The sequence below is a fragment of the Meles meles genome, unplaced genomic scaffold (assembly GCF_922984935.1).
Source record: "Meles meles unplaced genomic scaffold, mMelMel3.1 paternal haplotype, whole genome shotgun sequence".
NCBI lineage: Eukaryota > Metazoa > Chordata > Mammalia > Carnivora > Mustelidae > Meles > Meles meles.
The window spans coordinates 337,264-409,352 of record NW_025721111.1 but is presented as its reverse complement, the minus strand read 5'-3'; positions in this window follow the sequence as shown (position 1 = coordinate 409,352).

Sequence of the window (72,089 nt, the reverse complement as noted above, 5' to 3'; positions counted from 1 at the left end):
TTCTGATGGATTCCTGTCTCACGTTGAGGTCTTTTATCCATTTCGAGTTTATCTTTGTGTACGGTGTAAGAGAATAGTTGAGTTTCATTCTTCTACCTATAGCTGTCCAGTTTTCCCAGCACCATTTATTAAAGGACTGTCTTTTTTCCACTGTATATTTTCTCCTGTTTTGTCGAAGATTATTTGACCATAGAGTTGAGGGTCCATATCTGGGCTCTCTACTCTGTTACACTGGTCTATGTGTCTGTTTTTATGCCAGTACCACACTGTCTTGGTGATCACAGCTTTGTAGTAAAACTTGAAATCAGGTAACATGATGCCACCAGTTTTGTTTTTGTTTTTCAACATTTCCTTAGCAATTCGGGGTCTCTTCTGATTCCATACAAATTTTAGGATTATTTGCCCCAGCTCTTTGAAAAATACTCGTGGAATTTTGATCAGAATGGCATTAAAAGTATAGATTGCTCTAGGCAGTATAGACATTTTAACAATGTTTATTCTACCGATCCAAGAGCATAGAATGGTCTTCCATCTTTTTGTGTCTTCATTTTCTTTCATGAGTGTTCTTTTTTTTTTTAAAGAGACTTCAGGCCTTACCTATTTTTTAAAGATTTTTTCTATTTTATTTATTTGATGGACAGAGATCACAAGTAGGCAGAGAGGCAGGCAGAGAGAGAGGAAGGGAAGCAGGCTCCCTGCTGAGCAGAGAGCCCAATGCGGGGCTTGATCTAAGGAACCTGGGATCATGACCTGAGCCAAAGGCAGAGGCTTTAAGCCACTGAACCACCCAGGCACCCATCATGAGTGTTCTATAGTTCCTTGAGTACAGATCCTTTACCTCTTTGGTTAGGTTTATTAACAGGTATCTTACGGTTATTGATGCTATAGTAAATGGAATCAATTCTCTAATTTCCCTTTCTGTATTTTCATTGTTAGTGTATAAGAAATCCACTGATTTCTGTACTTTAACTTTGTATCCTGTCTCGTTACTGAATTGCTGTATGAGTTCTAGTGGTTCAGGGGTGGAGTTTTTTGGGTTTTCCGTATAAAGTATCATGTCATCAGTGAAGAGAGTCTTCATTGCCAATGTGGATACCTTTTATTTCTCTTTGTTGTCTGATTGCTATTGCTTGGACTTCTAATACTATGTTGAACAAGAGTGGTGAGAGTTGGCATCCTTGTCGTGTTCCTGATTTCAATGGGAAGGCTGTGAGCTTTTTCCCATTGAGGATGATATTCGCTGTGGGTCTTTCATAGATAGAATTTATGAAGTTCAGGAATGTTTCCCCATCCCTATACTTTGAAGCATTTTAATCAGGAACAGATACTGGATTTTGTCAAATGCTTTTTCTGTATTCATTGAGGGGACCTTGTGGTTCATCTCACTTCTTTTATTGATTTGTTCTATCACATTGATTGATCTGTGAACATTGAACTATTCTTGTAACCCAGGGATGAACCCCACCTGGTCATGGTGGATAATCTTTTTAATGTGCTGTTGCATCCTATTTGCTAGGTTCTTGTTGAGAATCTTAGCATCCATATACATCAATGATATTTGTCTGAAAGTCTCTTTTTTGGTTGTGGTCTTTGCCTGGTTTGGGGATCAGGGTAATGCTGGCTTCATAAAAAGAGTCTGGAAGTTTCCCATCTGTTTCAATTTTTGAAACAACTTCAGGAGAATAGGTGTTATTTCTTCTTTGAATGTTTGGTAGAATTCCCCAGGGAATCCGTCAAGTCCTGGCTCTTGTGTTTTGGGAGGCTTTTGATCACTGTTTTAATATTGTTACTAGACATTTGTCTATTCATGTTGTCAGTTGCTTCCTTGTTCAATTTTGGAAGTTTATAGTTTTCCAAGAATAGACAACCCATGGAATGGGAGAAGATATTTGCAAATGACAATACAGACAAAGGATTGATATCCAGGATCTATAAAGAACTTCTCACACTCAACACACACAAATCAGATAATCATGTCAAAAAAAAATGGACGGAAGACATGAACAGACAGTTCTCCAATGAAGACATACAAATGGCTATCAGACACATGAAAAAAAATGTTCATTATCACTAGCCATCAGAGATATTCAAATTAAAACCACACTGAGATACCAACTTACACCAGTTAGAATGGCCAAAATTAGCAAGACAGGAAACAACATGTGTTGGAGAGGATGTGGAGAAAGGGGAACCCTCTTACACTGTTGGTGGGAATGCAAGTTGGTGCAGCCACTTTAGAGAACAGTGTGGAGATTCCTCAAGAAATTAAAAATAGAGCTTCCCTATGACCCTGCAATTGCACTGCTGGGTATTTACCCCAAAGATACAGATGTAGTGAAAAGAAGGGGCATCTGTACCCCAATGTTTATAGCAGCAATGGCCACGGTCACCAAACTGTGGATAATACCAAGATGCACTTCAACAGACGAATGGATAAGGAAGATATAGTCCATATACACTATGGAGTATTATGCCTCCATCAGAAAGGATGAATTCCCAACCTTTGTAGCAACATGGACGGGACTGGAAGAGATTATGCTGAGTGAAATAAGTCAAGCAGAGAGAGTCATGTATCATATGGTTTCACTTATTTGTGGAGCATAACAAAGAACATGGAGGACATGGGGAGATGGAGAGGAGAAGGGAGTTGTGGGAAATTGGAAGGGGAGATGAACCATGAGAGACTATAGACTCTGAAAAACAATCTGAGGGTTTTGAAAGGGCTGGGGGTGGGAGGTTGGGGGAGCCAGGTGGTGGGTATTATGGCAGCACGTGTAGCATGGAGCACTGGGTGTGGTGAATAAACAATGAATTCGGTTATGCTGAAAAGAAATTAATAAAATAAAATGCAGTGGAAAACAAAACAAAACAAAAACAAAAACAAACAAACAAAAAAAACCCAAAACAACAATAACAACCACAAATCAATGAAACCAGAAGCTGGTTCTTTGAAATGTTAATAAAGTTTATAAATCGCTATCCAGACTTATTAAAAAGAAAAGAGAAAGGCCAAAAATAGATAATGTAACAAGCAAGAGAGGAGATATAGTAAAAAACACCACAGAAATATAATTATAAGATCATTTTATGAAAAATTATATTCCAAGAAAATGGTCCACCTCCAAGAAATGGATAAAGTTCTAGAAACATAAATTATATCAAAACTGTAATAAGAAGAAACAGAAAACTAGAACACACCAATAACCATTGTAATTAATTCAGTAACCAAAAAAGTCCCAGCAACGTCCAGGACCACATGACTTTGCAAGTAAATTGTGCCAAACATTTAAAGAAGAGTTAACATCTCTTCTTCTAAAACTATTCCAAAAAATAGAAAAGGAAGGAAAACTTACAATATAATTTGAGGCTAACATTATTCTTATTGTTTATAACATTATCCTTATTAACAATATCCAGAAAAGGACTACATTAACAAAAAGGAAACTGTAGGCCAATATACCTGGTGAAAATGAATGCAAAAATTTTGAGACGCCTGGGTGGCTCAGTTGGTTTGGCTGCTCCCTTTGGCTCAGGTCATGATCCCAGTGTCCTGGGATCCAGTCCCGCATTGGACTCCTTGCTCAGCGGGGAGCCTGCTCCTCTCTCTGCCTCTGCCTGCCGCTCTGCCTGCTTGTGTTCTCTCTCTCTGACAAATAAATAAATAAAATCTTAAAAAAAAGAAAATGAATGCAAAAAGTTTTAAAAATAAAATGTTATCAAATCAAAGCCAATAGTACATTAAAAGAATCATTCACTGCAATCAAGTGGGAAGTATTCTCTGGATCCTAGGGTGGTTCACACTTGCAAATCAAACAATGTGGCACTTAATATTAATAAAAAGAAATGTTAAGAATAACTCATACCCAAAAACTAAATAATTAAGATAAAATAGGCCGAAGACATGAAAAATATTTTTCCAAAGAAATCATGGAGATCGCCAACAGACACAGGAAAAGATGCTCAACATCAGTCAACATCAGGGAGAAAACAGGTCAAAACTACCATGAGATCTCACCTCATCCCTGTCAGAATGGCTAATATTAACAACACAGGTAACCAATGGGTTTGGCAAGGACGAGGAGTAAGGGGAACATTTTTCTAATGTTGGTGGGAATCCAGACTGATGCAACTACTCTGGACAACAGTATGGAGGTCCCCCAAAACACTAAAATATATTACTGCTCTATGATTCAGCAATTACACTACCAGGTATTTACCCAAAGGATTAAAAAAAATAGTGATTCAAGGGAAACATTCACCCTGATGTTTATAGCAGCATTATCAACAACAGGCAAATTATGGAAAAAAACAAAATGTCCATCAACTGATGAATGAATAAAGAAAAGGTCACACACACACACACACACACACATGCACATACACACACACAATGGACTACTACTCATCCATTAAAAATAATGAAAGTTTGCCACTTACAAGATGTGGATGGAGCTAGAGACAATTATGCTAAGTGAAATAAGTCAGTTGAGGAAAATACAAATATCATTAATTTCATTCATAGGTGGTATTTAAGAAATAAAACAAACAAATATGGGGCGAAGAGAGTAAGCCAAGAAATAACTCTTAACTATAGAGAAAAAACTGATGGTTACTCTAGCAGAGGTGGATGGGATGTGATGGGTTTAATAATTGATGGGTACTAAGGTGGACCTTTATTGTGATGAGCACTAGGAGATATATGTAAGTGATTAATCATTAAATTCTACACCTGGAATTAATATTGCACTGTTGGTTAACTAATTGGAATTTAATTTAATTTAATTTAAATTTTGAGAAATAATAAGGATATGTCACATATACACGGTGAAACATTACTCAGCTCTAAACAAAAACAAACAACAATAACAACAACAAAAACCACAATCTTGTTATTTGTGACAATTTAGATGGACCTACAGGGTATTACCCTAAACCAAACAAAGAAAAATACCATATAATTTTACTTCTTTGTGGAATCTAGAAAACAAAACAAATGAACAAATAAATAAAACAAGCAATAAATAAATAAAATCTTAAAAAAAAGGGGGCGCCTGGGTGGCTCAATAGGTTAAGCCTCTGCCTTCAGCTCAGGTCATGATCTCAGGGTCCTGGCGTCAAGCCCCGCATGGGGCTCTCTGCTCAGTGGGGAGCCCGCTTCCCCTTCTCTCTCTGCCTGCCTCTCTGCCCACTTGTGATCTCTCTCTCTGTCAAATAAATAAATAAAATCTTTAAAAAAATAAAAAAAAATAAAACAAGCAAAATAAACTCATTGATACAGAAAACAAATTGAAGGTTATCAAGTGATGGAGGATGGGGAGATAAGTCAAGTATGTTAATGTGATTCAAAGGCACCCAATTTCAGCTAGGAATTAAATATGTCATAGGAATTAAGAGTCCAGCAACTGGAGTATAGTTAGTAACATTATAATAACTTTGTAAGGTTACAGACTACAGGCACACTTACTGTGTTGAAGATTTTGTAATTTATATAATTGTCAAATTAATATGGTATATCTTCAGCTAAAATAATATTGTATGTCAATTTTATTTCAATTAAAAAAGTAAACAGCATTTAAATACTAAATACAAATAAATAGAATACTAATCTATAAAAAATCATTTAAGTGAGGAAAAAAAAACCAGAATGTCTATTAGCCTTTATTATAATGAACCAGGTCTACATACAATGAACTTCCTTAAGTTTTGTTTTTCTGGGAAAGTCTTTGTCTCTTCCTCACTTCATTTTTTTAAAAAAATATTTATTTATTCAAGATTGAAAGTGAGAGAGAGAGCAGGAGCAAGGGAGAGTGACAGAGGGAAAGGGGGAGGGAGAAGCTCAAGCAGGATTCCTGCTGGATGTGGAGCCTGAGAGAACCCTGAGATCACAACCTGACACAAAATCAAGAGTTGGATACACAATAGACTGAACCACCCACGTGCTCCTCTTCTTCACTTTCCTAAGGATAATTTTGCCAAGCACTATATTCTTGGTTGCTAGGTGTTTGTTTGTTTTTCTTTCTGCAGTGTTTGTTTGTTTTTCTTTCAGCACTTTTAGTAATAGCATCCCTTTCACTTCCAGCCTGAATGATTTTTGATGAGAAACCCACCAATAGTGATATAGAGATTCCCATGTATGTGATAAATTGCTTTCCTAATTCTCCTTTCAAAATTATCTCTATGAATTTTGACAATTTGATTTTGATACATGTTTTAGTGTAGTCCTTTTTGAGTGTATCATATTTGGGATCCTATGGTTTTCATGATTTTGATACATGTTTTAGTGTAGTCCTTTTTGAGTGTATCGTATTTGGGATCCTATGGTTTTCATGAATTTCCTTCCCATATTTTAGACATATGAAATATGTTAAATTATTTATTTTAATTTTTAAAATTATTTTTAAAGATTTTATTTATTCATTTTAGAAATAGAGAGAGAGAGGAAGCACAACCAGGAGGGAGAGACAGAGCGAGAAACAGAATCCCTGCTGAGCCAGTAGCCAGATAAGGGGCTTAATCCCAGAACCTGGTTATCATGACTGAGCCAAAGGCAGACATTTAACCATTGAGCCACCCAGGTTCCCCATCATGTAATTATTTAAGAAAGTTTTGTGTCTCCCTCTTTCTTCTCCTATCTCTTCCTCCTATTCTTCTCCACCTATTCCTCCTCCTATAATGCCTTCTTCACTCTTTTTCATTCTGTTTTTCCTTTTGTACTTCTGACCGGATAATTTCAAATGACCTGTTTTTTTTAGTTCACATACTCGTTCTTCTGTTTTCAAGTGTGCTGTTGAAAGGTTTTTGTTGTTGTTGTTGTTAGTTCTGTTTTGTTTTGTTTCAGCTTTGTTATTTCTGTTTTGTTTGTTGTTTAGCTTCCAAATTTGTTTAGTTATTTTTTACAGTTTCCCTCTCTTTGTTGATTATCCCATTTTGGTCAGGCATTTTTTTCTGATTTGTTTAATTATCTGTATCCTTTATAATTCACTGACGCTTCTTCAAGACAACCATTTTTGAATTTATTACTAAGCATTTTACTGATCTCCCATTCTTTTAGCTTAAATACTGTTTTTTTTTTTAAATTTATTGTCTTGGGTTTTTTTTTCCCTGATTCCTCATGTTTCTTTCAGCATTTGATGCCTATACATTTAAAGAAATAGTTATCTCTTACAGTCTATACTAAGTGATTCTAAATCCAAAAGAACTTCAACAATCAGACTAAGAGATTCTGGCAACCCTTAAACAGAAAACTTCTCTACTTTTCCTTTGTTCTTAGCTGCACCCACAAAATTATGCCTGGTCAAACAGTTATCCTGGTGACATAAGATAAAATCTGGTTTCTTGGGGCACAAAGAGGAAGGATGGGATTTAAGAGGCCCAGATAACTCTTTTTCCTTCATCCCTGGGGATAAGCTTCAGGCTATGTAACTTCTCTGAATCTCAAGGGGCTTTTCTGGGCTGCTTGAATTTTTTTTTTTGGTCCCATCTCCGTTATTCTTTAATATCTTAGTAGTGTAAAATATGCTGACTCATCAGTACTTTATGTGGGATGAAACAGAAAATTCTCCACTATTCAATACATTCAAAATTATAGGGATGCTAGATGGTTGGCCCAGTTTTTCTTCCTTTCTGAAAAGGAGAAATCATGGGCTGATAGTATCATTTTCAGACTTCATCTGTGCTGACTTAAGGATGGGGTTAATGCAGGTAACATAAAATTGCCCTTAGTACCTGGTTCCATGCACTTTTCTCAATTTTGTGCTCATTCGAGGTACTACAATTCCTTAACTGTATCCTGAGCTTTTAATGAAAATAATTTGAACAAAATATTGTTATTGAATTGATGTTTCCTGAGGGAATAGGGTTTCCTAATCATAAATCTTGCTAATGTCACATTTTTTAAAAGATTTTATTAATTTATTTGACAGATAGAGAGATCACAAGTAGGCAGAGAGTCAGGCAGAGAGAGAGAGAGAGATGGGGAAGCAGGCTCCCTGCTAAGCAGAGAGCCAGATGAGGGCCTTGATCCCAGGACCCTGATATCATGACCTGAGCCAAAGGCAGAGGCTTAACCCACTGAGCCACCCAGGTGCCTCCTAATGTCACTCTTTAGGAATATTTCAGGCTACTCAGTGTAGAAAATGTGCATTCCAAATTCCAGACTTTGGTTTGGTATGTCTCCCTCTCTGCTTTTTTCCCATTCAATTTTCCTCCCCTGCCCCCGTAATCCTCCACACTATCCTTTATGTTCCACATATGAATGAAACCATATGATAAATGACTCTCGGCTTGACTCATTTCACTTAGCATAATTCCCTCAATCCCCATCCATGTTGAGTAAAAGTGGAGTATCCATCCTTCATGATGGCTGAGTAATATTCCACTGTGTATATCTTCTTTATCCATTCATCTGTTGGAGGGCATCTCAGCTCCTTCCACTATTTGGCTATTGTGGATATTGCTGCTATGAACATTGGAGTGCATATGGCCCTTCTTTTCACTACATCTGTATCTTTGGAGCAAATACCAAGTAGTGCAATTGCTGAGTTGCAGCTTACCTCTGTTGTTAACATCTTGAGGAACCTCCATACAGTTTTACAGGGTAGTTGTACCAGCTTGCATTCTAACCAATAGTTCAGGAGGGTTCCGCTTTCTCCACATCTTCTCCAACCTTTGTTGTTTCTTGTTAATTATTTTTTTGTTTTTTTTGTTTTGTTTTGTTTTCTTTTCTGAAGCTCGCTCTTTTTATTTGTTTTTCGATACACTTAGGAATTACTTGTGGCAAGCAGTTTGCATGCATTTTTCTTTTTTATTTTAATTTGCTTATTTTCAGCGTAACAGTATTCATTGTTTTTGCACCACACCCAGTGCTCCATGCAATATGTGCCCTATCTATTACCCACCACCCTCTTCCCCAACCTTCCACCCCCCGCCCCTTTAAAGCCCTCAGGTTGTTTTTCAGAGTCCATAGTCTCTCACGGTTCATCTCCCCTTCCAATTTCTCTCAACTCTTTTCTCCTGTCCATCTCCCATGTCCTCCATGTTTTATGTTATGCTCCACAAATAAGTGAACCATATGATACTTGACTCTCTCAGCTTGACATATTTCACTCAGCATAATGTCTTCCAGTCCCGTCCATGTTGCTACAAAAGTTTGGTATTCATCCTTTCTGATAGAGGCATAATACTCCATCGTGCATATATACCACATCTTCCTTATCCATTCGTCCATTGAAGGACATCTTGGTTCTTTCCACGACCTTGACCGTGGTCATGGCTGCAATAAACTTTGGGGTACTGATGGCTCTTCTTTTCACTACACCTGTATCTTTGGAGTAAATACCCAGCAGAGCAATTGCAGGGTCATAGGGACGCTCTATTTGTAATTTCTTGATGAATATCCACACTGTTCTCCAAAGTGGCTGCACAAAATTGCATTCCAACCAACAGTAAAAGAGGGATCCCATTTCTCCACAACCTCTCCAACCCATGTTGTTTCCTGTATTGCTATTTTGGCCATTCTAAGTGGTGTCAGGTGGTATCTCAATGTGGTTTTAATTTGAAACTCCCTGATGGCTAGTGATGATGAACATTTTTTCATGTGTCTGATAGCCATTTGTATGTCTTCATTGGAGAAGTGTCTGTTCATAACTTGTGCCAATTTTTGATATGATTATCTGTTTTGTGTGTGTTGAGTTTGAGGAGTTCTTTATAAAACTTGGATATCAACCTTTTGTCTGTACTCTCATTTGTAAATATCTTAGCCCATTCCATGGGCTGTCTCTTTGTTTTGTTGACTTTTTCCTTTGCTGTGCGAAGCTTTTGATCTTGATGAAGTCCCAAAAGTTCACTTTTGTTTTTGTTTCCTTTGCCTTTGGAGACATATCTTGAAAGAAGTTGCTGTGGCTGATATCAAAGACGTTTCTGCCTATGTTCTCCTCTAGTATTCTGATGGATTCCAGTCTCACATTGAGGTCTCTTATCCATTTTGAGTTAAACATTGTGTACAGTGTAAGAGAATGGTCGAGTTTCATTCTACATATCGCTGTCCAGTTTTCCCAGCACCATTTATTGAAGAGACTGTCTCTTTTACATTATATATTTTTCCCGGTTTTGTCGAAGATTATTTGACCATAGAGTTGAGGGTCCATATCTGGGCTATCCACTCTGTTCCACTGTTCAAAGTGTCTGTTTTTATCCAGTACCATGCTGTCTTGGTCATCACAGCTATGTAGTAAAGCTTGAAATCAGGTAACGTGATGCAACCAGTTTTGTTTTTCTTTTCAACATTTCTTTCGCAATTCGGGGTCTCTTCTGATTCCATACAAATTTTAGGATTATTTGCTCCAGCTCTTTGAAAAATACCGGTGGAATTTTGATCGGAATGGCATTAAAAGTATAGATTGCTCTAGGCAGTATAGACATTTTAACAATGTTTATTCTTCCAATCCAAGAGCATGGAACAGTCTTCCATCTTTTTGTGTCTTCTTCAATTTCTTTCATGAGTGTTCTGTAGTTCCTCGAGTACAGATCCTTTACCTCTTTGGTTAGGTTTATTCCCAGGTTTCTTACGGTTCTTGGTGCTATAGTAAATGGAATCAATTCTCTAATTTCCCTTTCTGTATTTTCGTTGTTAGTGTATAAGAAAGCCACTGATTTCTGTCCATTGACTTTGTATCCTGCCACGTTACTGAATTGCTGTATGAGTTCTAGTAGTTTGGGGGTGGAGTCTTTGGGGTTTTCCATATCAAGAATCATGTCATCTGTGAAGAGAGAGAGTTTGACTTCTTCCTTGCCAATTTGGATACCTTTTATTTCTCTTTGTTGTCTGATTGCCATTGCTAGAACTTCAGATACTATGTTGAACAAGAGTGGTGAGAGTCGGCATCCTTGTCATGTTCCTGATCTCAACGGGAAGGCTGCAAGCTTTTTGCCATAGAGGATGATATTTGCTGTGGGTCTTTCATAGATAGATTATATGAAGTTCAGGAATGTTCCCTCTATCCCTATACTTTGAAGTGTTTTCAATAGGAACGGATGCTGGATTTTGTCAAATGCTTTTTCTGCATCAATTGAGAGGACCATGTGGTTCTTCTCTCTTCTCTTATTGATTTGTTCTATCATTTTTATTGATTTGCGAATGTTGAACCATCCTTGTAACCCTGGGATTAATCCCACCTGGTCATGGTGGATAATCTTTTTAATGTGTTGCTGGATCCTGTTTGCTAGGATCTTGTTGAGAATCTTAGCATCCATATTCATCAGTAATATTGGACTGAAATTCTCCATTATGGTAGGGTCTTTGCCTGGTTTGGGGATCAGGGTAATGCTGGCTTCATAAAAAGAGTCTGGATGTTTTTCTTCTGCTTGAATTATTTGAAACTCCTTAAGGGGAATTGGTGTTATTTCTTCTTTGAAAGTTTGGTAGAATTCCCCAGGGAATCCATCAGGTCCTGGGCTCTTGTTGTTTGGGAGGTTTTTGATCATTGCTTCAATCTCATTACTAGATATTGGTCTATTAAGGTTGTCAATTTCTTCCTGGTTCAATTTTGTGTTTTTAGTTTTCCAGGAATGGATCCATTTCATCTAGGTTGCTTAGCTTATTGGCATATAACTGTTGGTAATAATTTCTGATGATTGTTTCTATTTCCTTGGTGTTGGTTGTGATCTCTCCCTTTTCATTCATAATTTTATTAATTTGGACTTTCTCTCTTTTCTTTTGGATTAGTGTGGCCTATGGTTTATCAATCTTATTGATTCTTTCCAAAAACCAGCTTCTAGTTTCATTGATACATTCTACTGTGTCTCTGGTGTCTACCTCATTGATCTCTGCTCTAATCTTGATCATTTCCCTTCTTGCGTGTGGAGTTGGTTTGATTTGTTGTTGATTCTCCAGTTCTTTAAGGTGTAGAGAGAGCTGGTGTATTCTGGATTTTTCAATTTTTTTGAGGGAGGCTTGGATGGCTATGAATTTCCACCTTAGAACCGCGTTTGCTGTATCTCATAGGTTTTGGACCGAAGTGTCTTCATTCTCGTTAGTTTCCTTGAATTTTTAAGTTCTTCTTTGATCTCCTGGTTGATTCAAGCATTGTTAAGCAAGGTGGTCTTTAGCTTCCAGGTGTTTGAGTTCCTTCTGAACTTTTCCTTGTGATTGAGCTCCAGTTTCAAAGCATTATGATCTGAGAATATGCAGGGAATAATGTCAGTCTTTTGGTATCGGTTGAGTCCTGCTTTGTGACCCAGTATGTGCTCTATTCTGGAGAAGGTTCCATGTGCACTTGAGAAGAATGAGTGTTCTGTTGATTTAGGGTGGAATGTTCTGTATATGTCTATGAGGTCCATCTGGTCCAATGTTTCATTCAATGCTCTTATTTCTTTATTAATTTTCTGCTTCAATGATCTGTCTATTACTGAGAGAGGCATATTAAGATCTCCTACTATAAATATATTCATATCAATGTGACTCTTTATTTTGATTAATAGTTTTCTTATCTAATTTGTTCCTCCCATATTGGTTGCATAGATATTTACAATTGTTAGATCGTCTGGGTGAATAGTCCCTTTAAGAATGATGGAGTGTCCTTCTGTATCTCTGACTACAGTCTTTAGCTTAAAATCTAATTTATCTGATATGAAAATCACTACCCCATCCTTCTTTTGGCCCACTGGCATGAAACTTGCTTCTCTATCCCTTCACTTTCAGTCTGGGTGTATCCTTAGGTTCAAAATGGGTCTCTTGAAGACAGCATATGGATGTGTCCTATCGTTTTATCCAATCTGCAGCCCTGTGTCATTTTATGGGCACATTTAGGCCATTCACTTTGAGAGTGATTATTGATAGATACGTTTTGATTGACATCATGTTACCTTTGAAGTTTTCTTCCGTAGATTGTCTCCATATTTCTGTTCAGTGATATTCTTCAGATTTTTTCTCTTTTATAGAACCCCTCTTAAAATTTCCTGCAGTGTCAGCTTGCTAGTTGCATTGTCTTTTAAGCATTGCCGGTCTTGGAAACTCTTTATCTCTCCATCCATTTTGAATGTCAGTCTTGCTGGATAAAGTATTCTTGGTTGCATTTTCTTCTCATTTCATCCTCTGAAATATTTTGCCAGCCCTTCCTGGCTTGCCAGGTCTCTGTCACAGGTCTGACATTATTCTAATGGGCTTTCCTCTGTATGTAAGGTGCCTCTTTGTCCTAGCTGCTTTTAAGAGGGTCTGTCTAGAAGCATAATTCTTCATTTAACTATTAGGTGTCATGAAGACTTTCGAGAATCTAAAATCTTGGGGGGAAACCGTTCTGCCTCTAGTACATGAATGTTGTTTCCATTCGTGAGATTGGGAGAATTTTCATAGACAACTTGTTCCATTATATCCTCTAGACTTCTTTCTTTTTCCTCCCCTTCAGTGATTCCAATAATTCTGACATTGGAACGTTCCATGGCATCATTTATTTCCCTCATTCTGTGTTCGTGGCTTCTGAGCTGTTTGTTCCAGGCTTCCTCCTGATCCTTTCTCTCTATCTGTTTGTCCTCCAGATCACTAATTCTATCTTCTGCCTCAGTTACCCTTGCTTTTAGAAAATTTAGATTAGATTGGAATTCATTGAGAACATTTTGGACATCATCCCTGGTGGCTTTCAGTTCTGCCCTAACATTGTGAGCATCATCCCTGGTGGCTTTCAGTTCTGCCCTAATCAATTCCATTTGGTCATCCATGGCTTTCTCCAACCTAGCTATTGCCTGGATAATTGTTAGCCTGAATTCCTTTTCCAACATATTGTCTATGTCGATAGCCATTAGCTCTGTTGCAGAAGGTCCATCCTCTGTATTTTTCTTCTGTTGGTCATTCCTCCTCCTACTTATGTTGGTAAGAGATGACTGAACAGATGCAGATGGATGTATTGATTGTGGTGCAGTCAAGGTGCACCCTGGAACGCTTCTGTGCAGTCAGGATTCCCCAACCAAATGAGAGAAATAAAAAAAGGAAAAGAAATAGAAAAGAAGAAAAAAAAAGAAAAGAAAAAAAGAGAGAGAGAGAGAGAGAGAGAGAGAGGGAGAGAGACAGGAAAAAAAGGGAAAATAGAAGAGAAGGCTCAGCCCAAATGGGCCCCAAGGTAAGATTTATGAAGTATACAAATAAAAACAGACAAACAAAAAGACTGATAAAAGTATATGGCAATGAGGAAGAAGCTCATCAGAAAGAACCCCAAGTATAAGTTTTATATCCTATCAGGACAAACACAAATACACAGAAACAGTGGTGGAAGGAAAAGATGGGAGAGTGGTTATAAATTCTCAGTGTGGGCAAGGAAGGTTATTTTGATTCTTCCTGGATGTATCTTGATGTTTTTGTAAAGGGACTCAACTTTCCTAAGATAAAGAGCAATTCAAAATTGGTTTACCTCTTTCTCCAAGAGAAGCCTCAGAATGCTCTGCAGAGCTGCTGGCAGAGTAGGTTCTGAGTCACGGTCCCTGGGGATGCAGAATCTCCTCCTTGTATCCAATACCACGGCAGTGGTGGCTGTCTGGGCATTTCCAGACTGCCAGAGCGGTTCCAAGCAGTGATCGCACACTGAGATTTTCTCGCTGGCCCAGGCTTGGAATGCCTGGTTTTTCAGGATGTCAGAGCTCCTGGCTAGAGGAAAGCAAATTTGCTGCATAATGATCATAGGCCACAGACATCAATAAAAATCCATCTGCATCAGATAAATTAATGAAAAGAAACTCTGAGTTGCACATATGTTTCCAGAGAGATAATCAGAAACCATCTTGGGGACATTCCTGGAGATACAGTTCAGGTCCATGAGGGAGTTGACTAAGTAGAAAATACATGGGTGTGTGGAGGTGGGTGTCCAGGATGATCATGGACAGGTTACCAAACATAGCCATTAGGAAAAGGAGAAAACTGAGAATGAAGAAAAACAGGATAATTCTTCATGGTGAGAATAACCCCAATAAGAATAAATCAGTTGATGTTTGGTTAATATTTTCTGTGTGTCATTAATTTAGTTTCCCCTAAAGGGAGACACATAATAAGTACAGAAAAAACAATCTCTTATTAATTCATTATTTTAGTTCCACTCTGACTTATTCAGGACACATTGCCTCTCTTAAAAAAATTAGCACATATCTTGAAAAAAATCTCCTCATATTTAAAAATCTTGATGTCATACAAATATCAAACTCCAAAATAGTTCATAGAAATGTGTAAATTTGTAAGGATAATATATTTTGGTGACTTTATTAAGATACCCATATTTTATTTTTCTGTATAAGTTTAGTTATTATCAATGGCAGTCTTAGTACTTGTTATATATGCATTGTAAGGCAGTGTAAATGCATAAATTATAGACCCGTACATAAATATATTTTATGACACACAGGCAGTGATTTTTTTCTCTAATTAAGCCCTAAGATTTCTGAAATTATAGTAGTCTATCAGGACACGGTGTAGATATATATCCTTTTGGTTTGTTCATTTGTTTGTTTTGGTGCCAAGACATATTATCTACTTCATTTTCCCCCAGAAGTCTACAATGAAGAGTTGTTGACAACTATACCTTATAAGAAGCCGATTTGGTCCTCCTCACTCTATATTGAAATGCTTTAAAGAAACTCCTTTCCTGACAGTTTTCTCTAAAATTTTATTTTAGCTCCTTGGTTCTGCTTACGCTCTCTGAAAATATCTGTATTATTCTTCTGCTTGTCACAATTATATAACAGTTAGCATTGCTTTATGACACCTCTTCTTATTCTGTTTGACCTTTTGATTTTGTGTATTTAAAACACTTTCAATTTTTTGATAAGTGTGAGTTTAGCTCCTATATGTATCAATCTCTGTCATAGAAATCAACTAACATAATACAGAAGTAAATCTACATGACTTTAAATGAAGTGGGAAACAGAGTAGAGGGTGGAATCAGAGATAGAAAGGTGAAGAACACATTGGGTGAAGACGTTTTAAGGAACAGACACTTAAAAAGAGTAGGAGAAATGGCATTTTGAGAATATTCTAAGTAGGAAGGAGTGGAGAGAATCTTCTCCAGAAGGAATACTATCAGTGAGTAAAGCCCAGCATGCTGTGCCTGCAAAGGATTGTAGTGCTTCACTCTCTCATACTTTTCTAGGATCAAAGCCATCAGAATATTGAGGAATTCTTTGTATGAAAGATAGACACACACCCATATAGTTATACTGAATTAAAAATGACCTACATAAATGCCTGGTTGTGGATATTAAGGAGGTACGTATTGCATGGAGCACTGGGTGTGGTGCATAAACAATGAATCTTGGAACACAGAAAAAATAAAATTAAATTAAAAAAAAGATAAATGCAAGACCCTTTTACAACAAAAATGAGAATTTGTTAAATCCATACTAAAAATGTCATGTGTTATTTAAAATGAAGGGTCAAATAATAACCTTTTTTAAAATAAATGATAATAATTAATGTAATAAATGTAATGAAAGTTTGAAAAGATAAATTGATGAAAATCGACCAGAAAGCACAGTAAAACACAAAATTTGACACTTAGGAGAGAAAATAGAGTGAGAGGAATAATAAAAGATGACCCAACATATACTTATGGGCATTTCTGTAAATGTGTATGACATTCATTTTTTTTGACACAATATTTATTTATTTTTAATTTAATATTACAAAAAGACCTTTTTTCTTTTTTTTGTATCTATGAAAGAATCATGTTTATTTAAAATTAACACAATTTAACAATTGTCAAATGGGAAGAAAGAAATTACAGAAAAAAAAATATAACCATCTATATATGCCTGGTTTGCTTATTTCTTTCAAAGTGAATGGGAGTCTTAAGATTGGGCTAAAGGTCATTTTACATGTTATTTTCTGTATTTTTTGAAGTACACCATCTATAATCTAATCATTTCTGGAAAGTTTTTTTATTTTTCTATAGGTCAAGAAACATTAGAAATATAGTTTCATGAACAATAAAGATATACATCAGGCTCCCTATTCTGTTATTTGGTGTTGTTTTTGTTTTTTGCGTTTTTTTTTATTTTTTCAAATTTTAAAAATTTTTTTCAACATAACAGTATTTATTGTTTTTGCACCACACCCAGTGTTCCATTCAATATGTGCCCTCCCTATTACCCCCACCGGGTTCCCCCAACAACCCAACCCCTACCCCTTCAAAACCCTCAGGTTCTTTTTCAGAGTCCATAGTCTCTCATGGTTCACCTCCCCTTCCAATTTCCCTCAACTTCCTTCTCCTCTCCATCTTCCCATGTCCTTCATGTTTTTTGTTATGCTCCAAAAATAAGTGAAACCATATGATACTTGACTCTCTCTGCTTGATTTATTTCACTCAGCATAATCTCTTCCAGTCCTGTCCATGTTGCTACAAAAGTTGGGTATTCATCCTTTCTGATGGAGGCATAATACTCCATCATGTATATGGACCACATCTTCCTTATCCATTTATCTGTTGAAGGGCATCTTGGTTCTTTCCACAGTTTGACGACCGTGTCATTGCTGCTATAAACATTGGGGTACAGATGGCTCTTCTTTTCACTACATCTGTATAAAAGAACTTTTTTCTAAACCAATATATGATTTACAATATTGAATGATGATATAAAGAACACAGAAAATTAGCATAAATAATCATTAAATGGTATTTTCTTGAAAATACTCAATATTGGGGTGCTTGGGTGGTTCAGTGGATTAAGCCTCAGCCTTCAGCTCAGGTCATGGTCTCAGGGTCCTCGGATGGAGCCCAGCATCAGGCTCCCTGCTTCCTCCTCTCTCTCTGCCTGTCTCTGCCTACTTGTGATCTCTGTCAAATAAATACATAAAAATCTTAAAAAAAAGAAAATACTCAATATTGTCTTGAAAACAATTTCTTGATAATCCTCAAAATGAGGTAGACTGGTATTCTAAATTCACCTTGAGAGAAATTATGATAATATGAGAAGAAATCTATACAGCTATGCATATAAAATAACATCACGTTTCAAATACTGTTATATATTTTATATGTGAACAATAAATTCTAGGAGATGGAATAAAGCTCTAGATGCATATCCTCAAACATAACATGGTATGTAGCCACGTTGACAGAATGGGAAGGGGAGGCAAAAACGATGATGTAGGAATGGGATGACTCATCATTCACAGTGGCCTGAGTTACAAATCATGGCCTGGTATTTTGGATATTTAGACATCAAGTATTAGAGATGAGCATATTGTTTTAAAAACTGAGAAAATATTGGGAAAAATTATAAATGAATTTGAAGTATTTTCCCTGGGTGTCAAGAGGCACAGGTTATGGGATCATAATTTTATCCTGTCGTTTGTTGATGTCATTCCATACATTCTTGGGATAATATGCTAAAGTGATAAAAAAGTTATTTCAGTTAGTAATTTCCACATACTCAAATTATTGCAGATGTTCATTTCCTAAACTACCTTGAAATACCTACATCATGGTTCTGGGTCTATGTGAAGCAACTGATTTTCAGTTATTGGGTGGTCATGGTCAACTTGTAGAGGAAAAACTGGGAGAGCTGGTTGTGTTCATAAGTTAAATAGATATTGCATTTGACACAGAAGCCGCATTAGATATTGAATATCTGTTTATAAAGTCTGATCTGTAGAATTATATTTTTATATTAAAATACTTAGATTATTTCCCCATTACTTTAATTTTACTCAACGATGTAAAGAAAACCATTCTCTTTACTTTGCAAAAGATTTGCACCTGCTTCAATCTTTTAAACTTCACTAGAACTTTTGGGTCTAGCATCGGCATTACTGACAATAGACAGTGGAGAAAAAGGGAAAGAGATGGTTTCTTAATGCGTTGGAGAACTAAGGCTTGAACCTGAAGAAGGTTCATACATGGCAGAGAAAATAGGACTATACGCTTCCATTGACCGTGTCAAGATTGGTGCCAGGAGTTAATTTTATTTAATCCTGACCAAAGTCTCTCGGGGTTGAGACTACATCAATATGAATGCAGATAGTTGCTGTTGATAAATCAAGTTTCAGAGATTTAAAGGGAATTCTTTGGATTTCTTGTATTAACATAGGTGGTACATAGATGCAGATATTTATATGTGAAATTTCTATTTAAAAAGAATACTATCATAACACTAAATATTTTAGACAACAATTAGGAAATAACAAATGGTTATTTTTAACTACTCAGTACTAAATAGAAATTAAAAGAAAATTTAAAAGCTATTAATTAAAAATGCACTATTGATGAAACAGCATGAAGAATACATACACGTTATATAAGCCTAAGTAGCTTGGTTTAGTGCTTCTATATTGTCATTTCAAGAAATTTCTTGTTTCCTCTCATTTTCAGTCTGAATCATATTTTCTCTTGTTCTTGGCAACCATAAAACTTTAATCAACAGTGTAGAAAATACACACATCACTTCCAGATCCTCTCAGTGAACTCTGACCCATGTCCTGCTCCCATACCAAAGTTGCCCTAGGTGGTTTGGCTTACAAAGATCAACCTTCTCTTTATTACCTCCTCTGTAAATTGCTTTGTAAATGAATATATTCAGTTTATTCCTCCATCATAATGAGAAAGTTCCTCTAAATAATGGTATTTATAAATAATTTGCATATTACCATAGTAATTCTTAGTTAAAGAATATTTAATAAGCATTATCTATATTACATATGTTATTTTCCTTGTTTTCCATGTTTGTATTCAATCGCAAATAAAATTTGAAAAACCTCTCACTTTATTGATGCACATATTTACAGAATAAAGCGATTTTTCAAATATAAGGTCATCATGATAAAGATTAAATGTGGATTCCAGGTGATGAGACGTAATTTAGTTAAAACTGTATAGTGATCCAGTGTCAGATCTGGAAATGTGTCCTCTAGATACCAGACAATGAGGAATTTTCTTCTGAAGCAGACAAATCTCAAAGAAGGATCATTGGGATCACTAAATAAGTCTGGTAGCAATCATTTTTGTCAATTATTGCATAGTTGGAAAAAGAATGTGCATTTAACAAAGAAATTTCTAGTTTTTGCCCAAAATGTTTTAAGAATTCTCAGACTAATCTTTTATAATCATCTGAATGTAAAAAAAAAAAATCGCCAGCAGTTTTCGTATAAATTTGGATTGCTTCTTCTCATTTCAAGAACCCTGTCATACTTTTATGTGAACTTTACCAAATTAAGGTTCTTTATGGACCTATAGGGGAAGAGTTCTCTAAAAGACCCATCAGATATTTTTCCCCAGGACTTCCTTAAAAGTACTGGCTGCATGAAGTCCACCTTGGTTCTTTGGAAAATGTGTTCATACTTGTATCTGTATGTCCATAGATAATTATTTTGCATTGCTATTAGTTATCCAGATTTTACAGTATCGTGAAATGACTTTCCTAGAATGAATCAGATTACTGAGAGGAGAATCCACTGGAATCTAGCCCAGCACAGGTCCCTACAGTATCTCTGCAATTTCATATATGGACTTTTTCATGCCTTCTAATATTTTCACAACAGTTTCTATTAAAATGGACAAACAGTACAGAGTTCAAAATGCTTTAGTGACTTAGGAATTAATGTGCTTCTTAAATATTTAAGTAATGTGTATTTTCATTTGTTTAGATAGATATAGAGCTTGTAATCTTAAGAATTTTATTGTACACAGAGATCTAATATGCACAGTATTTGTATGTGCATACATCTGTGTGCTTCTATATATACCTTCATGAAATATCACAATAGCAAATCAGCACTGAAAAATAGGTAGGTAGGTAGACAGATGTATGGAGTTATATCTGATTCACCAGAATATACTTTGACTTTGGATTCAGATCGAAAAGAAGTTTATTTTGCTTTATTGCAAAACAAGCTGCAGATTTTTGGAGCCAATGCTAAATCTAATGCTAGCTGTCACTTACTAGAAATGTAAACACGGATTAGTGAATCCAACTCTCTGACCTTTACCTCATAAGTATAGCAGATCAAAATCATGAGATATGATCTCACACTTCCTAGAATGCCTGTAATTAATAATTGAAAAAATAATGAGTTTTGGAGAGAATGTGGCGAAAACACAACACTTGAGCACTATTGATTGGACTATATATTACTACAGCCTTTATGGAAATTGGTATAGAAGTTCTTCAAAAAGTTAAAAGTAAAACTCCCATAGTCCCACCTCTGGCTATATACCCAAAGGAAGTAAAATGATATGAAATCAAATTTGAAGCTATACTTTATTCTTGTAATCATTATTGCGGTGTGACTCATAATGGATAAAATATGGAAATTAATTTTACATGTTCATTGACAAATAAATGGAAAAATGAAAGAAGAGCAACATTTATGAACCTGGAGGACATTAAAAGGAGTGAAATAAGCCAAACACAGAAAGACAGACACTTACAATAATTACAATTGTATATGAAATCTAGTAGTCCATCTTTAAAAGTAAAGAGTAGAATGGCCATTGTCAGTGACTGAAGGCAGGGAGAAATGGGAAGATGTGGGTGAAATGCTAAGTTTCCAGTGTACATGTTGAATAAGTTCTATTTAGAGAAATGTATGTGTACTTAACAAAATTGTATATTGGAAATTTTCTGTTACTATATCTCACCAGTTGGTAGTATTCATACACACACACACACACACACACACACACACGCTAAGTGAATTGGTGGATATGTGCTTTGTAGTGATTATTGGAAAGTGTAAGTATCTTAAATAAAGCTGTGCACCATATGTATGTGTGTGTATATATATATATATATATATGTCAATTATTCCTAAACAAATCTGAAGAAAAAAAAAACAAAAAAAATGACAAGACTGAATTATATAATTTATACTGGATATGTCAAATCTGAGTGGCATGAGTGACCCATGCACACTAATGGTGACCTTTTTTACTATCTTCACTATTGCCACTAAAATCAACATAGTTACCATCATACATGTTTATCCATACACATACCATCTTTGGATTTCTCAGGGACATTGTTCCCAAAAAGTTTCAAAACACTCATTGATTTTCACAAAGCATCCTACTTTGCTATCACAGATGTAACTATTCCTCCACTGGAGACTTAGTGATAGGCAAATAAATTTTTATTTTATGTTTTTATTATTACTTATTTTTAAGTTAACTTTAAAAAAAGATTGTATTTATTTATTTGACAGAAAGCACAGGCAAAGGGAGCAGGAGAGGGATAAGCAGGCACCCCTCCAACCAGGGAGCCAGATGCAGGGCTCACTATCAGGGGCCTGGGATCATGAGCAGAGCCTAAGGCAGAAGTTTAACTCCCTTAGCCACCCAGGCGCCCCAAAGACAATTTTTTTAATACCATAGTTAAATACAGAAAGCAGTAAAATTTGTGTTAAGGGGATAGGAGAAGAATAAATGAAACAAGATGGGATTGGGAGGGAGACAAACCATAAATGACTCTTAATCTCACAAAACAAACTGGGGGTTGCTGGGGGGAGGTGGGATTCGGAGAGGGGGAGCGGGCTATGGACATTGGGGAGGGGAGGTGAACCATAAGAGACTATGGACTCTGAAAAACAACCTGAGGGTTTTCAAGGGTCAGGGGTGGGAGGTTGGGGCAACCTGAGGGTTTTGAAGGGTCAGGGGTGGGAGGTTGGGGGAACAGGTGTTGGGTAATGGGGAGGGCACGTTTTGCATGGAGCACTGGGTGTTGTGCAAAAAGAATGAATACTGTTACGCTGAAAAAATAAATAAAATGGAAAAAAAATCAAAAAAAAAAAAATAATCTTATCCCTTTGGGCCCACCCATTTCCTTCATATATGGGCCTGCACATAGAAAAAGTTTACATTTTTGAATAAAGATGCAAAGTATGTAAAAAACTTTAAACTGATGCAAACAAAAACAAAAACAGAGGAGAACCAAGGCAGAGGAAGGTGTTTAAACTTTCCTTGACTTGTTGGAATGGTGGTAACAGAGAGCTTTATGAGGGAATCTGTAGGGAAGGAGGGCAAACAAATTCTCCACTTAATAAAAAGTAAAAAAACAAACCAAAACAAACCAAACCAAAAAAAGCTTTAAAATCGATCCCTGGTTGTAGACAAGTTCTCCAAAACCAGTAGCTGGCACCCCTGCAACAAACAAAGAGGGAAAAAGTTCCTGGATTATCTCAACACTCAGGTCCTTTCCTCTGCTGACGGTACTGGGGGGTTTCTGGACTGTACTCCGTTGGGTCGCCAGTGCAGTGGCTGGGCAGGCTGACCAAGCTGACCAGTCTGCTCCCTTCCTGATGTTGGGCTCCAGTGGGTTGCCCCAGCTGCCCCCTCCTACCCCGCTGCCCCCTCCCGCCTGGCCTGCCACCTGCTTCACCCAGAGGCCAGCCCCACTCTGTGGCAGTTGAAGCTGTGCCCCTGCCCCTGGAGGCCTGGTCCATCTGGCCTTCAGTGGAGGGTCTCCTGGCCCCCGAGGCCTCTCCCGCTCTCCCGTGGACTCGCTGCTCTTCCTGAAGGAGAAGCCCCTCCACCAGAAAGACTTCTGAAAGGAAAAGTGCTTCTTATTTCTGGGGGTCTCTCGCTGCTGGGTTAGTGCAGGGCTGGTCCCTGGCCTTTGGGGGAGACATCCAGCAGGGGACCAAGGCGGCCTCCCTGTCAGAGGGTGCAGCCTAGCCCGTCTTGGCGGCCTCCCCCCTCCCAGGGCGCCTCTTTCTTGGCGAGGTAGCCTGACTTCAGGGGTAACCATGGAAGCTCTTCCTTCTGGGCCATGGGTGGGACCCCGCCCCCCGCCCCGCCCTGCTCCCAGCAGCCATGGGCTCCTCCAGGTCTGGGCTCCAGCACTGCCCTTGGCCTGCAGCTCATCCTTTGGAGCCTGGCTAGGCCGGGAGTGGGAGAGGTGGCGCCTTTACCTGCGGGTGATGGGACTGGTGGGGAAATGGAAGGGGTGCATGACAGCGCCAGGAATAATGGGACACTGGAAATAACAGGGGGAGGCTTAGTGGTTTTTTGTTGTTGTTGTTGTTGTTTTGTTTTGTTTTTGTTTTTGTTTTTTTAATAAACATTCTTAGGATGTATTTTGTGAGGCAGATTTACAACACTACAGTCTTGATTAAGAAGGAAAGGGGAAAAAAACACACAGAAAAAACCAATACCCACATTTTCTAAAAGATCATAGTCTTAGGAGTTAATTTAAACCACAGGAACTTTTCACTTATCTCATCTTAGCTGTACCAGTCATTGATAATATGCCTGTTTCAAATTCAATTATTTTACTAAAAATACCTTGGTTTGGACAAATTCTCACATTTGCAGGTCCATTACCATTCATACATGTGCTGTGTATTTTGTCAGAGAATTATAATTATTTAGTGACCGTATTTACGTGAATATAGTATTCAGTGTAGACCTTAGTTTAATTTACCATAAATAGAGAAAAGAAGTGCATTGATGATTGTAGATGTCAGCCATTGATTAAAATATCAATTCCACTATATTTACTACCATTTTACAGTAGAATACAAGGTACAACAACAATTCTTTCAAGAATTCTATAATGGTATGTCTAAGGCTTAAAGAGAGCTTCATTTTTTTTAAACACACAAGTATGTCAAAATTTATTTACTTTTTAACATTTAATTATATATCTATATGAAAATATGAAATATATAAAATCTGTAAAATATGGATATTTTAATAGACTTTAGCAAAATAAGATTTTCCTTTGAATGGCCATTGTTAATTAAAGATTTTTTTTTATTTATTTGAAAGACAGAGATCACAAGTAGGCAGAGAGGCAGGCAGAGAGAGTGAGAGGGAAGCAGGTTCCTTGCTGAGCAGAGAGCCCGATGCGGGACTCGATCCCAGGACCCTGAGATCATGACCCGAGCCGAAGGCAGCGGCTTAAACCACTGAGCCACCCAGGCGCCCCGGCCATTGTTAATTAAATGTTTAAATCTATCCATTGTTGGGGTCCCTGGGTGGCTCAGTGGGTTAGGCCTCTGCCTTCAGCTTGGGTCATAATCTCAGGGTCCTGAGATAGAGCCCTGAATTGGGCTCTCTGCTCAGCGGAGAGCCTGCTTCTCCCTCTCTCTATGCCTGTCTCTCTGCCTATTTGTGATCTCTCTCTGTCAAATAAAAAAAATCTTTAAAAAATCTATCAATTGTTAATTCTAATATTTTATTAAATAGTTTCTTTATTAATTCTAATCAAAATTATCTTAAGCATTTAAATGATAAGTAACAATAAAAATATGCATAAGACATGTACCCTTTGTTATCATGCATAGTTACAAACGTACTGGTTTCTCAAGCTGATATCGGTCCTCCCATCATCCTATCAATGAAGTCATTTTTCTGAATAGACTATTTTTCAAACCACTGTGTATACTTTGCTCTCATCCCTGCTCTTGCCATTTTAGATAACTCCATAAAGACTCATGATCTGGGGACATCTTTGGAGAATAAGGAGAATACTTGATGTTTTATGAGTGTATTCACTCAAAAACTCACTCAGTGTGAGAAGTGAATACAATTCTCATGTCTCATTTACTGAGATATGAGTAACATTAAAATAGCAATTGCTCATCATATCTCTAGGACAAAATTTAGAAACAAGTTCTGATAATTTGTGTAGCTGTTTTAATAGTTGAGTTCAAGTTTATTCAGTGGGTAAACAAATATATTTATTCAGATTTTGAATATTATATCTCTCATGTATAACTTCTTTCTTTATTTTGGCTATTAATTCCTTATTGAATATATCATTTGCAAAAATCTTCTCCCAATCAGAAGTTATGTTGATTGTTCCCTTGGCTGTGCAGAAGCTATTTATCTTGAGAAACAGCAGTTCATTTTTCTTTTGATTCCCTTGCCTTTAGAGACCTGTGTTGCAGGAAGTTACTGTGGCTGAGGTTGAAGAGGTTGCTGCCTGGGGTTCTCCTCTAGGATTCTGAAGGATTCCTCTCTCCCACTTGGGTATTTCATCCATTTTGGATTTTTTGTTACATGTGGTATAAGAGAATGGGCCAGTGTTGTCCTTCTGCATGTGACTGTCCAATTTTCCCAGCATCATTTATCAAAGACATTGCCTTTTTTCCCATTGGATATTCTTCCCTGTTTTATTAAAGATCAGTTGGCCTTAGAGTCAAGGGGTTTTTTTCTGGGCTCTCTGTTCTATTCCATTGAGTGATACGTCTGTTTTTGTGTCACTACCATGCTGTCTCGATGATCACAGCTTTGTAAACTTGCTTGCAAACAGAAATTGTGATGCCCCAAGCTTTGGTATTCTTTTTCAACAATCCCCAGGCAATTAGGGGTTTTTCTGGCTACATGCAAATTTTAGGATTGCTTGTTTTAGCTCTGGGAAGAATATCAAGGTTATTTTGATAGGGATTGCATTGAATGTGTAGATTGATCTGGGCAGCTTAGATGTTTTCACAATGTTTTTCTTCCAATATATGAGCATAGAGGTTTTTCCATCTCTTTGTGTCTTCCTCAGTTTCCTTCATAAGTCTTCTGTAGTTTCTATGGTACAGATCCTTGACCTCTTAGATTAGGCTTATTCATAGGTATCTTATGGTTTTGAATGCTATAGTAAATGGAATTGAAACCTTACTCTTTCTCCATTCGGATGGTTAGTATATAGAAAAGCAACTGATTTCTGGGCATTCGTTTTGAGTCCTTCATGTTGCTGAATTGCTGCTACAGTTCAAGTAATTAAGGGGTGGAGTCTTTTGGGATTTTCTCATAAAGTATATTGTCATATGCAAAGAGAGAGTTTGACTTCTTTGCCAGTTTGAATCCATTATCTTTTTGTTGTACAAATGCTGAGGTTAGGACTTCTAATGCTCTGTTGAACAAACGTGGTGAGAATGGGAATCCCTGTCATGTTCCTGACCCAAAGGGAAAAGCTCTCAGATTTTTCCCATTGAGAATGACATTTGCTGTGGGTTGTTCAGAGATGGCTTTGATGAAACATGTGCCTTCTAACCCTATATTTTGAGGAGTTTTCATCTGGAAAGGATGTTGTATTTTGCCAAATGATTTTTCTGCATCAGTTGAGAGGATGATATGGTTCTTGTCATTCTTTTGTTAATATGATCTATCACATCGATGCACTTGTCTATGTTGAACCTTCCTTGCATCTCAGGAATTGATCTCCCTTCATCATGAATAGCTCTTTTAACATTCCATGGGATCTTATTGGCTAGTATCTTGCTGAGTATTTTGGCATTCCTGTTCATCAAGGTTATTGGTCTGTAATTCTCCTTTCCAGTAGGGTGTCTGTTTTTTGGATCAAGCTAATGGTCGCCTCATAAAATGAGTTTGGACATTATCCATCCAATTCTTTTTCTTTCTTTCTTTTGAAACAGCTTCAGTAGAAGAGGTATGATTTATTCTTTCAATGTTTGGTAGAATCCCCCTGGGAAGCTATCTCGCCCTGGAATCTAGTTTTGTTGTTGTTGTTGTTGTTTTGAGCTTTGTGATACCTGCTTCAATTTTTGGGCTGGTTTTGGGTCTGCTCAGATTATCTATTTTTTCCTGTTTTGGACTTGGTAGATTACAAGTTTCCATGAATGCATCTATTTCTTCCAAATGGCCTAACTCATTGCTGTATAGTTGCTGATAATATGTTCTAAGAATTCCCTGTTTTTTTTTTTTACATTGGTCATGATCTCTCCCTTTTATTATTACTATGAAACAAACATAATGCCTGTTATTTTCTACACTTATATTTAAGCCGTGATGGATGAGTTGAGAGTAGGATTTGCTCTATTGCCACGTGGTCTGAGTTACCCACAACTGTGACCTTCATGTGGTCTAATGGTCAATGTCTTCATTAATATCCAGGTAAGTGTTTTAATTAACGGTGCCTCTAAGTGACACATTTAGCTTTGCATTGGTTGAGACTTTCAGCCTCACCATGACTTTCAGTATAAATACAGCTCAAATATTAACTTTTCCTCTTGAAGGACAGTTTACTTGTTTTCCTTTAAAACATGGTTTCCAGGTGATAATATCAGTCAGGGGTGTCACTGAGAAAGCCAACAATAACTGGTCAGCTGACCTGTCTGGTGATTGGTCACCAGAATGAGGCTAATCTGAGAAATCCCTGATGATTGGCCAGGGCATAGTGATTACTTTGCATGGTGGTGACATCACAGGAAGAAGGCATTGTGATGTCCTGGGGCAGTTATAGAAGCTTGGCAACAGCACAGGCTGCAGTGTGGAGAGAGATGGCAGTTCAGTCACTGCTCTTCCTGCTCTTCCTTGACTTCTCTGTCCTGTTCCCTGCCCCTGCCCATAGCAAGCCCCTGCTCATTCCTCCTGTCCTGGGCCTCTCTCCAATACTCTACACACCACCTTCATATCAGCACCTATGTCTGTGCCCCTCTGTGGACCTGAGGCCTCAAATCTGTGCATTGCGATTTCTAGACACGTTTAACTTGGCATTGGTTGAGTTATAAATCATGGCATGGTAATTAGGATTTAGGAATCAAGATGAGAGATGAGTGTATTATTTTAAAAAACTGAGGAAGGAGGGCCCTGGGTGGCTCAGTGGGTTAAAGCCTCTGCCTTTGGCTCAGGTCATGATCTCAGGGTCCTGGGTTGGAGCCCTGCATCAGGTTCTCTGCTCAGCAGGGGGCCTGCTTCCTCCTCCTCTCTCTGCCTGCCTCTCTGCGTACTTGTGATCTCTGTCTGTCAAATAAATCAAATCTTTTAAAAAAATGAAGCACTGGTAAAAATTGTAAATGGGTTTGAAGTATCTGCCTCTGGTGTCAAGAGGCATAGGTTGTGGGACCATCAATTTATCCTATGGTCTGTTGATGCAGTGTCCATGCATTCTTGGAATAATATAGTAAAGTCATAAAAAAGTTATTTCACTTAGTAATTTACATGTACTCAAATTATTGCAGATGTGCATCTCCTAATCTACTTTGAAATACCTACATCAGGGTTCTGGGTCTATGTGAAGCAGTTGATTTTCAATTATTGGGTGGTCACTGTCAACTCGCAGAGGAAAAACTGGGAAAGCTGGTTGTGTTTATAGTTAAAGAGCTACTGCACCTGACACGGAAGCCACTTTAGATATTGAATATCTGGTTCCAAACTCTAATATTAAGAATTATATTTTCATGTAAAATAATTAGATTATTTCTCCCTTATTTTAATTTTACCCAATGGCATTATGGAAGCCAGTCTATTCACTTTGTAAAAGATTTGCACCTGCTTCAATCATTTAAACTGCACTCAAACTTTTGGGTCTGGCATCAACATTACTGTCAATAGGGAGTGGAGTAAAAGGGAGAGAGATGGTTTCTTAGTCAGTTGGAGAACGAAGGGTTGAATCTGAAGAAGGTCCATACATGGCAGAGAGGATAGGACTATACACTTCTATTGACCATCTCCCCAGGGTGGAACCTACCATATGTGAGACTGACGCCAGGAATTTATTTTATTTATTCCTGACCAAAGTCTCCTGAGGTTGAGACTACCATCAATATGAATACAGAGAGTTGCTGATGATAAATCAAGTTTCAGAAATTTAAGGGAATTCATTGGATTTCCTGTCTTAACACAGATAGTAAATAGATTCAGGTATTTATATTTTTAATTTGTATTTTAAAAGAATCCTATCATAGCACTAAATATTTTAGGCAACAATTATGAAATAAAATTGGTCATTTTTAACGCTCAAAACTAAATAGAAATTAAAAGAAAAGTATTAAACCTATTATTAAAAATGTACCAGAGATGAAACAGAGTCAAGAATTTATACAAGTTATCTATGCCTCAATAAATTGCTTTGTTTCTTCTATATTGTCATTTCAAGATATTTCTTGTTTCCTATCTATTTCAGTCTTAATCTTATTTTCTCTTGTTCCCTGCAATAATACAGCTTTGATCAATAGTGTAGAGAATACACACATCACTTCCAGATCCTCTCAATGAACTCTGATTCATGTCCTGACCCAATACCAAAGTTGCTCTACATGGTTTTGCTTACAAAATCAACATCCTCTTTATTTTCTCCCCTATAAGTTGCTTTGTAAATGTATATATTCAGTTTATTCCTACTTCATAATGAGAAAAGTCCTCAATATAATGTAAGTTATACTTAATTTGCATATTACCATTTTGAATTTAGCTTAATATAATTTAATAAGCATTATCAATATTACAGATATTCTTTTTCCTAGGCTTCCAATGTTCTTATTCAATTACAAATAAGACTTGGAAAACCTCTCACCTTATTGATTCACATATTTACAGAATAAAGTGATTTTTCAAATATAGGATCATTATCATAAAGATTAAATGTGGATCCCATGTGATGAGAAGTAATTTAGTTAAAACTATATATGATCCATTGGCAAATCTAGAAATATGTTCTCCAGATACCAGACAATGTAGAATTTTCTTCAGAAGCAAACGAATCTCAAAAAAAGATCATTCAGATCACTAAATAAGTCTAGTCACAATCCATTTTGTCTGATTATTGCATAGTTGCAACCAGAATGTGCCTTTAACAAAGAAATTTCTACCATTTTCCCTAAAATTTTATAAGAAATCTCAGACTAAACTTTAATAAGCATCTGAATGCAAAAAAAAAAAATCACCAATTTTCATATAAATTTGTTTTTTTTTCTTCTCTTTTCAAGAACTCTGTCATACTTTTGTGTGAATTTTATCAAAATAAACTTCTTTACCCACCTATGGGGGAAGAGATCTCTAAAAGACCTAGCAGACCTTTTTCCACAGGACTACCATGAACCTACTGGCTGCACAAAGCATACCTCAGTTCTTTGAAAAATTTGTTCATACTTGTAGCTGCATGCCCATAGATAATAATGATTTTGCATTGCTATCCATTATCTAGATTTTAACATATTATGAAATGACTTCCCTAGAATGTATCAGGTTGCCAAGAGGACAATCCTCTGGCGTCCAGCCAAGCACATTTCCCTACAGTATCTCTGCAATGAGTCATACATGAAATACATGAAATTTTTCATTTTTCTAATGTTTCCACAACAGTTTCTGTTAAAGAAGACAACTTATTTATGAAGCAGAACAAATAACATGGAGGACATGGGGAGATGGAGAGGAGAAGGGAGTTGAGGGAAATTGGAAGGAGAGATGAACCATGAGAGACTATGGACTCTGAAAAACAACCTGAGGGTTTTGAAGGGGCGGTTGGTGGGAGGTTGGGGAACCAGATGTTTGGTAATAGGAAGGGCATGTCTTGCATGGAGCACTGGGTTTGGTGCAAAAGCAATGAACTGTTACACTGAAAAGAAATTTTAAAAAGTGAAAAAAAAAAAAAAAAGACAAACAGCACAGAGTTCAGAAAGCTTTCATGACTTAGGGATTAAGACTCATTTAAAATAGTTAACCAATGTGTATTTTTTATTTGTTTAGATGGTTATAAAGCTTTTGATCCTAAGGATTTCATTGTATACAGAGATCTAAAATGTATAGTATTCGTATGTGCCTATATCTGTGTGTTTCTGTATATATATCGTCATGAAATATCACATCAGAGAATCAGTACTGATAAATAGGTAAGTAGGTAGAGAGATACATGGAGAGATATCTGATTTATCAGTATATACTTTGTCTTTAGATTCAGACTGAAGAGAAGTTTATTTTTGCTTTTTTGTAAAACATGCTGCAGATTTTTGGAGCCAATTTTAGATCTAATGCTAGCTGTCACTTACTAGAAATGTAAACATGGATTAGTGAATCCAACTCTTTGAGCCTTTAACTCATCAGGAGAGCAGATCAGAATCATGAGATATGATCTCACACTTCTTGGAATGATTATTATCAATAATTGAACAAAATGATGTCTGTTGGAGTGGATGCGGATAAAAAACAACACTTGAGCACTATTGATGGGAATATAAATTAGTACAGCCATTATGGAAAATAGTATAGAAGTTTTTCAAACAGTTGAAAGTAAAACTATCTTAAGTTCCAACAATCCCACTTCTGGATATCTATGCAAAGGAAATAAAATGATATGAAATCAAATTTGAAGCTATACTTTACTCATGTAATCATTATTGCAGTGTGACTCACAATAGCTAAAATGTGGAAATTAATTTGACATATTCATTGACAAATGAATGGAAAAATGAAATAAAAGTATCATGGATGAACCAGGAGGACATTGAGAGAAGTGAAATAAGCCAGACATAGAAAGACAAACACTTTATAATTACAATTGTAAATGAAATCTAAAAGTCAATCTTTAGAAGAGTAGAATGGCAATTGTCAGTGACTAAAGGCAGGGAAAATTGGGAAGATGTGGGTCAAATGCTAAGTTTCCAGTATACATGTTGAATAAGTTATATTTACAGCAATTTATATATAGTTAACAACACGGTATATTGGAAATTTCCTGTTACTGGAGATCTCCCCAGTTGGTAGTATTCTTACACACACACACGCACACACACACACACACACACACCACATACACAAGCTAAGTGAATTGGTGGATATGCACTTTGTAGTTATTAGGAAGCGTAATACTTAAATGAAACTGTGTCCCTTAGATATATTTAATTTTTGTCAATTATACCTAAATAAATTAGAAGAAAAAGCAAAAAAAAAATGACAAGACTAAATGGGATAGTTTATACTGGATGTGTCAAATCTGAGTGGCATGAGTGACCCATGCACAGTAGCTGTGATATTTTTTTACCATCTTCACCATTGCCACTAAAATCAGCAGAGTAACCATCATACATTTTTTATCCATACACATGTCACCCTTGCATTTCTCAGGGACTTTGTTCCCGAAAAGTTTCAGTACACTCATTGGTTTGAATAAAGTATCCAACTTTGCTCTATTACTATTACTGTCACTATTACTGCACTGGAAAATTAGTGACAGGCAAAGAAAATTATATTTCATTTTCTTATTTTTACTTATTTTTTTAAATTAACTTAAAAAAATTGTCTTTGTGTCACAGAAAGCACAAGCAAAGGGAGAAGGAGAGGGGTAAGCAGGCACCGCACCAACCAGGAAGCCAGATGCAGGGCTCACTATCAGGACCCTGGGATCATGAGCTGAGCCTAAGGCAGAAGTTTAACCAACTTAGCCACCCAGGGCCCCAAGGACATTTTTTTTTAATATTCTAGCTAAGTACAGAAAGTAGTACAACTAGGTAAATTTTCTGTTAAGAAATCATCCTATCACTTTGGGCACACCAATCTCCTTCATATATAGGCACGCCCATAGATTGACAAAGTTTATATTTTAGAACAAAGATGCAAAGTATGCAAAAAATTAATAATGATTCAAAATTTAAAAACAAAAGAGAATCACGGCAGAGGAAGGTGTTTATGATCTGCTGGACCTGTTGGAATGGGGTAACAGTGGGATTTAGGATGGGATCTGGGGGGAAGGAGGGGGAACCAAATTTGTCGATTAAAAAAGAAAAAAGAAAAAAAAAGGACATCCTTGAAATCAACCCCTGATTGTAGACAAGTTCTCCAAAACCGGTATCTGGCACCCCTGCAACAAACTTGAGACAAGTTCTTGGATTATCTCAACAATTGGGCCCTTTTCCTTGCTGCATCCACCAGGGGGCTTCTGGACTGCACTTGGCTGGGCCTCCTGTGTGGGGTCTGTGCAGGCTGACCAGGATTACCTGACTCTCCCCGCCTTTTGGGGCTGGGCCTCCTGTGGGTCGCCCCCACAGCCCCTCTTTCTGCACAGCCCACTCCATGCCCAGCACCAATGCCAGCTCCCCCAGGCCAGGCCCATCTCTGAATCAGATGGAGCAGCGCCTCTGGAAGTCAGGTCCACACCGCGGCCTCCCCGACCTGCTGCCACCTGCTCCCAGAGGCAGTGCCCATCTCTGTGGAGGCTGGAGCGGTGCCCCTGGAGGTCCTCAGAGGTTCTGGCCTCGCCAGTGGCTCCCCCCCCACACCACCCCGCTTTCCCGCGGTCTTCCTGCTCTGCCTGAAGGAGAAGCTGCTCCCCTAGAAAGACTTCTGGAAGGAAAAACACTCCTTCCAATTTCTTGGGGTCTTACTGCTGGGTGAGCCCTGTCCATTCCACAGCCTTCTGGGGAGACTTCGAGGAGGCGGCTCAGATGGCCTCCCCATCAGCGGCACAGCCTATCCTGTCTTGCTGGCCTCACCCTAGGGCATCACAATGCCTTCTTGTGATGTCACCACCATGCTCTGGTGAATCACCCAGGCACTCACAAATTGCTCTCATTCAGGTGGCCAGTCACCAGGTAGCTCAGCTGGCCAATGACCAAGGGCTTTTTCAGTGACCCTTCTGACATCATCGAATGGAAAACAGGTTAACTTTCTTCAGGATGAAAAATTCATCTTTGGGATGTATTTATAGTGAAGTTCATGGTGAGGCCGAAAGACTCAACCAGTATAAAGCAAAATGTGTCACTCAGCGTCACCATTCCCTGAAATGCTATCACCAGTATTTATGAAGACATGGACCATTAAACCCCATGAACTGTCACACTTCATGGGTAAGTTCATAATATGATGCTACTTTCCACTCCTCCATTAAAGCTTAAATATAAATGTAGAAAATGATAGCTATTATGTTTGCTATGTCTTCCCAAAATAAACTTAAACCAAGAAAGGATGATGCTGTGTCCCAAGTCATTACCTTCTGCCAAAACAATATTTAGCTCTCATAGATGGGGGAGAACAAAATCCAGCCTGTCAGCAGGTTCACTGTCTTCATGTCTAGCTTCCAACACAAAGCAGTGGGAGGAGGACTTAAGTTTGTCTCCTCCCTCAAATACAAGTCAATATTTATCAGGTCATTCAGAACACACAACAAATGAATCAGAGATCTGAGAAAAAAAATGCTGCAGGTCTATAAGTAGAAAAGGGCCCACCATTCGGAAGGGAGGTGGTGTTCAGATTTGAATCTGGTGTTATATAGCTTAGGGGTGGGAACCTGCCTGGGGAAGCTACCACAAAGTCTTCTTAGCAGCAGATCAGAAAATGGTAACATTTAGAAGTCTGCTACTGTGGGGGTGTCCCTGGCTTAAAAATGCTCAGGTAGGGAAGCCAGGTGGAATCCTTGTCAATCCTGAGTGGCAAGATTGGTCTCAGGATCCCTGGGGTGACATGAAAATGGGTGGTGCTGAGTATGGCAGAGTTCTCAGACTTCAGAAAGTTAAAAACAAACAAACAAAAACAAAACAGCAAAACAAACATACAAACAAAAAACAAACAAACAAAAAAACCCCTATCTTTCCACCGAACTTTAGGAGCAGGAAACCTGCCTGAGAAGAGAGTGTCTAGATGCCAGTTTTCTGCTCTGTGTTGACATAAACTGCTTGCTACTGCATGGTTGTAGGATTGTTTTCCAGGGATAGGGAGGCAAAAGGCAGAAGCACAGGAGATCTGCTATGAGAGGAACCACACATTTCCATGAACATTTGGAGATCGGTGGTGAGAGTGGACAAACCTGGCATGTTCCCGAACGTAGGGGAAAATCAGTCTTTCTCTGTTGAGGATTATATCTATTGTGGGTCTTTCCTATATGGTCTTTATGATGTTGAGTTATATTCCCTCTCTTTCTACGTGGTAGCGAGTTTTTTCAAAGAAGAAGCAGTATTTTGTGAAATGCTTTTTCTGCATCTATGGAAAATGTCATATGGTTCTTGCATTTGTTTTTTATTTTATTTTTTGTCCATTTTTTAATGTGGTCTATCCCATTGATTGACTTGCTGAGGTTGAGTCACTTTTCAGTGCAGGAATAAATCCCTCATGGTCATATTGAATAATCCTTTAAATGTACCATTGGATCCTGTTGGCTAGTATCTTGGTGAGACTATATGCATCCTTGTTCATCAGGGATACTGGTCTGTAATTGTTTTCAGGGGGCATTCTTCTGTGATTTTGGCCTCAAGGCAATGCTGGTCTCATAGATGGAGTTTGCTGTTTTTTTTTTTTTTCTATTTTTTTATACTTTCAGAAATATGGGCATTAATTCTTATTTTATTACTTGGCAGAATTCCCCTGGGAAGCCATTTGTCTCTGGATACTTTTTGGGAAATTTTTGGTAATTCAGTTTTTTTCCCCTTTTTGCTGGTTTTGGGTCTGTTTAGGTTTTCTGTTTCTTCCTCATTGAATTTTGGTAGATTATGTTTCAAGGACTGTATCCATTTATTTCAGCTTGCCCATCTTTTGGCATGTATTCGCTCATAATATTTCCATATGATTGTTTGCATTTCTTGGGTTTTGCTGTGTTTTCTCCTCTCTCATTTATGCTTTTATTTATATGGGTCCTTTCTCTTATTTTTGGTAAACCTGATTAGAGGTTTAGCAATCTTATTAATTCTTTCAAAGAACCAGTTCCTAGTCACATTTCTCTGTTCTTTTATTTAATTTCTGTTTCTTTGCTTTCTGCTCTAATCTTTTTTTTAGGTTTTATTTATTTATTTGACAGAGATCACATGTAGGCAGAGAGGCAGGCAGAGAGAGAGGAAGGAAAGCAGACTCCCTGCTGAGCAGAGAGCCCGATGTAGGACTCAGTACCAGGACCCTGGGATCATGACCTGAGCTGAAGGCAGAGGCTTTAATCCACTGAGCCATCCAGGTGCCCCTTTGCTCTAATCTTTATTATTTCTTATCTCCCACTGGATTTATGGTTTATGTCCTTTTTATCTCCAGTATGTTTACGTATAAGATTAGGTTGTGCATTTGATACTTTTCTTCTCTCTTGGTGGGGGGGGGGGGGCTTGTATTGCTATATACTTACCTCTTAGAACTGCCATTGCTGCTTCCCAGTGGTTCACAACTGTCGTATATTCAGTTTCGTTTGCTTCCATGAATTTTTAAAGTTCTTCTTTAATTTTCTGGTTGACCTATTCATTCTGAAATAGGATTCCTTTTAACCTCCATGCATTTGTGCTCCTATGTTTTCATATGTTAGATTTCAAGTTTCATAGCATTGTGGTCTGAAAATATGTATGGCATGATCTCAATCTTTTTTAAAAAGTTGAGGTCTGGAGAGTCAAGATGGCAGAGAAGTAGCAGCCTGAGACTACATCAGGTAGCAGGAGATCAGCTCGATAGCTTATCTCAACATTGCAAACACCTACAAATCCAACGGGAGAGCAAAGAGAAGAAGAACAGCAACTCTAGAAAGAGAACATCAACCACTTTCTGAAAGAACCTGTTTTTATCGCCTTTCTCCCCCCCACAATTAGGGGTCTCTTCAGATTTGGTAACAGCGCATTTTTCTGGAGTCTTTGCCACCCTTTTAGTAGTTTATTTGCTCCTTCATATCCTCTTATCTGGACAAAATGACAAGGCAGAAAAAATCACCACAATCAAAAGAACAAGAGACAGTACCGAAGGCTAGGGACCTAATTAACACAGACATTGGTAATATGTCAGATCAAGAGTTCAGAATGACGATTCTGAATATTCTAGCCGGGCTCGAAAAAGGCATGGAAGATATTAGAGAAACCCACTCTGGAGATATTAAAGCCCTTTCTGGAGAAATTAAAGAACTAAAATCTAACCAAGTTGAAATCAAAAAAGCTATTAATGAGGTGCAATCAAAAATGGAGGCTCTCACTGCTAGGATCAATGAGGCAGAAGAAAGAATTAGTGATATAGAAGACCAAATGACAGAGAATAAGGAAGCCGAGCAAAAGAGGGACAAACAGCTACTGGACCATGAGGGGAGAATTCGAGAGATAAGTGACACCATAAGACAAAACCACATTAGAATAATTGGGATTCCAGAAGAAGAAGAAACAGAGGGGAGCAGAAGGTCTATTGGAGAGAATTATTGGAGAGAATTTCCCTAATATGGCAAAGGGAACAAGCATCAAAATCCAGGAGATGCAGAGAACCCCCCTCAAAGTCAACAAGAATAGGTCCACACCCCATCACCTAATAGTAAAATTTACAAGTCTTAGCGACAAAGAGAAAATCCTGAAAGCAGCCTGAGAAAAGGAGGCTGTAACATACAATGGTAAAAATATTAGATTGGCAGCAGACTTATCCACAGAGACCTGGCAGGCCAGAAAGAGCTGGCATGATATATTCAGAGCACTCAATGAGAAAAACATGCAGCCAAGAATACTCTATCCAGCTAGGCTATCATTGAAAATAGAAGGAGAGATAAAAAGCTCCCAGGACAAACAAAAACTGAAAGAATTTGCAAACACCAAACCAGCTCTACAGGAAATATTGAAAGGGGTCCTCTAAGCAAAGAGAGAGCCTAAAAGTAGTAGATCAGAAAGGTACAGAGACAATATACAGTAACAGTCACCTTACAGACTAATAATGGCACTAAATTCATATCTCTCAATAGTTACCCTGAATGTTAATGGGCTAAATTTGCCAATCAAAAGACACAGGGTATCAGAATGGATAAAAAAAACAAAACCCATCAGTATGTTGCCTACAAGAAACTCATTTTAGACGCGAAGACACCTCCAGATTTAAAGTGAGGGGGTGGAAAACAATTTACCATGCTAATGGGCATCAGAAGAAAGCTGGGATGGCAATCCTTATATCAGATCAATTAGATTTTAAGCCAAAGACTATAATAAGAGATGAGGAAGGACACTATATCCTACTCAAAGGGTCTGTCCAACAAGAAGATCTAACAATTTTAAATATCTATGCCCCTAACGTGGGAGCAGCCAACTATATCAACCAATTAATAACAAAATCAAAGAAACACATCAATAATAATACAATAATAGTAGGGGACTTTAACACTCCCCTCACTGAAATGGACAGATCATCCAAGCAAAAGATCAACAAGGAAATAAAGGCTTTAAATGACACACTGGACCAGATGGACATCACAGATATATTCAGAACATTTCATCCCAAAGCAACAGAATACACATTCTTCTCTAGTGCACATGGAACCTTCTCCAGAATAGATCACATCCTGGGTCACAAATCAGGTCTCAACTGGTATCAAAATATTAGGATCATTCCCTGCATATTTTCAGACCATAATGCTCTGAAGCTAGAACTCAATCACAAGAGGAAAGCTGGAAAGAACCCAGATACATGGAGACTAAACAGCATCCTTCTAAAGAATGAATGGGGCAACCAGGAAATTAAAGAAGAATTGCAAAAATTCATGGAAAGAAATGATAATGAAAACACAAAGGTTCAAAATCTGTAGGACACAGCAAAGGCAGTCCTGAGAGGAAAATATGTAGCGGTAAAAGCCTTTTTCAAGAAACAAGAACGGTCTCAAGTACACAACCTAACCATACACATAAAGGAGCTGGAGAAAGAACAAGAAAGAAACCCTAAACCCAGAAGGAGAAGAGAAATCATAAAGATCAGAGCAGAAATCAATGAAATAGGAACAACAACAAAAAAAAAAAAAAAAAATAGAAAAAATCAATGAAACTAGGAGCTGGTTCTTTGAAAGAATCAATAAGATTGATAAACCCCTGGCCAGACTCATCAAAAAGAAAAGAGAAAGGACCCAAATAAATAAAATCATGAATGAAAGAGGAGAGATCACAACTAACACCAAAGAAATACAGACAATTTTAAGAACATACTATGAGCAACTCTACGCCAACAAATTTGACAATCTGGAAGAAATGGATGCATTCCTAGAGACATATAAACTACCACAACTGACCCATGAAGAAATAGAAAATCTGAACAGGCCCATAACCAGTAAGGAGATTGAAACAGTCATCAAAAATCTCTAAACAGGGGCGCCTGGGTGGCTCAGTGCATTAAGCTGCTGCCTTTGTCCCGGGTCATGATCTCAGGGTCCTGGGATCGAGCCCTGCATCGGGCTCTCTGCTCTGCAGGGAGCCTGCTTCCTCCTCTCTCTCTGCCTGCCTCTCTGCCTACTTGTGATCTCTCTGTGTCAAATAAATGAATAAAATCTTAAAAAAAAATCTCCAAACAAACAAAAGCCCAGGGCCAGACGGCTTCCCAGGGGAATTCTACCAAACATTTAAAGAAGAATTAATTCCTATTCTCCTGAAACTGTTCCAAAAAATAGAAATGGAAGGAAAACTTCCAAACTCCTTTTATGAGGCCAGCATCACCTTGATCCCAAAACCAGACAAGGATCCCACCAAAAAAGAGAACTACAGACCAATATCCTTGATGAATACAGATGCAAAAATTTTCCCAAAAATTCTAGCTAATAGGATTCGACAGTATATTAAAAGGATTATTCACCACGATCAAGTGGCATTCATTCCAGGGCTGCAGGGTTGGTTCAACATCCGCAAATCAATCAATGTGATAGAACAAATTAATAAAAGAAAGAACCAGAAGCATATGATACTCTCAATAGATGCTGAAAAAGCATTTGACAAAGTACAGCATCCCTTCCTGATCAAAACTCTTCAAAGTGGAGGGATAGAGGGCACATACCTCAATATTATCAAAGCCATCTATGAAAAACCCACCGCAAATATCATTCTCCATGGAGAAAAACTGAAAGATTTTCTGCTAAGGTCAGGAACATGGCAGGGATGTCCATTATCACCACTGCTATTCAACATAGTACTAGAAGTCCTAACCTCAGCAATCAGACAACAAAAAGAAATTAAAGGCATCCAAATTGGCAAAGAAGAAGTCAAACTATCACTCTTCGCAGATGATATGATACTATATGTGGAAAACTCAAAAGACTCCACTCCAAAACGGCTAGAACTTGTACAGGAATTCAGTAAAGTGTCAGGATATAAAATCAATGCACAGAAATCAGTTGCATTTCTGTAGACCAACAACAAGACAGAAGAAAGAGTAATTAAGGAGTCAATCCCATTTACAACTGAACCCAAAACTATAAGATATCTAGGAATAAACCTAACCAAAGAGGCTATGAATCTATATGCAGAAAATTATAAAGTACTCATGAAAGAAATTGAGGAAAACACAAAGAAATGGAAAAATGTTCCATGCTCCTGGATTGGAAGAATAAATATTGTGAAAATTTCCATGCTACGTAAAGCAATCTACACATTTAATGCAATCCCTATCAAAATACCATCCATTTTTTTCAAAGAAATGGAACAAATAATCCTAAAATTTATATGAAACCAGAAAAGACCTCGAATAGCCAAAGGAATATTGAAAAAGAAAGCCAAAGTGGGTGGCATCACAATTCCGGACTTCAAGCTCTATTACAAAGCTGTCATCAACAAGACAAAATGGTACTGGCACAAAAACAGACACATAGATCAATGGAACAGAATAGAGAGCCCAGAAATTGACCCTCAACTCTATGGTCAACTAATCTTCGACAGAGCAGGAAAGAATGTCCAATGGAAAAAAGACAGCCTCTTCAATAAATGGTGCTGGGAAAATTGGACAGCCACATGCAGAAAAATGAAATTGGACCTCTTCCTTACACCACACACGAAAATAGACTCAAAATGGATGAAGGACCTCAATGTGAGAAAGGAATCCATCAAAATCCTTGAGGAGAACGCAGGCAGCAACCTCTTCGACCTCAGCCACAGCAACATCTTCCTAGGAACAACGGCAACGGCAAGGGAAGCAAGGGCAAAAATGAACTATTGGGATTTCATCAAGATCAAAAGCTTTTGCACAGCAAAGGAAACAGTTAACAAAACCAAAAGACAACTGACAGAATGGGAGAAGATATTTGCAAACGACAGATCAGATAAAGGGCTAGTATCCAAAATCTATAAGGAACTTAGCAAACTCAACACCCAAAGAACAAACAATCCAATCAAGAAATGGGCAGAGGACATGAACAGACATTTCTGCAAGGAAGACTTCCAGATGGCCAACAGACACATGAAAAACTGCTCCACATCACTCGGCATCAGGGAAATACAAATCAAAACCACAATGAGATATCACCTCACACCAGTCAGAATGGCTAAAATGAACAAGTCAGGAAATGACAGATGCTGGCGAGGATGTGGAGAAAGGGGAACCCTCCTCCACTGTTGGTGGGAATGCAAGCTGGTGCAACCACTCTGAAAAACAGCATGGAGGTTCCTCAAAATGTTGAAAATAGAACTACCCTATGACCCAGCAATTGCACTACTGGGTATTTACCCTAAAGATACAAACATAGTGATCCGAAGGGGAACGTGTACCCGAATGTTTATAGCAGCAATGTCTACAATAGCCAAACTATGGAAAGAACCTAGATGTCCATCAACAGATGAATGGATACAGAAGATGTGGTATATATACACAATGGAATACTATGCAGCCATCAAAAGAAATGAAATCTTGCCATTTGCGATGACGTGGATGGAACTAGAGCGTATCATGCTTAGTGAAATAAGTCAATCGGAGAAAGACAACTATCATATGATCTCCCTGATATGAGGACATGAAGAAGCAACATGGGGGGTTAGGGGGATAGGAGAAGAATAAATGAAACAAGATGGGATTGGGAGCGAGACACACCATAAATGACTCTTAAGCTCACAAAACAATCTGGGGGTTGCTGGGCGGAGGTGGGGTTGGGAGAGGGGGAGGGGGTTATGGACATTGGGGAGGGTATGTGCTATCATGAGTGCTCTGAATTATGTAAACCTGGTGAATCACAGACCTGTACCCTGGGGATAAAAATACATTATATGTTTATAAAAAAAAAATTTAAGTGGAGGCTAACCATAAGAGACTATGGACTCTGAAAAACAACCTGAGGGTTTTGAAGGGTCAGGGGTGGGAGGTTGGGGGAACAGGTGGTGGGTAATAGGGAGGGCACGTTTTGCGGGAGCACTGGTGTTGTGCAAAAACAATGAATACTGTTACGCTGAAAAATAAATAAATTAAAAGAAATATTAAAAAAAAGACCCATATGAGACACAGGGAACTTTAAAAGTCCTAGAGAAATACAAGGCAGTAATCTCTTTGATGTCAGACTTAGCAACATCTTATATATCTATATCTCCTGAGACAAGAGATACAAAGGCAAAAGTAAATAATTTGGACTTCATTCAAACAGAATGTTTCTGCGCAACTAAGGAAACAATCCACAATAGTAAAAGCAAACTATGGAATCAGAGGACATAATTGAAAATGACATATTTGATAAAGAGTTAGTATCCAAAAATATAATGAACTTATAATACTCAATACCCATTAAAGAATAACTTAATTAAAAATGAGCAGAACACATGAACAGACATTTTTTTTCCCAAGGAAGACACCCTGAGGGGCAACAGACATGAAAAAATGCTCAACATCATTCATCATTAAGGAAATGTGAATTAAAACCAAGATGAGATTCCCCCTCATGAATCTGAAAAATACATATTTGGTTTCCCAGTAAATTGACCCTTAATACAGCTCTCAAAACTTGTAAATAAATTATAAGAACTCCTATCCCATCTTGCCCTGGGACCATATTGAACTATTTGTGACTTAAATTACAATATTCAAGTCTCTATGGACTTCCCCAGGTGAGCACGCATGAAAGAGAAGTCTTATCTTTAATCTCTAGGAAATGAAGAACAGCCAATATGCTTTTAGCTGAAGCCCATTCAAAATGTTACATTAGCCTTTCAGTATGCAAGCATTCAGGACAGTTGCCAGCACAAATTCCAAGTAACTCCTGCCCTGAGACAGGGAATGATAATGACATAGCTAAGGTAGATTGATGACAAGTGCCTCAGTAGTGGCCTGGTTCCTTAGAGTTGATCTGACTATAGGCCCTACCCGCCAGTGAATTCTTCTCAGAGGACAGTGCAGTTAAAGTAGTTTGGTACTACTTCATCTCTCTGAAAAGTCTGATATATTTCAATTCAAGCCCATGGAAGACCCACACTTGGCCACTAACAACAGAGGGACCAAACAGTGCCCACAACTGGAAAGGGAGTCACTTCAGATAACTGAATCAAAGGCAAAAGTGGCTTAGCCACAATACCAGGTGCTAAAAACCCACACAGTGGATATGTTTGAAGCATCAGCTGACGGTGAAATGGCCACATTGCACTGCAAGGCATTACAGAACCTCTTCTTTATAAGGTCACTAGTTTCAAGAAGAGGAGACATAGATGACAGTCAAAACACCCAGAAACAAATACAGAGAGTGGAATAAAATGAGGAGACAAAGAAATGCATCCCAAATGAAAATCAGAAAAGAATTGCACAGACACCAAAATGAAACCAAGTTAATATGCCTGATAAATAATTTAAAGTAGTGATCATAAAGATATTCATGACCTTTGAGAGAAGAGTAGAGGATATCAGTAAGACCCTCAACAAACAGAGAGAAAAACAGAAAAAAAAAACTACTTAGTAATAAAGAACATAATAAATGAAACTTAAAATACAATAGATGGAATAAATAGCAGGCAAGAAGAAGAAAAATGAATCAAGCGACCTGGAGGACATAAGAATAGAAATTAATCAAACTGAGCAGGTGAGAGAAAAAAAAAAGCAAAATGAGAACAGACTTAGGGGCTCCTGTGTGGCTTAGTCTATTAAGGATTCAAATCTTTATTTCATCTCAGGTCCAAATCTCAGAATCCTGGGATCAAGTCAAGTTGTGTTCCCTGCTCAGTGGAGAATCTGCTTCTCTCTTCTTCCTCTCCTTTTGTCCCTCCCCTGATCCCTCTTTCCCTCAGTCTCTCTCAAATAAATATATATTTAAAAAACTAAAAACTTAAAAAAAACACTTTATAATAAACTTAGGGAACTCAGCAATATCATCAAGTATAATGACATCTTCATAATGGGGATCTCAGAAAAAGAATATAAAGAAGTGGCAGAAAATGTATTTGATGAAATAATAGGTAACAATTTCACAAATAAGGGAAAGAAAACAAACCCAGACGCAGGAGGCACAAAAAGCACCTAACAAAATCATCCCCCTAAAGTCCACAGTAAGAATGCGGTAATAATGGGGCACCTGAGTGGATCAGTGGATTAAGGCCTCTGCCTTCCACTCAGGTCATGATCCCAAGGTCCTGAGATTGAGCCCCACATTGGGCCTGCTTCTCCGCGGGGGAGCCTGCTTCTGCCTCTCTCTCTCTCTGCCTGCCTTTCAGCCTACTTGTGATGTCTGTCAAATAAATAAATAAAATCCTTAAAAAAAAGAAATGTGGTATTAAAGTGGGAAAAAGTAGTAAAAATTAATAATTAAAATGTCAAAAATTAGTGATAGAAAATTTTAAATGGAGTAATCGCTATGTGATGTATATGTACGTGATGACTCCCTAAATCATATTAATGAAATCAATATTGAATTGTATATTAACCAACTAAAATTTAAATAAAAATTTGAACCAAACAATAAATAAGTAGAATAAATAAGTAGAATAAATAAATAAATAAATAGCAGTAAGAAGAAAGAAAGCGGTTACTCACCGGTGACACCCCTTCAGGCTATCAGTTGATATTTCAGCAGAAAAATTGTTGTCCAGAATGGAATGGCCTTTCAAAGAGCAGAAAAGGGGAAAAATATAGCCAAGAATACTGTAACCATGAAGGGTATCATTCGGATTACAAGGATAGATAAATAGTTCCCAGACAAGTAAATTTAAAGGAATCAATGACCATTGAAATAACCCTACCAGAAAAGTTAATGGGGACCTACTGAATGTGAATGAAAAACCATAATTAAAAGTAAAAAAAAAAGTAGAAAGCATAAAAGCATGAAAAAATAAGTATGTTTCAAAATATCAGTCAGCGGTGTCAGAAAGTTAAAGAATGTAAAACATGACCCCATACACCTAAATTGTAGATTGAAGGGAGGTAAAGAATGTATTTACCTGCATTACCTCACCTTCATATAGACTGTTATATGCTGACCAAGTTAGAGAAAAACCAAATGGTAACCACATATAAAAAGACAATAATCAATATGCTAAAAATATAGAAAATGAATTCACTGAAGAAAACCAGCAAACTATGAAAGGAGCAAAAGAAAAAGATCGGAAAAGAACTGCAAAAAAATAAGATGACAGTGGAGTAGGAGGACACTAAACTTGCTTTGTCCCAGGAAACACAAAGATAACTATAAAATCATCATAAATACCCCAGAAATAGACATGAAGACTGAGAAAACAAAATCCATGTCTAAAAGGAAAGAGGAAACATTAGACATTGTTTGGTGGAGAAGTGGATCCTGAGTGCTGTGTAGGAAAGGAACCTATGATCATAAACAAAGGTGAGAGAGGCGCTCACAGGATAACTCACAGAAATATTTCCCCCAAAGCTCTGGCTTGCAAAATGAGGGGACTGAATACCTTGATTTCCTTCAACCAGCGAGACTTAAAGCCTGGAGTTTTAAAGGTCAGTGGGCTTGGATGGGATGGAGCCCTGAGTGCACTGGACTGCCCCTCAAAGGAAGGTGGAAAAACAGCATAGGACAAACAGACTCAGAGGCGACATTCACAGAGATGCTTCTCCAGGAAGAAAGGAGCTGCCTGGCACCACCTTCACATAAATACTGAGCACCTGCAAGAAGCAGTGCAACCCCAAAACAGGTTGCCTAACTTGCTTACACTAAGCTCCACACCCATGCGTTCTGCTGTGATGCTCATCTTTGTCCTGTTTTTTCTGTTTCAGCATCATTGCTCCTCAAGCAGAAGACAAGCCCATGCTCCTGCCCACACCATGTTTCTTTACAACAGGGTTCCTCAGTTCCTCAGTTTTTAAAGAAGTGGTATCAGTTCTCATCTCACAAGTGGACAAGGGCACACCTAGTTAAAACTCACCACATTCAGGCCCAGTACCAAACACTGCCCATCGCAGACAAGGAAGTCCTCTGGAGATGACTGGTCTGAAGGAAGGATCAACCAAAACAAAAGAGCAACGTTCACAAAAAACACAACTGTATATGATGGCACCAAAAACCATGAGAATAACCTTAACTGATAGGGTGAAACACCTGTACTCTGAAAACTACAAAACATTGATGAAGGAAATTGAAGAAAACACAAAGAATTGGAAAGATACTCCATGCTCATACATAGGAAGCAATAAAATTATTTTTACTTTCTCAAGATTTTACTGAAATTCTAGTTAGTTAACATATAATGTAATATTGGTTCTAAGAGTAGAATTTAGTAATTCATCCCTTATATTTTGCACCCAGTGCTCATAACAAAAAGTGCCCTCCCTAATAATCTATTATACTCTTTTCACATCTCCTGTCCACCTCCTTTCCAGAAACCCTCAGTATGCTCTCTATAGTTAAGTCCATCTTTTTTTTTTTTACCCCACCCCTATGTTCATCTTTTTCTTTCTTTAATTACACCTATGGGTGAGATCCTATGTATTTATCTTTCTATTTCACTTAGCATAATGCACTCCAGCTTCATCCATGTTGTGGCAAATGGCAAGATTTCTTTCTTTCTTTCTTTCTTTGGATGGCTGAGTAACATTTCATTGTGTACATATACACCACATCTTCCTTAACCATTCACCAGTTGAAGGACATTTGGGCTTTCTCCATAATTTGGCTATTTTTGATAATGTTGCTATAAACATCGGGGTACATGGACACCTTTGAATCTGCATTTTTGTATACTTGGGTAAATACCTAGTAGTGCAATTGTTGGATTGCAGGGTAGTCCTGTTTTTAATTGTCTGAGGAACCTTCATACTGTTCTTCAGAGTGGAAAAGCCACTTTGCATTCACACCAATGGAGTAACATGGTTCCCTTTTCTCTGCATCCTTGCCAACATCTGTTGTTTATTATGTTGTTCATTTTCGCCATTCTGACAGGTGTGAGGTGGTATCTCATTGTGGTTTTCATTTGTATTTCCCTGATGATGAGTGATGTTGAGTATCTTTTCATGGGTCTTAAGATATCTGGATGTCTTCTTTGCAAAAATGTCTATTCATGTCCTTTGCCCATTTCTCACTTGGATTATTTTGGGGGGACTGTTGAGTTTTATAATTTCTTTATAGATTGTGGATACTAACCCTTTATCAGGTATGTCATTTGCAAATGTCTTCTCCCATTCTATAGATTGCTATGAAGTTTTGTTGATTGCTTGCTTTTCTGTACAGACATGTATTTTTTTGCTGTTGTTGTTTTATTTTTTGTTTGTTTGTTTGTTTCTGAAGAACTTTCAATAGATCATTTCTGGTTTGGTTTTCCTTGCCTCCGGAGAGGTGTCTAGTGAGAGTTGCTATGATCAATGTTAAAAATGTTTCTCTCCTTCCCTTTAACCCTGCAATTGCACTACTGGGCATTTACCCCAAAGATACAGATGGATTGAAAAAAATGACCATCTGTACCCCAATGTTTATAGCAGCAATGGCCATGGTCGCCAAACTGTGGAAAGAACCAAGATGCCCTTCAACAGACGAATGGTTAAGGAAGATGTGGTCCATATACACTATGGAGTATTATGCCTCCAACAGAAAGGATGAATACCCAACTTTTGTAGCAACATGGATGGGACTGGAAGAGATTATACTGAATGAAATAAGTCAAGCAGAGAGTGTCAAGTATCATATGGTTTCACTTATTTGTGGAGCATAACAAAGAACATGGAGGACATGGGGAGACGGAGAATAGAAGGGAATTTAGGGAAATTGGAAGGGGAGATGAACCATGAGAGACTATAGACTCTGAAAATCAACCTTAGGGTTTTGAAGGGGCAGGAGTTGGGAGGTTGGGGGAACCAGGTGGTGGGTAATAGGGAGGGCACGTATTGCATGGAGCACTGGGTGTGGTGCAAAAATAATGAATACTGTTACGCTGAAAATAAATAAAATAAATAAATAAATCTTTAAAAAATGTTGCTCTCTTTGCTCTCCTCCTTTGATGGTTTCCTGTTGCATATTTATGCCTTTCCTCCATTTTGAATTTATTTTTGTGTACGCTGTAGGAAAGTGGTCCAGTTTCTTTTTTGTTTGAGGATTTTATTTATTTATTTGCCGGAGAGAGCATAATCAGGGATAGGAGCAGTCAGAGGGTGAAGCAGGCTCCCTGCTACATAAGGAACCCAAATCAGGACTCAATTCCTGGACCCTGGGATCATGACCTGAGCCAAAAGGCAGACGCTTAACCAAAAGAGCCACCAAGCCATCCCAAGTTTTTCTTTTTTAATGTATAATTGATTAATTTATTTGAGAGAGAGAGAGTGCATGGGGAGGAGCAGAGGAGAGGGACCAGCACACTCTGCGCTGTGCAGAGTGCCTGATGCAGGGCTTGATCTCAATATCATAACCTGAGCCAAAACCAAGAATCAGATGCACAAGTGACTGAGCCACTCAGGTTCCCCAAGAAAATGGTCCAGTTTCATTCTTCAGCATGTTGCTGTTCAGTTTTCCCAACACTATTTGTTGTCTTATTTAGATTGGGTAGAATTTTCTCTGTTTTCGTAGATTAGTTGATCATAGTGTTGTGGGTCCATTTGTGGGTTTTAGTTCTGTTCCATTGATCTATGTGTCTGCTTTTGTGCAAGTACCATACTACTTTAATGACTACAACTTTGTGATATATCTTGAAGTCTGGAATCTCAATGCCTCTAGCTTCATTTTTCTTCTTAATGTTGCTTTCACTGTTAGTGGTCTTTTGTAGTTCCACACATGTTTTAGCAATGTTTCTTCTATCTTTAGGGAAAAATGATATTGGTAATCTGACAGGGACTTTATTAAAAGTATTGTTGAGATTTGGTAATATAGAACATTTTAATAATATTTTTTCTTCAATGAATATGTGATTTTTTTTTTCATTTCTTTGTGTCATCTTCAATTTCTTTCATGATTGTTCTACAGTTTTAGAGTACAATATTTTTACCTCTTTGGGTAGATTTATTTCTAGGTTTCTTATGGTTTTTGTTGCAAATGTAAATGGGATTGAATCCTTAATTTCTCAGTTTGCTGCTTCATTATTGGTGACTAGATACATAACAGATTTCTGTGTATTGATTTTGTGTCCCATGACTTTGCTGAATTCATGTGTTAGTTCTATCAATTGTTTGGTGGTGACATTTGGGTTATCTACATAGAGTAACTTATCATATGTTTATAGTGGATATTTGACTTCATTCTTCCCAAATCAAGGCAATTTGCATCATTTTTGTCTGATTTCTGAAGTTAGGACATCTGTAATATGCTAAAAAATGGTGATAGTGGGCATCCCAGTATTGTTCTGTACTGTAGAGAAAAGGTCATAAAGTTTCCCCACTGAGGAGGAATTTAGTTATGAATTTTTCATATATCACCTTTGTGATATTGAGGCATATTCCCTCTATCTCTACTTTTGCAGGATTTTTATCAAGAATCAATGCTGTAATATTTCACACATTTTTCTGCATGGATTGTGTCATTCTTATCACTTTTTAAAAAATTAATGTGGTTTATCACATTATTTGATTCGGCAGTATTGAATGACACTTACACTCCAGGAATATATCCCACTTGAGCATGATGAATAAATCTTTAATTGTACTATTCGATGTAACTTGTTAGTGTCTTTTTGAGAATTTTTGCATCAGTGTTCTTCAGGGATACTGGCCTGTAATTTTCCTTTTTAGTGGGATCATTGTCTGCTTTGGGAATGAAAGTAATGCTGGCTTCACACAATGAGTTTGGAAGCTTATACATTTCTATATTATAAAACTATTTGGGAAGAAGAGTTATTAAGTCCTCTTTCAGTGTTTGGTAGAATTCTCCTGGTAAATCTCTGGCCCTGGACTTTTGTTTGATCAGAGATTTTTGATTACTGTTTCAATTTCTTTGCTGGTTATGGGCCTGTTCAAATTTTCTATTTCTTCCTCTTTCAGTTTTAATAGTTTATGTATTTTTAGGATTCTATCCATTTCTTCCAGATTGCCCAATCTGTTGGCAAAATTTTTTCCCTAATGTTCTCTTTGACTGTTTTGTTTCTCTGGTGTTGGCAGTGATCTCTCCTCTTTCATACATGACTTTATTTACCTGAGTCCATTTTTTTTTCTTTTTGATACATCTGGCTGTGTTTTACCAATTGTGTTAACCTTTTCAACTAACTAGCTCATAGTTGCATTGATTTGTCATTCTCTATTTTCTGTTTTTCTTTCATTTATTCCTGTTGTATTCTTATTTTTTTTTTCTTCCTTCTCGTGGATATAGGCTTCATTTGCTGTTCTTCTTCTAGTTCCTTGAGGTATAAGTTGAAATTGTGTATTTGAGACTTTTCTTCCTTCTTCAGATAAGCATGCATTGCAATGTACTTCCTTCCTTAGACCACTCTTGCTGCATCCCAAATATTTATGGATGTTGTATTTTCCTCATTAATTTTTAAATGTAATCCTTTAAAGACTTCATTCATTCATTCATTCATCAGAGAGACCATAAGCAGAGGGAGCAACACACAGAGGGAGAAACAGGTTCTCTGCCTAGTGAGGAGCCTGATGTGGGACTCAAACACAGGACTCTGGGATCATAACCCCAGCCAAAAGTAGACCCTTAATGATCTGAGCCACCCAGGCATCCCGATTTTTTTATTTATTTCTTCTTAATTTCCTGGTTAATTCATTCATTCTTTTGTACTATGTCCATTGATGCTCATTTATTTGTGGTCTTGTGGTTGACCTTATATTTCATAGTGTTCTGGTCTGATAATGTGCATGGTATGATCTTAATATTTTTGTACATATTGAGAAATGATTTGTGATTGACTGTGCAATCTATTCTGGAGAATGTCCCATGTATAATGGAAAATAATGTGTATTCTCTTTTAGGAAGAAATGTTCTGAACATGTCTTATGAGTCCGTCTGTTCCAATGTGTCAGTCAAACAAGCATTTCCTTGTTGACTTTATGCTTAGATTATCTTTCTGTTGTTATAAGTGAGGTTTTAAAGTCCCCTACTGCTATTGTATTTTGATCCAGGACTTTAATTACATTTGTAATTAATTTTTTTTTTAATTTGGGATCTCCCTAGTTGGAGCATAAATATTTATAATTGTTAGATCTTCTCATTGGATAGGCCTCTTAATTATGAATAGTGCCCTTTTTCATCTCTTTATGCTCTTTCATTTAAAATCTAGTTTTTCCAACATAGGTATGGCTACTCCAGCTTTCCTTTGACATGCATTAGCATGATAAATTGTTCCCTATTCCTTCACATTCATTTTGCTGTTATATTTAGCTCTAAAAAGACTCTCTTCCAGGAAGCATTATAGATGGGTACGGCTTTTATATCTATTCTGACACACTATGTCTTTGATTGGAATATCATCCATTTCCATTCGGGCTGATTATTAATAGATCTGAATTTAGTAAGATTGTATTACCTGTAAATTCATTGTTTCTAGAGTTTTTCTTTGTTCTTTCTGACCATTGTTACTTTTGGTTTTTCTTTCCCACTCAAAGAGTCACTTTTACTCTTACTTACACGACTGATTTAGTGGTCCTAAACTCCGTTGTAATTGTCTCAGAAACTCTTTATCTCTTATGCTATTCTGAGTGACAACATTGTTGCATAAGATATTCCTGGCTGTGTATTTTTCCCCTTCAGCATGTTGAATATATTAGTCCACTCTCTCTTGGCCTGCCAAGTTTATGTGGACAGATCTGTTGCTACCTTTACTGGTTTTTCTTTGTGAGTTTGGGGCCTCTTCTGTCTTGCTACTTTCCTTCTCTCTGTATTTTGTAAATTTTACTAGAATATCATCTTGGTGTTGGTTTTCTTTTGTTGAATCTGATGGGAGATCTCTGTGCCTCCTGGATTGGGATGTCTTCCTTTTCCCAGACTAGAGAGGTTTTCAGCTATAATTTCCTCAAATAAACCTGTCCTTCCCCCCCCCTTCTTTTGGGATTCTTATCATACAACTATTAATGACTTTTATGGAGTTGCTGAGTTCTCTAAGTTTACCTTCACGATAATTTTTTTTTTTGCTTATTCTTTTCAGCTTCATGTTTTCCACAATGTTATCTTCTGTATCAATTGTCTTTTACTTATCTTTTTTCAATCCGTATGTTCATTACATCCCGTCAGGTTTGCATCTGAGTTACAACATTTTTATTTCAACCTGACTTATTTTTGAGTCTTATAGTTCTTTAATAAGGGCCTCCTGGTATCTTCTATGCTTTTATAAAGCCAGATTATATGCTTATGATTGTTCCTTTAAATTCTGCCTCACACATATTACTTATATCTATTTTGTTTAGATCCCCATCTGTGACCTTTTATTCTTTCTACTGGGATGAATTCTTCCATCTCGTAATTTTGTATAGGTGCTGGTCTTCTTCTCTGTGTTAGATAATATATTATGTTTCTAGCTCTGTGAATAACAGTTATATAAAGAAGAGGTCATATAATGTCTAGGACCTGACACTGGTGACTCCAATATTTCTGGTGTATGTTCTGTGCATGCTGTTTCTGTGTTTTGATTGCTCTTTCCCTCAGGTCAGTCCTCTTCAGAATTCCTCCTTCCTATATTCAGAAGTGTTTGACTGTTGCAAGTTTTAACTAAGTGCCTTTTGGTCTTCCTGCTAAGAGACATTAGATCCTATTTCCCCTAGAGCCACAGTTCAAACAGCAGTCTTGGTCAGTACACATGGTACCAGAGTGGAGGGGGGTGTTGTGTTCTTCTTCTTAGGTGGGGCTTCTCTGACTTTTAGGAACACTTGCCTAGTAAAAATTCTCCTGCAGACCACAAGGGTCAGGGCTTGTTGTAAGGGACCCAAGCCTCCAATGTGTGTGCTGTTCTGGCCCCTGAAGTTTGTCCTACTGATACATAAGGGTAAAAATGACATCACCCAGCTATATTGTCCCTAGAGAGGGGTGTTTGTGAACCCTGCTGTTCAAGAAGGCCTCGCAGAACAGTGAACAATCTCACCTTGTTCCTCCTAGGCTTCCCTCAAATTCCTGCCTGTGTCCCAAATTACTGCCCATCCAGTGGTCTAGTGTTACCATGTTTTATCTCAGGTTTTCTGTATGGATTTACTCTCCAAGTTTGAAGGACCCTTCATGGTGAGGATCCATGCTGATCCTCTTGGGGATCGTGCTCTGACATATGCCAGTTTTTCCCAGAAGGGCAGTCATCTGAACATACAGGGGATCAGACTTTATGGTAAAGCAGAGAAAAAAGCTTGTGTCCAGTTTAGCTGTCCCCAGTAGCTGCTTCTATTACTGTGCTATTGGACTGGTCAGCTCAATGGTGTCCGTTGGTTACTTTGTCACTGGAGAAACAGTCCCACCCCTCTCAAATGCACACTAAGAAGGGGAGTTATGTCTCCCAGTGTGACACAGGATACTTCAGACCACACAGTGCAATCCCTGGCCTCTGTCTTACTTCTCCACTATAGTACCCCTAGCACCACTAAACTCCACATAGTTGATTGTTGCAAGCAATTTGAAAAACTATGGAGGTTCCTTAAAAAGTTAAAATTAGAATGGCCCCACTATCTAATCATTGAACTACTAGGTGCTTATGCAAGAATACAAAAGTACTAATTCAAGGGAATACAGTCATCAAGAAATTTATGACATCATTATCTACTGTAACCAAATTCTGGAGATAGTCTACCTGTCCACTGACTGATGAATGGACAAATAATATGTCATACAGAGGGATATTACTCACTGTAAAAAGAAAGACATCTTTCCATTTACAACTGCATTTACAGTCTCCCATGTAACTATGGATTAGAGAGTATAATGTTAAGCAAATAAGTCAGTCAGAGAATACAACTATCATACCATTTCACTCATACAGACTATTGAAGGGGGAAAATGAGCAAACTGCAGAGAGAGAGAGAGAGAGAGAGAGAGAGCGAGAGGAGGGAAGGAAAACCAAGAAACAGACACTTAACTGTGAGTGAATAGATAACAAAAGGGAGTTGGTTCATGTGATGGTAATCATAGGTGATAGAGAGTAGCAAATGTACTTGCTGTGATGAATAATTTTTTTTAAATTTTAATTTATTCTTTCACTGTTTCAAGATTCATTGTTTATGCATCACACACAACACTAGATGTTTTATGGAAGTGTTCAAACCCTGTATTGCACACCTTAAACAAATTACACTGCTTATTAACTAACCACAATTTAAATGAAACTTAAAAAAGGAACAGTACTACAAATCCAGCCACAAAGCAATTAACAAAATGGCAATAAACACATATATATCAATAATTACTTTGAATTTAAATGAACTGAATGCTTCAGTCAAAAAACATGATGATGGAATGGATTTTTAAAACAAGAAAACTCATCTATCTTCTGTTTATAATAGTCTGATTTTAGATCTAAAGACTCATGCAAATTTAAGCTGTTGGGATTAAGAATCATTTACTATGAGAATGTGTGTTATAAGAAAGCAATGTTGGAATTTGTTATAACGACAAAGGGCATAAAAGAAAAACTGTAAAAAGAGGGATAGAAGGAAACTATATAATTATGAAAGGGACAATCCAACGAGAGGATAAAAAAATTGTAAACATTCATGTACTCAACATGGGCATACCAAATGCATAAAGTAATTAATGACAAACATAAATAAACAATGAAGAGTAACATAAAAATAATGAGGACATTAAATGCCCATTTACATCAGAGGATAGATCATCCAAACAGAAAATGAACAAGAAACCAGTAGGTTTTATTTTTGGACTAGATAGATTTAACATATATTCAGAAATTTACATCCTAAAACAGCAGAATGCACATTTTTTTCAAGAGCATATGGAATATTCTCCAGAAATGATCACATGTTATGCCACATTATCTCCAAAATTTTTAAAAGATCAAAGTTATACCATGGAACCTTTAAGACCACTAGAAATCAAGCAAAGAAGAATTCCAGGAAGAGCTCAAGTAAATGGAGATTTAATAATGTGATTCTAAACAATGAATGGTTCTACCAAGAAATCAAGGAGGAAGTCATAAAACACATGGCCACAAATGAAAATGAAAAGATAATGTCCCAAAATCTTTGGGGGGGGGGGTAGGAAAACTGTTCTAAGTGGAAAGTATATAGCAATACAGGCCTACATCATATAGCATGAATAAATCTCAAGTACAAAAGATTACGTATGAAGGAGGTAAAAGAGCAAAACAAACAACTAAAAAACAGTGGAAAGAAATAAAAGGGGACACCTGGGTTGCTCATTGGGTTAGGCCTCTGGCTTTAGCTCAGGTTATGATCTCAGGGTCCTGGGATGGAGCCCCACATCAGGCTCTCTGCTCAGTGGGGAGCATGCTTTCCCTCTCTCTCTCTGCCTGTCTCTCTGCCTACTTGTAATCTCTGTCTCTCAAATAAATAAATAAAATCTTTAAAAAATATATAAAAATGTAAAAAAGAAATTAAAGGATTAGAACAGAAATACAGAGAAAATAAAATTTTAGAAAGGACAATAGGGACAGAACTGTAAAAGTAGAGCATAGTACTTTGAAAAGATCAAGAAAATTGATAAATCTTTACCAAACTCAAAAAAAATATAAAGGACTCAAATGAATGAAATCATAAATTAAAGAGAAGAAGTAACAACTGACATCACATATATACAAAGGGTAACAAGAGAATATAATGAAAAATTCTATACCAAGAAGTTGGACAACCTAGAAAAAATTGATAAATTCCTAAAGAGACAAAACCTTCCAAAACTGAATCAGGATGAAATAGAAAAATCGACAGACTGATTACTAGCAATAGAATTGAATGAGGAATCAAGAAACTCACAAAGAACAAAAATCCAGGACCATATGGCTTCAAGATGAATTCTACCAGAACTTATAGAAAAGTTAAAACCTAGCCTTCTAAAACTATGCCAGAAATACAAGAGGAAGTGAAATGTCCACATTCATTTTATGAGGCTATCATTACCTTGATACCAAAACCAGATGAAGATACAGTGAAAAATTAAAAATAAATTTTAAAGAAGTAAGAGAGAGAGAAGGAGAAATCGATCTACAGGGCAATGATTCTGATGAACATATATGCAAATATCCTCAATAAAATATTAATGAAGAGAATCTAAAAATACTTCTAAAAACTAATTCATCACTATCAGGTTGGATTTATTTATGAACCACAAAGGTAGTACAATGGTTTCAAATCACTCAGCATGCTACATTACATCAGTAAGAAAGCAAAAAGCCCTATGATTATTTCAATAGACGCAGGAAAAGTGTTTGACAGAAAATCACCCCGTACAAAGGACGTTTTGAGGAAATATAACAGTAGCTAATAAAGGCTGTATATGAAAAAAGAAAATAAAATAAATAAAAACACAGCTAATATCATACTCTTTTTTTTTTTTTTGGATTTTTATTTATTTATTTTTTTTCAGCATAACAGTATTCATTCTTTTTGCACAACACCCAGTGCTCCATGCAAAACGTGCCCTCCCCATCACCCACCACCTGTTCCCCCAACCTCCCACCCCTGACCCTTCAAAACCCTCAGTTTGTTTTTCAGAGTCCATAGTCTCTTATGGTTCGCCTCCCCTCCCCAATGTCCATAGCTCGCTCCCCCTCTCCCAATCCCACCTCCCCCCAGCAACCCCCAGTTTGTTTTGTGAGATTAAGAGTCATTTATGGTTTGTCTCCCTCCCAATCCCATCTTGTTTCATTTAATATCATACTCTACTGAAAAACTGAGAGCTTTTACCCTACAATCAGGAATAAGACAAAGAAATCCACTCTAAACACTTTGATTCAATGCAGGACATGAATCCCTAGACACAGCAATGAGAGAATAAAAATAAATAAAGGCATCAAAATTAGTAAGGAAAGAGTAAAATTTTAAACATTCACTGGAGACATACTGGAGACATAATTACATAGGAAATCATAAGGACCTCAGCAAAACATCACTATAAAACCACTAAACATCACAAAAAATGAAAAAGGAATTCAAGAAGGTTGTAGGACACAAAATAACCACACATATATCCATTTCATTTCCATAAACTAATAATAAGAAGGAAGCAAAAATTAAGAAAAAAAAATTGCATTTGTGATTGCACCAAAAATCATAAAATACCTAGGAATGTATTTAAACAAGGCAGTGAAACACCTGTAATCTGAAAGCTATAAAATATATGTGAAAGGAATTAAAGATGACACAAACATAGGGAAAAACATTCCATGTTCATGGATTAGAAAAACTAATATTGTTAAAATGTACACTACCCAAAACATCTACACATGCAATGCAATCTCTATCAAAATGTCAAAAGCTTTTTCTTTCCCAGAATTTGAACAACCTTCAAATTTATATGGGACTAGGAAAAAGGATGCAGGGCAGGCAAAGCTGTCTTGAAAAAGAAGAACTGAGTTGGAGGTACCACAATTCCAGATTTGAAGTTATCTTATAAAGCTATAGTAATTAAATGAGCATGGCACAGTTGGTCTGTAGTTCTCCTTTTTGACGGTGTCTTTGCCTGGTTTAGGGACCAAGGCAAGGGTATGGACATTTTCCTTCTGTTCACATTTTTTTAGATATTTATTGAAGATTAGGTATTATTTCTTCTTTAAATGTTTGGTAGAACTCCCCTGGGATGCCATGTGGGCCTGGACTCTTTTTTTCAGGGAGGTTTTTGATTACTGTCTCAATTTTCTTACTGGTTATTGTTCTAGTCAGATTGTCAGTTTTTTCCTCTTTCAGTCTTGGTAGTTTATAAATTTCCAGGCAGGCATTCACTTCCTCCAGGTAGCTTAATTCATTGGAATATAGTTGCTGATAATAATTTCTAACAATTGTTCTATTTTCTTGGTGTTAGTCGTGAACTCTCCATTTTCATTCCAAATTTCATTAATTTGGATCCTTTCCATTTTCTTTTGGAAGAGTCTGGCTAGAGGTTTCTTGATCTTATTAATTCTTTCAAAAAACCAGTTTCAGGTCTTGTTGATCTACTCTAATGTTTCCTTTTTCTGGTTTCTATTTCATTATTTTCTGCTCTCTTTATTATTTCTCTCCTGCTTCCTTTGGGTTTAATTTTTTGTTCTTTCTCCAGTTCCTTTAGGTGTAAGGTTAGCTTGTGCAGTTGGGATCTTTCTAGTTTTTTTTGAGTGAGACTTGCATGGCTATGTACTTCCCCCTTGGGACTGCCTTTGCAATATCCCACAGGTTTTTGACCAATGTGTTTCTGTTCTCCTTGGTTTCCAAGAATTATTTAAATTCTTCCTTAAATCCCTGGTTAACCCAAACATTCTTTAGTAGGATGGTCTTTACCTTCCATCTGTTTGAATTCCTTCCTTTTTTTGGGGGGGGGATTTAGTTTCAGTTTCAAAACACTGTGGTCTGAAAATAGACAGGGGATATTCTCAATCTTTTGGTATTGGTTGAGACCTGATTTGTGACCTAGTGTCTGCTCTATTCTGGAGAAGGTTCTATGTGTATTTGAGAAGAATGTGCATTCTGTTCTTTTAGGGTGGAATGCCCTGTATATATCTATGTAGTCCATCTGGTTCCACTTTTGGGACATAAATATTTTCAATTGTTAAATCTTCTTGTTAGAGCAATCCTTTAAGAATGATATAGTGTCCTTCTGTATCTACAGTCTTTAGTATAAATCTAATTTGTTTGATATGGAAATTGCTGCCCTAGCCTTCTTTTGAGGTCTATTGGCATAAAAAAATGGTTCTGTATCCCCTTACTTACAGTCTGGATGTATCTTTAAGTTCAAAATGGGTCTCTTGTAGACATCAAATGGACAGGTCCTGTCATTTTATCCAATCTGCAACCCTGTGTCATTTCATGGGAGAATTTAGTCTGTTCACATTGACAGTGACTGTGAAAAATATGGTTTTAGTGCCATCATGTTGTCTGTGAAGTCCCTGTTTCTACATATTGCCTCTGTAATTTCGGATCTATATTACTCCTGGAGTCTTTTTTCTTTCAGTCAACCCCTCTCACCTTAATATTTCTTGCAGGCCCAGCTTGGTGGTCACATATCCTTTCAGTATCTGCCAGTCCTGGAAGTCTTTTATCTTTTGTTCCATTCTAAATGACAGCCTTCCTGGACAAAATATCCTTGGCTGCATGTTCTTCTCATTTAGTAACCTCAATATGTCTTGTGAGCCTTTTTTGGCATATCAGGTCACTGTGAACAGGTCTGATGCTTTTCTAATGTTCCTCCTTCTGTACATAAGAAATCTCTTCCCCCTAGTAGCTTTTAGGATTGCTTCCTTGGTTCTAAGATTTGTGAGATTTACTATTATACATCAGGGCATTGATCTGTTCTCATTAATTTGGGGAGTGGTCCTCTCAGCCTCTTGGACAGGAATGCTTGTTTCCTTCCCCAGATGAGGGAAATTTTCAGCTATGATTTTCTCAAATACATCTTCCTGTCCTCTCGCCCACCCCAGGGATCCCAATAATTCTGACACTGGAATGTTTACTGTTGTTATTAATCTCTCAGTCTGATCTCTTTGGCTTTTAGGTGTTTATCTTAGGCCTCCACAGTTTCCTTTTTTTTCTATGATCTTACCTTTTTGTTCACTGACTCGTTCTTCTGGCCCATTTATTCTGGCTGTCAGAGTATTAATTTTAGACTGAATCTCATTAATATATATATATTTTTAGATTTTATTTCTTTATTTGACAGAGAGAGATCACAAGTATGCAGAGATGCAGGCAGAAAGAGAGAGAGAGAGGATGAAGCAGGCTCCCCGCCGAGCAGAGAGCCTGATGTGGGGCTTGATCCCAGGAGCATGGGATCATGACCTGAGCCGAAAGCAGAGGCTTTACCCCACTGAGCCACCCAGGCGCCCCAACACATAAATCATTGCTAAGGAGAATTGCAGTAAAAATTTACATTTAATAAACAAAAAATTTCTCAAATCAATAAACAAATGTTATAATTTAATCAACTAGAAAAAGAAAGTAAAATTTAAACCCAAAGCTTGAAAAGGGAGAAATATTAAAGATTACAGCAGAGATGATAACAGTATAGAAAACGCAGCATAGAAAGACATCAAAACTAATCAAGATTCTTTGAAAATCGACAAAACCTTAACTATATCAAACACAACAACAACAAAAACAAAAACAAAGGCTCATGGGTGTCTGGGTGGCTCACATGGCTAAGTATCTGCCTTCGGCTCAGGTCATGATATCCAGGTCCTGGGATTCAGTCTGACATCTGACTTCCAGATCAATGAGGAGTCTGCTTCTTTTCCCCTCTCCCTCTGTCTCTGCCCTCCCCAGGCTTGTACACTCTCTGTCTCTCTATCAAACAAACAAATAAATAAATCTTTAAAAAAGAAGTCTCAAAATAGCAATATCAACAATTATGTTGGTTAAATTATCATAAATTTTATAGATAGAAAACAAATATGAGTGGGATTTGAATAATTGAATAATGTTAACAAATTGGATAACCAAAAATAAATTCCTAGAAGCAGGCACATGACCAAGACTGAGTTATGATGAAATGTAAAATTTGAGAAGACCTACAATTTGTAAGAAAATTGAACAAGTAGTTAAATCTATGCAACTGAAAAGATCATTGGGCCAAAATTACTTTACTGGTAATTTTTCCAAGTGTACTAACTATATTGACACATTTTCCTCAAACTCTTGCAAAAACCAGAGAATAGAATACATACTAGCTCATTCTTTGAGGTCAACATTGTCCTGATGCCAAAGCCATAAGTGATATCAGTCTGGATATCTGTCTTTATATAACAGTTTCATAAAACACTGGCACTCTTAATTCATCAGTACATGAAAATTATTGTGCACTATTTGTAAATAGTTGGATTTATCCCTGGAATGCCAGGATTGTTCAACATATGAAAGTGAATATATACAATGCACCACAGGAACATAATATAGGAACATTCATGCACCAAAACAACTTTGAAAAACAGTAAGATAGGAAGACTTAGAGTTCCTGCTTAGAGAAATAAATGTAAGGCAATAGTAGTCAAATAAGAATGGTACCCCATTAGCTAAGGTCTTCTTGAGAAAAAAGAACAAAGCTGGAGGTATCACAATCCCAGATTTCAAGCTACCACAAAGTTAAATTAATAAAAGAAAACAAACAAATAAACAAACAAAAGTATGGTGCTGGAACAGAAACTCACACATAGGTCAATACAACAAAATATCTCAGAGATAAACCTACACTTATATCGTCAATTAATCTACAAAAGAGTGGATATAAATGCATGATGGGAGAAAGGATAGTCTCTTCAGTAAATGGTGCTGTAAAACCTGAACAGCTTAATACAAAAGAATTAAACTGAACCACTTCATACACCATATACAAATATAAACCCAAAATGGATATTCTTAGGTCTTCCTTAAAAGACTTGCCTTGAAATTGACCATAAAAACATATTTCTAAATGTGACTTATCTGGAAAGAGAAGCAAATATCCACACTAAATTCTTAGGACTACAGCATTTTTTTTCCTAAATGCAAAGTGAAAGAAACCATAAACAAAGGAAAAAGCCTAGCTTCTTATTTGCAAATCATATATTCAATAAACAGTTAACATCCAAAATTATAAAGAACTTACACATGAGAGACATAATATTCAAAAAGTCTGAATAAATATATTTGTTTGCCCACTGACTTGATGATTAACACAACTATTAAAACAGCCACAGAAATTATCAGAACCCATTTCTAAAACTTTGTCCTTAGGACATGCTGAGCTATTGGTGATTTAGCCTGCATTGTTCATGCCTCAGTGGACATTCCCAAGGAAATACACAGAAAACACCAAGTTTTATCCTTAATCTCCAAAGAGGTCCTGAAATCATGATTGCTGCTCAGTCTTTACGGAGTTATATAAAATGTCAAGTGCAGGGGTGAGACATAAGTATAAACAGATTTGAAAAATACTCAGATCTATTAAGATAAATGACTTCATTCATATGATGATGGGAGGACCAATGTCAGTTACTCAAGCCAGTAAGTTTGTAAATATGCATGTTAATAAAAGCACATGTCTTCCTTGTATTTTTATTTTTATTATCATTTAAAGTTGAGATACTTCTGTAATGTTTAAGATAATTTTGAGTAGAATTAATAATAAACTATTTGAATAAACTATTAGAATTAACAATTGATACATTCTAGCATTTAATTAACTGGAAATTCTGTGCTTGTTTTAGCAGCACATTACTAATTTACTATGGAAATTCAATGTGAAGTTTTATTTGACTGAAATCAATTTAAAAGATATATATATTTATATATATTTATATTTCATATGTATTAGATATATATTAAGACTTAAAACGTAAATATATTACTAACATACTGTGTACTTTTTTTTTGTTTGTTTGTTTGTTTATTTACAACATAACAGTGTTCACTGTTTTGGCATCACACCCAGTGCTCCAGGCAGTACGTGCCCTCCCTATTACCCACCACCTGGTTCCTCAAAATCCCACCCCCCCACCCCTTCAAAACTCTCTGGTTGTTTTTCAGAGTCCATAGTCTCTCATGGTTCATCTCCCTTTCCAGTTTCCCTCAACACCCTCTCCTCTCCATCTCCCCATGTCCTCCATGTTCTTTGTTATGCTCCACAAATAAGTGAGACCATATGATACTTGACTCTCTCTGCTTGACTTATTTCAATTAGCATAATTTCTTCCAGTCCCGTCCATGTTGCTACAAAAGTTGGGTATTCGTCCTTTCTGATGGAGGCATAATACTCCATTGTGTATATGGAAGACATCTTCCTTATCCATTCATCCGTTGAAGGGCATCTTGGTTCTTTCCACAGTTTGGCGACCGTAGCCATTGCTGCTATAAACATTGGGGTACAGATGGCCCTTCTTTTCACTACATCTGTATCTTTGGGGTAAATACCCAGCAGTGCAATTGCAGGGTCATAGGGAAGCTCTATTCTTAATATCTTGAGGAATCTCCACACTGTTCTCCAAAGTTGCTGCACTAACTTACATTCCCAGCAACAGTGTAAGAGGGTTCCACTTTCTCCACATCCTCTCCAACACACGTTGCTTCCTGTCTTGCTAATTTTGGCCATTCTAACTGGTGTCAGGTGGTATCTCAATGTGGTTTTAATTTGAATCTCCCTGATGGCTAGTGATGATGAACATTTTTTCATGTGTCTGATAGCCATTTGTATGTCTTCATTGGAGAAGTGACTGTTCATATCTTCTGCCCATTTTTTTGATATGATTATCTGTTTTGTGTGTGTTGAGTTTGAGAAGTTCTTTATAGATCCTGGATATCAACCTTTTGTCTGTACTCTCATTTACAAATATCTTCTCCCATTCCGTGGGTTGCCTTTTTGTCTTGTTGACTGTTTCCTTTGCTGTACAGAAGCTTTTGATCTTGATGAAGTCCCAAAAGTTCATTTTCGCTTTTGTTTCCCTGGCCTTTGGAGACATATCTTGAAAGAAGTTGCTGTGGCTGATATCGAAGAGGTTACTGCCTATGTTCTCCTCTAGGATTCTGATAGATTCCTGTCTCACGTTGAGGTCTTTTATCCATTTTGAGTTTATCTTTGTGTACGGTGTAAGAGAATGGTCGAGTTTCATTCTTCTACATATCGCTGTCCAGTTTTCCCAGCACCATTTATTGAAGAGACTGTCTTTTTTCCATTGAATATTTTTTCCTGTTTTGTCGAAGATTATTTCACCATAGAGTTGAGGGTCCATATCTGGGCTCTAAACTCTATTCCACTGCTCTATGTGTCTGTTTTTATGCCAGTACCACACTGTCTTGGTGATCACAGCTTTGTAGTAAAGCTTGAAATCGGGTAACGTGATGCCGCCAGTTTCGTTTTTGTTTTTCAAAATTTCCTTAGCAATTTGGGGTCTCTTCTGATTCCATACAAATTTTAGGGTTATTTGCTCCAGCTCTTTGAAAAATATCGGTGGAATTTTCATCGGAATGGCATTAAAAGTATAGATTGCTCAAGGCAGTATAGTCATTTTAACAATGTTTATTCTTCCAATCGAAGAGCATGGAACAGTCTTCCATCTTTTTGTGTCTTCTTTGATTTCTTTCATGAGTGTTCTGTAGTTCCTCAAGTACAGGTCCTTTTCCTCTTTGGTTAGGTTTATTCCCAGGTATCATATGGTTCTTGGTGCTATAGTAAATGGAATCGATTCTCTAATTTCCCTTTCTCTATTTTCATTGTTAGTGTATAAGAAAGCCACTGATTTCTGTACATTGACTTTGTATCCTGCCATGTTACTGAATTGCTGTATGAGTTCTAGTAGTTTGCGGATGGAGTCTTTGGGGTTCTCCATATAAAGAATCATGTCATCTGCAAATAGAGAGTTTGACTTCTTCCTTGCCAATTTGGATACCTTTTATTTCTCTTTGTTGTCTGACTACCATTGCTAGAACTTCTAATACTATGTTGAATAAGAGTGGTGAGAGTGGGCATCCTTGTCGTGTTCCTGATCTCAACGGGAAGGTTGCAAGATTTTTTCCATTGAGGATGACATTTGCTGTGGGTCTTTCATAGATAGATTTTATGAAGTTAAGGAATGTTCCCTCTATCCCTACACTTTGAAGCGTTTTCATCAGGAATGGATGCTGGATTTTGTCAAATGCTTTTTCTACATCAATTGAGAGCACCATGTGGTTCTTCTCTCTTCTCTTATTGATTTGTTCTATCACATTGATTGATTTTCGAATGTTGAACCATCCTTGCAATCCAGGGATGAATCCCACCTGGTCATGGTGGATAATCTTTTTAATGTGCTGCTGGATCCTGTTTGCTAGGATCTTGTTGAGAATCTTAGCATCCATATTCATCAGTGATATTGGTCTGAAATTCTTTTTTGTAGGGTTTTTGCCTGGTTTGGGGATCAGGGTAATGCTGGCTTCATAAAAAGAGTATGGAAGATTTCCTTCTGCTTCAGTTTTTTGGAACACCTTCAGGAGAATTGGTGTGATTTCTTCTTTGAAAGTTTTGTAGAATTCCCAAGGGAATCCATCAGGTCCTGGGCTCTTGTTTTTTGGGAGGTTTTTGATCATTGCTTCAATCTCATTACTAGATATCGGTCTATTCAGGTTGTCAATTTCTCCTGGTTCAATTTTGGGAGTTTGTAGTTTTACAGGAATGCATCCATTTCATCTAGGTTGCTTAGCTTATTGGCATATAACTGTTGGTAATAATTTCTGATGATTGTTTCTATTTCCTTGGTGTTAGTTCTGATCTCTCCCTTTTCATTCATAATTTTATTAATTTGGGCTTTCTCTTTTTTCATTTGGATTAGTGTGGCCAATGGTTTATCGATCTTATTGATTCTTTCAAAAAACCAGCTTCTAGGGGGCGCCTGGGTGGCTCAGTGTATTGAGCCGCTGCCTTCCACTCAGGTCATGATCTCGGGGTCCTGGGATCGAGCCCCGCATCGGGCTCTCTGCTCTGCAGGGAGACTGCTTCCTCCTCTCTCTCTGCCTGCCTCTCTGCCTACTTGTGAGCTCTCTCTCTGTCAAATAATAAATAAAATCTTAAAAAAAAAAACAGCTTCTAGTTTCATTGATACGTTCTACTGTATCTCTGGTTTCTACCTCATTGATCTCTGCTCTAATCTTGATTATTTCCCTTCTTGTGTGTGGAGTTGGTTTGATTTGCTGTTGATTCTCCAGTTCTTTAAGGTGTAGAGAGAGCTGGTGTATTCTGGATTTTTCAATGTTTTTGAGGGAGGCTTGGATGGCTATGTATTTCCCCCTTAGAACCGCCTTTGCTGTATCCCATAGGTTTTGGACTGAAGTGTCTTCATTCTCATTGGTTTCCATGAATTGTTTAAGTTCATCTTTGATCTCCTGGTTGATCCAAGCTTTCTTAAGCAAGGTGGTCTTTAGCTTCCAGGTGTTTGATTTCCTTCTGAGCTTTTCCTTATGATTGAGTTCCAGTTTCAAAGCATTGTGATCTGAGAATATGCAGGGAATAATGTCAGACTTTTGCTATCGGTTGAGTCCTGCTTTGTGACCCAGTATGTGGTCTATTATGGAGAAGGTTCCATGTGCACTTGAGAAGAATGAGTATTCTGTTGTTTTAGGGTGGAAAGTTCTGTATACGTCGATGAGGTCCATCTGGTCCAATGTTTCATTCAATGCTCTTATTTCTTTATTAATTTTCTGCTTCGATGATCTGTCTATTTCTGAGAGAGGCGTATTAAGATCTCCTACTATTATTGTATTCATATCAATATGTCTCTTTATGTTGATTAATAGTTTTCTTATGTAATTGGGTGCTCCCATAATGGGGGCATAGATATTGACAATTGTTAGATCATCTTGGCGGATAGTCCCTTTAAGAATTATGTAGTGTCCTTCTGTATCTCTGACTACAGTCTTTAGTTTAAAATCTAATTTATCTGATATGAGAATCACTACTCCGGCCTTCTTTTGAAGCCCATTGGCATGAAAGATGCTTCTGCATCCCTTCACTTTCAGTCTGGGTGTATCCTTAGGTTCAAAATGGGTCTCTTGTAGACAACATATGGATGGGTCCTGTCGTGTTATCCAATCTGCAACCCTGTGTCATTTTATGGGCGCATTTAGGCCATTCACATTGAAAGTGATTATTGAGAGATAGGTTTTTATTGACATCGTGTTGCCTTTGAAGTCTTTCTGTCTGTAGATTGTTTCTATATTTCTGTTCAATGATATTCTTAGGATTTTTTTCTCTTTTATAGGACCCCCCTTAATATTTCCTGCAGCATCGGCTTGGTGGTTGCATAGTCTTTTAAGCCTTGCTGGTCTTGGAAACTCTTTATCTCTCCATCCATTTTAAATGTCAGTCTTGATGGATAGAGTATTCTTGGTTGCATGTTCTTCTCATTTAGTACTCTGAATATATTTTGCCAGCCCTTCCTGGCTTGCCAGGTCTCTGTGGAAAGGTCTGACGTTATTCTAATGGGCTTTCCTCTGTATGTAAGGAGCTTCTTTGTCCTAGCTGCTTTTAAGAGGGTCTCTCTTGAAACATAATTCCTCATTCTAACGATAAGGTGTCGTGAGGACTTTCGAGAATTAAAATCTTGGGAGGAAATCTCTCTGCCTATAGTACATGAACGTTGTTTCCATTCGTGAGATTGGGAAAATTTTCATAGACAACTTCTTCCACTATATCTTCTAGACTTCTTTCTTTTTCCTCCCCTTCAGGGATTCCAATAATTCTGACGTTGGAGCGTTTCATGGCATCGTCTATTTCCCTGATTCTGTTTTCGTGGCTTCTGTGCTGTTTGTTCCAGGCTTCCTCCTGATCCTTTCTCTCTATCTGTTTGTCCTCCAGATCACTAATTCTATCTTCTGTCTCAGTTACCCTAGCTTTTAGAGAATTTAGATTAGATTGGAACTCATTGAGAGCATTTTGAACATCATCCCTGGTGGCTTTCAGTTCTGCCCTAACATTGTGAACATCATCCCTGGTGGCTTTCAGTTCTGCCCTAATCAATTCTCTTTGGTCACCCATGGCTTTCCGCAACCTAGCTATTGCCTGGAGAATTGTTAGTCTGAATTCCTTTTCTGACATATTGTCTATGTCGATATCCATTAGCTTTGTTGGAGAAGGCCCATCCTCTGTATTTTTATTCTGTTGGGTATTCCTCCTCCTAGTCATTTTGGTAAGAGATGACTGAACAGATGCAGCTGAACTTAATCAATTGTAGTGTAGTCAATGTGCACCCTGGAATGCTTCTGTGCTGTCAGGATTCCCCACCCAAATGAGAGAAAAAAGAAAAGAAAAAGAAATAGAGAAGAAGAAAGAAAAAAAAAGGGAAAAGAAAAAAGGGGAAAAAAAGAGAGAGAGAGATAGGAAAGAAAGGGAAGATAAAAGAGAAGGCTCAGCCCAAATGGGCCACAAGGTAAGATTTGTGAAGTATACAGACAAAAACAGACAAACAAAAAGACTTATAAAAACAATGGAATACTATGCAGCCATCAAAAGAAATGAAATCTTGCCATTTGCGACGACGTGGATGGAACTAGAGCGTATCATGCTTAGTGAAATAAGTCAATCGGAGAAAGACAACTATCATATGATCTCCCTGATATGAGGACATGGAGAAGCAACATGGGGGGGTAGGAGATAGGAGAAGAATAAATGAAACAAGATGGGATTGGGAGGGAGACAAACCATAAATGACTCTTAATCTCACAAAACAAACTGGGGGTTGCTGCGGGGAGGTGGGATTGGGGGAGGGGGAGCGGGCTATGGACATTGGGGAGGGGAAGCGAACCATAAGAGACTATGGACTCTGAAAAACAACCTGAGGGTTTTGAAGGGTCAGGGGTGGGAGGTTGGGGCAACCTGAGGGTTTTGAAGGGTCAGGGGTGGGAGGTTGGGGGAACAGGTGGTGGGTAATGGAGAGGGCACGTTTTGCATGGAGCACTGGGTGTTGTGCAAAAAGAATGAATACTGTTACGCTGAAAAAATAAATAAAATGAAACTCAAAAAAAAAATATATGACAAGAGAAAAAAATATATATATGTAAGCAAAAAAAAAAAAAGGGAAGAACCTCATCAGAAAGAACCCCAAGTATAAGATTTATATATTATCAGGACAAACACAAATTCACAGAAACACTGACAGAAGGAAAAATTGGGAGAGTGGTTATAAATTCTCAGTGTGGGTAAGGAAGGTTGTTTTGATTCTTCCTGAATGTATCTTGATGTTTTTGTTAAGGGACTCAACTTTCCTAAGTTACAGGGGGATTAGAAACTGGTTTGCCTATAGAGGTATCATTGATTGGGGAAAGGGGATTACCTTGAAGTTTAACTCTATATGTATAGTAGAAAATAAAAATTAAAAAAGAATAAACTAGAGTAAACCCAAAATTAAAAAAGAATTAAAAAAATAGAAAAACAAAAGAAAAACACGGGTGTATGTATCAAAAAGCTCAGGTTAGAAGGTTATTAAAGATTTTGATGTACTGGACATCTCAGTGTGGTGGTAAATAGGTTAAAAATTATCTGTATGTTTAAAAATAAGAACCAGAATATTGGTAAAGAGTTAAAAATAAAAGTTGTATTTATGAAGTAGTGGTGGTTGTTCTCTTGTAGTCTTTTTTTTTTTTTTTCTTCCTTCCTGGTTGGTTTTCTGGGGGAGGGGCCTGCCACGTGGGTTTTCAGACAATGATGTTCCCTGAGTTAGGTCCTCCCTCTCCCCTCAAGGGGGTGGGCTCTGAGGAAACTGTTTTTTTCACGCTTTTGTTCTCTGGGGGTTTTTATGTTCTTTCATCTGCTTTCTCTCTCCTTGACAGCTTTTGATGGTTTTTGGAGGTTTAGAGGAGAGCAAACTGCACCCCAACCTCCCTCTTAGAGAGAAGCCTCAGAATGTTTTGCAAGAGCTGCTGGCAGAGTCGTTTATTTTATTTTTAAAGTGTTCCAAGATTCATCGTTTATGCAACACATCCAATGCCCCATGTAATGTGTGTCCTCCTTAATACCCACCAGCAGACTCATTGAACTCCCCACTCCCTCTCCTCCAAAACCCCCAGTTTGTTTCTCAGTGGCTACAGTCTCTCATGGTTCCTCTCCCCTTCCGATTTCCTCCGACTCTCTATATAGCTTTTTTTTTTAAAGATTTTATTTATTTACTTGACAGAGAGATATCACAAGCAGACAGAGAGGCAGGCAGAGAGAGAGAGAAGGAAGCAGGCTCCCTGCTGAGTAGAGAGCCCGATGCAGGACTCGATCCCAGGACCCTGAGATCTTGACCTTATCCGAAGGCAGTGGCTTAAACCACTGAGCCACCCAGCCGCCCCTCTCCATATAGCTTTAAGCAATCTATTTCTCATCACATGGAATCCACTTTTCATCTTTATAATAATGATCTTATATTTGAAGAATCTCTTTATTCTGTAAATATGTGAATCACTACAGTGAGTTTTCTTATGTATTATTTGCGATTGAACAGGAACATGGGAAACATGGGAAAAATAATATCTACAATATTAATATTGCTTATTATATGTTATTAAACTAATTAAATATGGCAATATGCAAATTTAAAACTGGATACTATTTAGAGAATCCTCCTCATTATGATGTAGGAATGAATTGAATATTTGCATTAACAGACCAATTTACATTGGTGATAAGACAGAGGAGGATGCTTCTTTGTAAGCAAAACCACCAAGGGAAACTTTGATATTGGAGCAAAACACTGTTTTGAGTTCATCTAGAGGATCTCCGAGTGATGTGTGTATTCTCTACACCATTGATTAAAGTAGTATTGTTGCAGAGAACAAGAGAAGATATTAAGATTCCAAATAGGAGAAAACAAGAAGTATCTTGAAATGAAGAAAATATAAGCACTCACCTGATTTATTTAGGCATGAAGGAACTTAAATAAATTCTTGAATCTGTTTCATCTATAGTAAATTTTTAATTAATAGATTTTATGTATGTTTCATTTATAGTTAGGTTTGATTGTTAAGAATAATCATTTTTATTTCTTCAGAGTTGCCTAAACATATTTAGTGTTAAGTGAGGATTATTTTAAACACAAATTTAATACATAAAATCTGCATCTATCTAGCATCTAAGTTACGATAGGAAATATAAAGAATTTCCTTAAATGTCTGAAACTTGATTTTATGTCTGCAAATATCTATAGCCATATTGATAGTTGTGTCAACATCAAGAGCATTGCTTCATATAGACACAGAGCACTGCTGTAGGTATTTCACAGTAGATTTGAAGATTCACATCTGCAATAATTTGGTACATGCACATTACTAACTGAAATAACTTTTTATCACTTTAATATATTATTCCAAGAATGCATGTACATGCCATCAAAAAACCACTGGGTAAAATAATTGTCCCATAATCTAGTAATCTAAACACCCAAGGCAATTACTTCAAATTCTTTCTCATTTTTTCCCAGAACTTCCTCAATATTTTTTTAAGATTTTATTTATTTATTTGAGAGAGTGACAGTGAAAGAGAGCATGAGCAAGGAGAAGGTCGGAGAGAGAAGCAGACTCCCCATGGAGATGGGAGCCCAATGCGGGACTCGATCCTGGGACTCTGGGATCATGACCTGAGGCAGTCATCCAACCAATCGAGCCACCCAGGCGTCCCAAACTTCCTCAATATTTTAAACAATATGCTCATCTTCTAATGTTTTGTTCTTAAATCCCAAATATCAGGTCATGATTTGTAAGTCAGCCACTGTGGATGAAGTTCATTCACTCCCTATATCATCAACATTTTCTCCTCCCCTCCTTATTCTGTCAACATAGTTACATACCATGCTATGTTTGAGGACGTGCATTGATAGCTTTCTTCCATTTCCTAGAATTTATTGT